The sequence below is a fragment of the Arvicanthis niloticus genome, chromosome 9 (genome assembly GCF_011762505.2).
Source record: "Arvicanthis niloticus isolate mArvNil1 chromosome 9, mArvNil1.pat.X, whole genome shotgun sequence".
NCBI classification, from domain to species: domain Eukaryota; kingdom Metazoa; phylum Chordata; class Mammalia; order Rodentia; family Muridae; genus Arvicanthis; species Arvicanthis niloticus.
This window is the reverse complement of record NC_047666.1, coordinates 61,342,943-61,415,031: the sequence shown is the minus strand read 5'-3', so window position 1 is coordinate 61,415,031 and position 72,089 is coordinate 61,342,943. Positions and strand designations below refer to the sequence as shown.

General features: G+C 37.8%; 1 protein-coding gene across 1 annotated transcript; it reads right to left on the bottom strand.

The window, feature by feature from the left end:
- Positions 1-18,045: 18,045 nt before the first annotated feature.
- On the bottom strand, positions 18,046-54,914 carry LOC117715300 (vomeronasal type-2 receptor 26-like). The gene is made up of 6 exons (XM_034512053.1): positions 54,700-54,914; positions 53,210-53,507; positions 45,552-46,361; positions 30,260-30,484; positions 27,104-27,227; positions 18,046-18,938 (listed from the first exon to the last, which is right to left on the bottom strand). Exons 1-6 carry the CDS (start codon positions 54,912-54,914, stop codon positions 18,046-18,048), a joined length of 2,565 nt encoding a protein of 854 aa, XP_034367944.1.
- Positions 54,915-72,089: the final 17,175 nt, after the last annotated feature.

The window sequence follows — 72,089 nt, the reverse complement described above, 5'->3', positions numbered from 1 at the left end:
CTGAGCTAAAAACAACCCCAGCTGGGACAAGGGAGAGTTCCCCTTTTCTCCTGGCCCTGGGCTCACCACTGTCCCCATGCCTCAGGGACCCTGATTCTATTCTCTGCACTTCTGTGATTCCCAGAGGCACCTGAATTCCAAGAGTCTGAGAACCTTATGACCCTGGCCACTTCCCAAGCCTAGGGACCCCCAAGCCAGCCTAGAATTTCCCATGTCTCAGATTGTGCTTTTCTCCCACTGGAGAAGTGTCTCCTTGTTTCCCTATGACCCAGCACCTGCCCCAGGTGTCTGTGTGGAATATTCACAGTCAAACTCCCTGCATTCTACCTCCACAAGCAGGCATATCTATCCAGTAGCTGAGTGGATGCAGGCCAAAAACCCTACAGGACCATCCTCTCCTGTAGGAGAGGCAAAGGGGAGAGGGGTGGGGGTGAAGGAATCTTAAAGAGGGTGCTGGGAAGGGGGATAAAATACATTTGGAATGTAAATAAACAAAACAATTAACAAAATAATGCTATAGATAAAAGTATGCTAAACAACTAAAAGAAGACACAAATTTACACCTAACCAATAAAACCAAAAAGCCAAAAAGTAGGGAAGTCAATAAAAATGTAAAAATAAAGTTCAATAAAGATATACAAAAACTGAAAAAAAAAAAAATGAAGTGGAAATGAGGTTGCAAATGAAAAACTCTGTAAGCCTAGTAGAAAACATCATTGAAAGAGTAGATTGTGTTGAAGAGAGAATAAATAAAATAAATGAAACAATAAATGAAAACATTTATTAGTGTAGAAAGGGGAGATGCTTTGTAACACCATAAAAACACCCAATCTTCACATTTTCGACACAAAAGAGGAGAATAACACCATGACAAAATCATAGCAATTATTATCTATAAAGTTATAGTAGAAAAGTCCCCAACTCTACAGAAAGTGATGTTCAATTAGGTACAAGAGGCCTACAGAAAACAAAAGATAGGACCAGAAAAGAAACTTCACATGACATACTGTAGTTAAAATACTGGAAATAAAAAAATAAAGGACCTTAAAAGCTGTGACAGACACAGGCAAAGTCACTTAAAAAGTCATGCCCATCAGAAAAACAATGCAGCATACATTAAGTAGAAACACTTAAAGCAGAAAAGTCTGGAAGGATACATTCTAAATTCTAAAAGGCCACAACTGCCAACTTGAGTATTATGCATAGTAAAACTATGCTCTAGGAGAAATAAAAACATTCCATGATAAACATACACAGGAGTTTATGACACCTAAGAATCTCTATAGAGGATTCTAGAAGTAGTGCTTACGTCTGAAGAGAATGATTAGCACACACAACTGGCTCCCAGGGATAAATAAACATTATCAGGAGAGTTAATAAAAAGAGGCCTAAGGAAAAAAAAAAACAAAATCAACTAATGACAGGAACATAAGCACATCATACACAAATATCTCTGAATGTTAATGGCCTCAATTGTCCAATTTAAAAAAACAACAACAACAAAAAATGCAGACTAGCAGATCGGCTTAGAAAATAGAATTAATTCCCTACATAGAACCAAAAACAAAAAACAAACAAACAAACAAAAAACCCAGAAAAACCCAGTCTTACTACCAAAGATAGATACCATCTAGAAGTAAAAAGAAAATTATTTCCTAAGAAAATAAAATTATGAATCAAGCAGGCATAGCCAATCTAATATCTGACAAGATAGACTTCAAACCAAAACTACTCAGAATAGATATGGAAGGTCTCTTCATACTCCTTAAAGGAAGAGTCTGTGACGAGGCTATTACAAGTTTAGAACATCTCCACCAAGCACAAGTGCAGCCAATTTCATAAAACGACAATTATACAACCACTGATTAATCCTAACACAACAAGAATGGATAACTTTATTTTTTTTAAGAATGGATAACTTTAATATTCTACTCTTAACAATAGATCAGTTATCAAGAAAAAAAACTAAACAAGGAAACATAGAAGTTAAATTATATTAGAATAGAATGGATCTCACAGAAATCTCCAGAACATCTCATCAAATGCTAAAGAACATAGGATCTCAGTAGCTCACTGAATGTTGTTCAAAAATGATCACATACCAGAAAACAAAGCAAGCCTGAATAAACACAGGAAAATAGAACTTGCATCCTGTCATTTATCTGACAAAAAATATATAGGCATAATGTTAATGTTCCCTGTGTAAAGATTAGCCTTGTATTATACAAATGTTGATTTCTGTGTTCTCATATCCTTACTCTGAGAATCTTCTATCTCAATGTTATGTAAATATTGCTCCCAAATTATTTCCTAATTGGTCAATAAAGCTAGTTAATTAGCCAGTGATTGAACAGGGAAGAGAATAGGGCTGAAATTCCTCCTAGCCAAGAAGAGGAGAAAGGAGAGAAAGGGAGAGGAGAGGGGACTAGAGATTAACCACAGGTAGAGAATCCAGGAGACACCATGAGAAAACACCTGGAGCCCAGAAGGCCAGATCAGTACTAAAATGCAAGTATCACTGGGAATTTGATTGGGAGATAGCCATAGTAGCTTTGAGGATTAAAACAGACTAATACTGTGCAGTTGTTGTAACTTAAAGTTTGTTAAATAAATATAATAGTCTACTCTCAATTAATTGGACTAGCAGGGTTGAGAAGAAAACTGATACACTTATAAAAGGCCACTAACAACAATGTAATAAAACTAGAGAACAAGAGCCATAGAAGTGACAGGCAATACACAAACACAGGGTCATAAATGGCACAACTTTGAATACTGGATGGGCCACTGAAAAAACTAGGTAATTATAAAATTTTGGAACTGGGGCTGGAAAGATGACTCAAGAGTTAATAGCACCTTTTGCTCCATCAGAGGACCTGGAGTTTGTTCCTGTCACACATAGGTTGGCTCACAATCATCCAGTTCCAGGGTATCTGACAGCCTTTCTAACTCTGTGAATAACAGTCACAAAAGTGGTGAATAGATGTACATGCAGTCAAAACACTCATATGCATAAAGTAAAATAAATAAACATTTAAAAACTCCCAGAACTGATTAAAAAAGAAAATATGTCAGAACTCTTTGAGACACAAAGGGGACAGTTTTAAAGGAAGCTTGTACCACTAAGTATCCATATCAAAATATTTGAGAACTCAATGAATAAATTAATGAAAATAGTTAAGTTTTTGTAAAAGCAACAACAAACAAAAACCCAATTCATTAGGTTGGGGGATAGTTAGTGAAAAATAAGGAAGAGTAATTATCGTGGAAAAAATGGTTCATTGAAGAAAAAATTAGGGTTGATAAATTCTTAGCCAATTTAACATAAAGAAAAAGGAAGAAGACTCACATGAAGAATATTAGAGATGAGAAGGTAGACATTGTGACAGATAACAGTGAAATTCAGAAAAGCAGAAGGACATACCTTCAAACTTTTATGCCATTAAATTGTATAACATAAAAGAAATGGATAAATTTTGAGATGCATATGACATACTCAAATTATTAAACTGAGAAGAAGTAGGTAAACAAGTCTATAATCAGAAGCAAAATTGAAGTAATAATAATAAACATCAACAAGAAAGTTCTCAAGCAAAAGCAAGCTTCAGAACACAGATCATTATAGAATCCTACCAGAACTCCAAGAAATATCTGGTACCAAATAATACTTAAATTCCTTCAAATAATAATCCTTCAAAAGCCTTTTATGAAGGCACATTACCCTGGTAACAAACCTAATTAAAGACACCAGAAAAGGGAAAATGAGAGTCTGATCTACTTGGTGAATACAGATAAAAGAAGTTCCAGTAAAATACTTGCATGCAGAATTTAAGATCACATCAAAAAGATCATCCACAAGTTGGCCTGGATGCAGAAAGTCAGGGATGAATCAACACACATAAATCAGTAAGTGAAATTTGTCAGCTAAATGATCTCAAAGGCAGAAAAATACATGGCCATTTCATTATATGTAGGAAAGCCTTCTGACAAAACCCAACATTTCTTCAAGTTAAAAGCCCCAAAGAGTATAAGAATGGAAGGTGTATCCCTAAGCATGATAAAGGCTATGACAAACCCATATTCAACACTCTAAAGATGAAGCATTCTCACCGAGATCAGAAACAAAGTAAGAATTTTTACTCTTTCCACTCCTTTTCAATATAGCATTTGAAGTCTTATCTAGAGCAATAAATGAATAGATATGCATATGAAAAGAAGTCAAAGTATTTTATCTGTATGTGACATAACTTTACACATAAACACCAAAGACTCTAACAAATACTCATAGAGATGAGCATTTGTACGCATTTGTATAAACACTTTCAACAAAGTGGGAGGCACACGAGAACTCCCAAACACTAAGGACAAATACTCAAAGTTAAGTCAAGAAAATTACCAAACACAGAGAATGTAAATGACACAGAGAGAAAGAAAGGGGAAAATACACACACACACACACACACACACACACACACACACACACACAGAAACACACACTTATCCTGGAAATAAATCTAACTAAGTAAATGACCATAAAACCCTACAGTGAAAACTTTTATAGAGTCTGAAGAAAAAATTAGGAAGAAACACTCTAGAGGATAGCAAGAGCTACCGTGTTTATGGGTTGTAAAGATTAATGTAGCCAAACCGTTCGTGCTACTAAAAGCAATCTGGGGACACAAAAGAACAATGATAGCCAAAGCCAACTTGTACAAAGAAACAGTTGGGCCCTGTTAGCTGAGTCCTCTGGAGCAAGCAGAGCCTTCTAGCCCAGGGGGACCTCCATTCCTCAGCTGCCTCTCCTCCTACTTTCAGCAGATATGCTGAGCTAGAACCGTTCATACCCACAGATCCAGAACCATACAACACAATGATACTCATCAGAGGCCTGCCACACCAAGACCATCAAGGATAAACTCCCTCCCAATACTGACAACAGGAACATCCAGGAACCAAAGACAAACAAATGGCCAAAGATCCCTGAAAGAACACAATCAAAAATGCCAGGGCATTATGGCACTTTCAGAACCCAGCCAGTCTTCTACAGCAAGTCCTGGATATCATAACACAACTGAAGCACAAGTAAAATGGCTTTAAAGCTGATCTTGAAAGATGATAGAGACCTTTGACAAGAAAACAAATAAATCAATAAATAAATCCCTTAAGGAAACACAGAAAAAATATAATCAAACATGTAGAGTATTTTAAAGAGGAAACAAAGTTCTAGGCAGAGCAGTAAGACAATTAAGAAATTAATGGGGTATAAATTATAAAAGATCAAATCAAAGTACTACTATTCTGCAGGAAGGTAGAAGGATATTTAAAATATCATATGTACTGAGGTAACCTAGTTCCACAAGGACATGCATGGTATGTGTCGTGGTTTGTATATAGTTAGCCCAGGAAGTGGCACTGTTGGGAGATGTGGCTTTGTTGGAGTATGTGTGGCCTTGTGGGTATGGACTTTAATGACCTTGTCCTAGCTGTCTGGAAGTCAATATTTTGCTAGCAGCCTTCAGAATAAGATTTAGAACACTCAGCTCTTCCTGTACCATGCCTGCCTGGATGCTGTCATGTTCTTGTCTTGATGATATTAGAGTGAGCCTCTGAACTTGTAAGCCAGGCCCAATTAAATGTTGTCTTTTATAAGACTTGCATTGTTCATGGTGTCTATTCACAGTAGTAAAGCCCTAAGACAGAAGTCATTACCAGGGATTGGGGTATTGCTGTGATAAGCCTGACCATGCTGTTGTTTAAAAGAATGTGGATTTGGGGACTTTGGATTTGGAAAGCATTCGAATGCTTTAAGTGGAGCTTAATGAGTTATCCTAGTAAGAATAGAAAAGACTTTGTTGCTGAGATTGATTTGAACTTTGTACACCTGGCCCAAGAAGGTTCAGTGGAGAAGAATTTCAGTATGTGGCCTAGATATTGTTTTTGTGGTATTTTGGTGAAGAATGTGGCTGGGTTTTGCCCTTGTCTGAAGAGTCTACCTGAGTCTAAGGTAAAGACATTTATATTAATTGCATTGACAAAAGAAATCTCCAAAAAACCCAGCAGAGACTTGTTCTCTGGTTAACTCTCATGAAGAGAGTTTTGATCAAGTGAAGCAAGCTTAGAAAGGAAAAATACAAAATATGTGGTTCAAGTATTACAGGGGCACCAGGCAGTGTAATCGAGCTGAATCTTATGTTTCAGGAGAAAACAGATTAAAGAATCTGAGCACAAGATCCCATCTAGCTAAATTTAGATCCAGGCATGGTGGTACACACCTTTAATCCCAGAGAAGCCAAGGACAGCCTAGACAGAGCATGTTCTAGGTAAAGAAAAACTTAAATCCTTTGTTCATGCCTTTAATCCCAGCATTATAGGTGACAGAGCCAGAAAGATCTCTGAGTTCAAGGTCAATCTGCAGAGCAAGTTCCAGGAAAGCCAAACTTAGGTAGTGAGGGAATTGAAAAGCTGAAAGCTGGTAATAGAATAAGTGTGTGTGTGTGTGTGTGTGTGTGTGTGTGTGTGTGTGTGTGTGTTCAAGTCCCAGCAAGCAGTAGACACTGCAGTTTCAGCCATGTGTCTCTGGCTTTAGATTGAAAAATAGAAGGGACTACTGGGACAATTGATGCTGCTTAGCTGGCGTTAAGAAATTAGTGGTGATTAAGAAGATACCAGCATCACTGAGGTGAAATCTTCTGGAAAGTGTTTTCTGAGAGAACAAAAAAGTTGTGTTCCAAAGACAGCCAAGGTTGTACTTCATGCTGCAGCTGAACTTGGTAATGTGTAAGAGTTTCCCAGATGGTACTGGTTTTAAGGCATGAAGGGATCATGAAGAGTAGCTGAGGTTTGGCACTGTGAGATGCCATGGAAGTCCATTGGTGAAGGAGCAGCTTCATTTGTAGTTGACAGTGCAGGAATGAATGGATCATGCAAAAAATCTGAGGCTTGGACCATGTAGAGAACCTATGACAGGCTATGCATGAAGCCTAGTTGTAGAAGATCTCAGGATATCGGAGATGCCAGTACCATGGGATGATCACCAAGAACAGTGGTGGCAGTGGTGTGGATCATCCTGAACTTAGAGTTCTACAGAAGGCAGAGCTAGTAAAGTGACACCAGACCTATGGAGCAGCCCAGAATATTGTGTGTGGATCCCAGACATTGAAACAAGAAGTTATAACATTGAAATTTGCCTTGGAGATCCCAAGATTTTTGAGATGCTAGAGTCATAGGTTATCTCCTAAGGAACGCTGTTAACAAGGAATGGAACCAGCCCAGGCAGAGAAGTTTGTTGCAGTCAACAGAGATGAAAAAGGAGTTATGAAAGGGTGGGACCCCATGGTCCCACTGTGAGGCTAGGCACATTCTTTCAAACTGAGGCCAGATGAGGCAGCCCAGCTAGAATATATTCAAGTAATAGGCATCAGCTTTTGTGATAGCTCCCACTTCATTTGTTCAAGATCCACAAGGGAAGCTTTATCCCTTCAAGACTCTCAGGTTTCAAGGGCTCTACTCCTGTAAGAAGACTGCACAGGCCTTATAGTTGCCCCACTTTATGATCACTCAGTTGTGCTTTATTTCCTAAATTGCACATTTCCCCCTCCAGATTTTCCACAGCTTTTTCTGACTTAGCAAAACTTAGATTTCCATTTCTTTATTTCTGAATAGCTTTGTGTCTAATGAAACTAAATACATTTGTGTATGTCTTTCTCTTATATCTATCCCTTAGATACATAAATTCAGATTGTCCTCAGATTATGTATAAATTCCCACATGGAATTAATTAAATAAAAATTGGTATAACAATGTGAGAAACACCAAACCATGAATTCAATCATTTTTTAAATATATTGGTAGGAAAGCCATGTAGACCTGTTACGGGGAAGTAGCGAAAAACAAGAACAGTTTTCAAGGGTTATCTGATAACACTCTTAGCTTCATGGGACAGCAGTCTGTCCTCAAGAAATCATCTAAGGCCTTTACATCTAGTGGTAAGAAATATAGATATAGCTGGGTGGTGGTGGCGCACACCTTTAATCCCAGCGCTTAGGGGGCAGAAGCAGGCAGATTTCTGAGTTCAAGGCCAGCCTGGTCTACAGAGTGAGTTCCAGGACAGCCAGGGCTATACAGAGAAAACCTGTCTCGAAAAACAAACAAACAAAAAAAAAAACAAAAAAAAAAACAAAAAAAAAAAAAAAGAAAAAGAAAAAGATATATAGATATAGTTTTTGTCACCTAAAACTTTAAGCATTAGATATAAATGATGGGAAAACAAAGACTCAAAGGGAGTTTGCCTAGCTCTAGGTGTGTGAATGCATGCCTTGAACAGCAGCCTATGTCTTGAAATTCTACTTAGTTTCTGCTGTAGCAGTTTTCAAGTGTCAGGTCTTAAGTTGTGGTCTTTGATCCATTTTGAACTGATTTTTGCAGAGTGAAAGATATGGATCTACTTTAATTCTTCTACACATGGATATCCAGTTTTGTTAGTACCATTTGTTAAACAGCTGCATTTTCTCCAGGAAGTATTATTAGTGTATCTGCCAAAAATCAGTTAGCTATAGCTCTGTGAACCCATATTTGGATCTTCTATTATGTTCCATTGATTTCCATATCTATTAATATGCCAATGCCATGCCATGCTGTTGTTGTGACTATGGCTCTATAATATATCTTGAAATTAGAATAGAAACTTTCGAGGTAAACTATCTTTCATCTCAAAGGGAATTAGAAATAATATATTTTGATCAAAATATGGGTGACTGTACCCTAGGACCGATAATTCAAGTTGCCCTCAAGTAATGTATTTCTACACAAAAGTGATGATTTGAGCTTTATCAGTTACATAACTGCAACAACAGCAAAAATAACAACAACCAAATATAGATTAATGTTATTTTCAAATATATTGGTAGGAAAACAATGTAGACCTGTTTTAGAGAAGGGTGTAAATATCAGGGACACATTTCAGAGGTTACTTGATGACATTCTTAGGGGATGTTAGAAGCCAGTGGTCTGTTTATAAGATTGTATCTGATTGTTGAAATGAATATATATGAAATCAAACTCAGCAATAAGCCATTCATGCTATTAAAACTAAAGATATCCCTTGAATATTTAGTTCTAGATCTGCAAGATGTCCATGTACCACAATTAAGAAGTTCAAATTATTCAACCACCGTTGTGTCTTTTAACATAGATATGTCTTGTTCATGTGACCTTCATCCTAAAATATATTTAAATATAAAACTGTATGAAGTATTTATGAAATATATAGTTTTATATAGTACAATATTTAGAAATATATAGGAACCTAATAAAGATAGAAACATGGCTTCAAGCTAAGAATACATACAGCACTTGTAGAGGACATTAATTCAATTTTGAGCACCCATACTGAGAAGCTCACAATTGCCTATATTCCAGATCCTTGGAATCCAACACCTCTGGCCTCCTTGGAAAACTACACTTCAGTGCACATACTCATACACAAAGACATGCATCATATTTAAAAATAAAAATAAGCCAAGCTATGGAGGCAAAGGTAACCCATGGACTTAATATAGTCAATCCACTAAACACACCACAGCATCCCTGTACTCCCAGATGAAGCACCAAGAGGCACAGCTTGCACACAAACCCAGAACCAAGCCTATCTAAAGCATTTTCACACCTCATACCCATCTCTAGTATACAACCCCTACACCAGTCCAGCCTGAGGCAGTCTAGAATACAACACCAGACAAACAACAAGGGACAGAAATAGATGCTTAGGTGGTGTCACAAAACACACACACACACACACACACACACACACACACACACACACACACACACGTAGAACCATGATAGGGTTTTGGTAGAAGCGCTGACTGTAAATAGCCTGGATACCCAACAGGTGTCCATTGCCTGGGAGGGACGGGCATCTATTCCTCAGCACTCCCAGAATCCAGGCTCCTGACATGAGGTCTAAGACCTCCATTTGATCTATGCCATTCGGTCACGTAGTACAATGCAGCCCCTCCCAAAGAGCACAGGTAGAGGGTATGACTACATGTCTCAGACTCAAGAGATTTCCATGTTAATGAGTTACCTAAAGGCCAGAGGGCGTAGCCAATTATGCATTCCTCCCCTCTCCCTCCCTATTTAAAAATTGGTATTGTTTTTGAGAGATTACTGGATGATGGATAGTCTCCATTAACCATACTGTGACCACTTACAACACACTTGAATGTCTGAACACTTAGTTAGCAACAAATATTTGAAGAACAGCTACTTTATCATTCAGATAAATTCCACCCAGGGTGTGAGATTCCTGCCATCCTGGAACTGCCCCTGTGTAGCGAGCTGCGATGTGCTGCGCCGTAAAGATGGTGCTGGCTCCCCCCGCCCCCACCTGCCCAATGGCAAGTGCTCTCTAAGAAAAACAAGTCCTAATATGGACAAGGCTGGTGATCTGTGCTGCTTCCTCTTACTTGTGCCTATCTGCTGCTGCTACATAGCTTGCCGGGGTAGGTTGCTCCAGGAGTATTTAACCTGTGGGCAGGCTTTCCCCGGGGTCAGAAGAAGATACAAAGTTCCTGAATAAACTGCTTGAGGAAGAGCTCCGGCGTTGTGTCTTCCTTGCTGGACAAGGTGGGTGCAACAAATGGTGGCCCATATGGGGAACCGAAGCTCAGAACTTCAAGCAGTCAGGTCGGTCGACTGGTAAGTTCCCAAGTTAAGGTGGGACAATAGAGAAGGTCCTCAGGGAAGAGGCGAGAAGGTCCTCAGGGAAGAGGCAAGAAGGTCTCTGGAGAAAGAGCAATAAAATCTCCGGAGCATGGAGCAGTAAAATTTCGCCTTCCGGACAAAAATGAAAGTAAGTTAAAGTTTTGGCTTAGTGCCAGACGAAAGTGAAAGTAAAAGGGAAACTCTCCGTCTCACCCACCTTTTGTAGCGCTTCAGGAGCTGTTGACAGCTAAGGGGCTGAAAATGAAGAAGCAAACACTTGCCACCTTCCTTTCAGAGGTCGATACTGTGGCCCCATGGCTTGCGGTTTCTGGACATCTGACGTTGGCCAGTTGGGACAGGCTACGAAAGGACTTAGACTTGGCATGGGATCAGGGTTGCTTAAGAGGAGGAGTAAGAGGGATGTGGAGATTAGTTAGGAGTTATCTGACCGATGAGCACTGCTGTCGGGCTCTGGAGAAGGGGTCAGAGGCGTTGGAACAACTTAAAGAAGAGAGATCCATAACGTCAGGAAGGGGAGAGTCTAACAGTAGTAGCTTGAGCTCCAAGGATGACCTGGAGAGTCTTGAGGAAGACCTAGAAGAGCTCATAGCCAGGATTGAGGCCATAAATTGTAAGAAGGAGAAGAGGAACAAGAAAAGGGAAAGGCACAACGAGCACAAAGAAGAAAGAAAAAATGAGGAAGTGCCTACATTGACAGTCCCTCCTTCGGCTCCCCTGCTTTATGCGGAAGCTGAAGGAAAAGGAGAGTCAGATACCTTTTGCCCTGAGGTGTGGAGGGAAGCTAGAATGGCCTTCCCAGTATTCAAGATGCAAATGGCTAGAGATATCATGAGCCTCTAGATTTTAAGGTTTTAAAAAACCTTGCAGAATCAGTAAGGACATATGGCATAGCTATCTCTTTTACTGTTGCCCAGCTGGAGATCTTGGCCCAACATTGCATGACACCATCCGACTGGATGAGCATAGTTAAGGCTTGTCTAACTACTGGACAATAGAGGTGAAGTGGGTGGAAATCTGACTAAGATTGTACAGGGGGCCACTGAGCCATTCTCAGACTTCGTGGCCCACATGGTGGAGGCAGCAGGATGCATTTTTGGGGATCCCGATACTGCGATGCCACTTATCCAACAATTGATTTTTGAGCAGTGTACCAAGGAGTGTCACAACGCTATTACCCTATGCAAGTCTAAAGGACTTGATGCCTGGATGAAAATGTGCAGAGATATGGGGGGGGGGCTTTCTAATACAGGATTGGCTGCTGCTGTTATGCAACTATCCAGAGGAAAAGGTAGTACCCCATGCGGTGCCTGCTTCTGCTGTGGCAAGACAGGACACCTTAAAAGGCAATGTCCTGAAAAGGGAAGGAAGGAGGGGCCACGCCCTAGCGGGCCAGGTCTCTGCCCATGGTGCAAAAAGGGAAATCATTGGGCCAATGAATGTCGTTCTGTTAAGGACATCAATGGCCAGCCTTTAGCCCCAGACTTTGGATTTGCTCGGTCAAAAAACGGGCAGAGGGGCCCCAGACTTCAGGGCCCTCAAATATATGGGGCAGAAATATATGGGGCAGTAGAGAACAGTCAGAGAGTCTGGCTGAGCCTTCAACTTCCCAGCCATGGAGAGTGACACCAGGATCTGCAGGGCTGGACCTCCGCTGCACCACCAAAGTCATATTGACCCCTCAGATGGGGGTGCAGCTGCTGGAGACAGATCTTCAGGGTCCTTTACCACCTAACACTGTAGGACTCCTGATTGGCCGATTCTCTTCAGCTTTGAAGGGTTTAATAGTCCACCCTGGTGTCATAGATTCAGATTTTGAAGGAGTAGTCAAGATCATAGCTTCATCCCCTCGAGGGATTGTTGCTATCTCTCCTGGGGACCGCATTTCGCAACTACTGTTATTACCCAGCTTGCATGCCCATTTTCCAGCACAAAAGCAGAAATGGGGAGGGAAGGGCTTTGGCTCTTCTGGGAACCCTACTGTTTTCTTATCCTTGGATCTGGATCAGCGCCCCTTGATTGAGTTGAATGTTAATGGAAAACAGATTATGGGACTTCTAGACACTGGGGCTGACAGGAGTATTGTAGCCATTAAAGATTGGCCCTCTGACTGGCCTATACAACAATCAGCTCAGACCCTTCAAGGGCTGGGCTATGCCAAAACACCAGATATAAGTGCTCGGGAGTTACCCTGGGAGGATCAGGAAGGGCATCAGGGATGTTTTCAACCTTATGTTCTGGAGCTCCCAGTTAGTTTGTGGGGCAGAGATCTTTTGAGAGATATGAGGCTCAGGTTGACCAATGAGGGACAGTATTCTAAGACTTCACAAGAGATGATGAGGGGTATGGGCTGGCATCCCTCTCATGGTGTTGGGAAGTACTTCCAGGGCCATAATGCCCCTATTACACCTGCCCCAAGGAAAACAGGACAGGGTTTGGGTTTTTCTTAGGGGCCGCTGAGGATGGAATTCCTATTACCTGGAGTGTAGAGGATCCGGTTTGGGTTCCTCAATGGCCTTTATCCTCCGAAAAGCTTCAATCTGCACAAGAACTTGTAAAGGAGCAGTTGGCCATGAAATGTATTCGACCTTCAGTATCCCCTTGGAATACTCCTATTTTTTCAGCCTAGAGCTGGCGACCATTGTCATCCCTTACAATAGTGACCAAGTGAGAGTCTTGTGCGCAACTGTTGATGATTGGGCTATCCTAAGGTGTGGATATAAAGGAGAAATTGATAATCATTATTCAAGGCATCCACTAATGAGTTTTTATCGTGCCCATCCCATTGTTTTTCCAAAGATTACCCAAGCAGCTCCTATTGTTGGGGCAGTAACCATCTTTACTGATGGATCCAAAACAGGGTGCAGTTCTTATAAGATAGGAGGTATGGATCCTGTGGTTATACAATTTTCCCCTGGATCTCCTCAGATTATTGAGTTCAAAATTGTATTGGAAGTTTTTAAAGTTTATAAGGATGCTTTCAACTTGCTTTCAGATTCATTATATGTTGTTAATTTAGTTAAGGTTATAGAAGTGGTGGGAAAGATTATAAGTAACAGTCCCATTTATCCCTTGTTATCACAATTGCAGACCTTGATTTGGCAAAGAAAAGACCCGTTTTATTTACAACATGTTCGTGCACATACTGGCCTCCCTGGACCCCTGAGTAACAATAATGATGAGGTAGATCAAGCCACCAGAAGAGAATTTATCTTTCTTCAGGAGGAGAGTCCAATTTGCAAAGCAAAAGATTTTCATGCTCAGTTTCATGTTAATGCTCGAATGTTGCAGTTTAAATTTAAAATAACTAGAGAAGCTGCTCATTCCATTGTGTTGCAATGTCCTACTTGTATTGTTTTTCAACATCCTCCCTCTATAGGGGTCAATCCTAAAGGACTTTTGCCATGACGACTTTGGCAAATGGACGATACACATTTCCCTGAGTTCTGTAAGTTAAAGTATGTTCATGTGTCTGTGGATACATGTTCAGGTCTCATTGTCACAACTCCTCTGAGTGAAGAAAAGGCAAGAAATGTTATATCCCATTGCCTGGAAGCCTGGGGGGCTTGGGGCAAGCCTCTACAATTAAAAACTGATAATGGCCCTGGTTATACAGCCCACTCTTTTGTTTCCTTTTGTACTCAAATGCAAGTTATACTTAAACATGGCCTTCCCTATAACCCGAAAGGTCAAGGGATGCTGGAGCTCGTGCATTGCACCCTAAAGGAATGTTTACAAAAACAAAAAGGGGGAATGAGCCAAGGCCGCACCCCTAGAGACAGAATAGCCCTTGCCTTATTTACCTTAAATTTTTTGCAAATGAATGAGGATGGCTGTTTGGCTGCTGAAAGACATAGTGTTCGACATGGCTCCCTAAAAGGTTATGTCAAATGGAAAGATGTGTTGACAGGAGAATGGAATGGACGGGATCCAGTGTTGGCATGGGCCCGGGGTTCTGTTTGTGTTTTCCCGCAGAACCCAGATGGACCGCTCTGGGTACCAGAAAGTCTGGTGCGCAAATGTCATTCCTCGAATACTCATGCTCCTGCTGGGAGCATGATTGTGAGGAGTCAAGAGGAGCAAAGTTGGGGGATCCTGTCGGTCCTCCCGAGACCCATACCAATATGCCATGATGCTTAAGTTTATCCCCACCCTTTTATTAGTAATAGAAATTTGGATTTGCCCTTTTTGCCTAAGGATAGTGAGATAGCCAGCATTAATGGAGATAGGAGCTTTGTTTTATTAGGTAGCTTGTGCTTTGTTAAAGTTAGAAATATAAGCAATAAGAGTGATTGTATTATGCTTTATAATCAGACTGCTGCTTGGTTTATGCCCAATTGAAAGGAGGGCTTATGTTGGTTAACCAAAGAGTTGACCTTGTTAAAGAACAAGTAGATACCTTGTGGCAGCTTGCCCAAGCTGGCTGTGAGTGAAAATTTCATGGGCTATGTGGTACCTCCATTCAATATCATAATTATACCCAGGCTGCTAACTTTTCTTGTCAGTTGTCTGCTTATTTGACAGGAAGCTGAGCTGTGGATTTTGAAAGCCTGATGAAACAGCTGTGGATGGCCATCGTGGCAGTGAACTCCATGTGCCTGGACCCCAGTTTCACAACAGGGTTCGTGGCTTGGATTGCCAGAGCTGTGGACCACATAAAAGAGTGGGCAGATCTTGGGGCCTTGAGCCCTATGGTGGGTTTAGTTAGTGTTTTAGGCCTGTGGTGTGTGTGCAAGATGAGAGCCACACAGAGATGGAATGCGGCCATGATCATTTAAGCCTTTACAGTTGGAGGAGTTGGATCTTCCCCCTAAGCATGGCTGGCTGCCATGAAAGAATAGATCATCACTTTCCGGTTTCAAGGCTAAGCACTGCACTTGAGGCATGCCGATTGTCACTGGCAGCCTTGAGGGGAGCATGTCTGATTTATGCGGGTTTGCGCCACCCTTACTCCAGCACTTTTCAGTGTTCTTCCCGCCTCTGAGAATATTGGCATGGGACGGGTCAGGCTTGAATTGGGCTGATGAAGCCTATAGAAGAGCCTGTACAATGTCCTTCTATGTTTGCTTCAGAGATCAGACCCCTACTCTCACCTGTTTAGTCTTTAAAACAAAATAGGGGGAATTGTAGAGAGCTGCAATGTGCCGCGCCCCGCCTGCCCTATGGCTAGTGCTCTCTAAGAAAAACAAGTCCTAATATGGACAAGGCTGGTGATCTGTGCTGCTTCCTCTTACTTGTGCCTATCTGCTGCTGCCACATAGCTTGCCGGGGTAGGTTGCTCCAGGAGTATTTAACCTGTGGGCAGGCTTTCCCCGGGGTCAGAAGAAGATACAAAGTTCCTGAATAAACTGCTTGAGGAAGAGCTCCGGCTTTTTGTCTTCCTTGCTGGACAAGGTGGATACAACACCCCTGAATCATTTTGTCTCTCTCAGTTCTGTGCTTGTTTTGCAACATGATGGTACATGGTTTCAAAAGAGAAACTGGCTCTAGAAAACAGGTATTTATTTATACTCATGGTGTCAATTTGCCTAGTAGCTTTTCAGAGTGCAGTGTCTTCCTCTTTAAAATGGTAAGACTCCATGAGCACATAATTTTAAACAAACACATTGAATACAAGTGTTTCTATGCCCATAAAGTAATACATTTGGAACAAATTTTATTTTACCCGTATCAAAGTGGATTCCAATAGAAACTTCTGTGCTGTTTTATTGGCAAATAGAAGCAACTCAGTCCAATATAAGTTTACATAAGTGAAAGATAAACAATAATTGAGATGCAAAGTAGAATCAGAATATTTTAAGTATTACTTGATCTTAAAGTATTTAATATTACAGTGTATAAACACACTCTAGATTTAAAAAAATATGGAAGATATAAGTAAGTCTTATTCTAAAACATAAATGAAACCACTGTACTAGCTGGTTTTGTGTGTCAATTTGACACAGGCTGGAGTTATCACAGAGAAAGGAGCTTCAGTTGAGGAAATGCCTCCATGAGATCCAGCTATAAGGTGTTTGTTCAATTAGTGATCAAGTGGGGAGGGCCCATTGTGGATGATGACATCACTGGGCTTTTAGTCTTTAGTTCTATAAAAAAGCCAGCTAAGCAAGCCAGGGGAAGCAAGCCAGAAAGTAACATCCCTCCATGTTCTCTGGATCAGCTCCTTTTTCCTGACCTGCTTGATTTCCAGTTCTGAATTCCTTTGGTGATGAATAGCAACACGAAAGTGTAAGCTGAATAAACCCTTTCTTCCCCAACTTACTTTTGGTCATGCTGTTTTGGGCAGGAATAGAAACCCCAACTAAGACAAACACTTTGGTCATGTAGCCATTTCTGAGCATGTTTCTAACTATGGTTGAGAAGTGATTCCTTCCAATGTTGCAAGCTCCAACTTGAGTTTGCCCTTGGCATTATCTGGCAATCATGTTGGAAGCCAGTTCTTGGCTAGATAAAAGCAAATACCTGAAATGTCACATGGTCTAGGATGCACAATTCCATGATTCTCCACGTCGTGTGGAGTCCCCGGCTTTATACCTCTTTTTTTTCCCCTCACATCTACCATCAGAAACATTCCCTCCTTGAGAGTAGATTCCGATGGGTGTAAATGATATCAGTCTTACTATGGGAAGACCATTTGAAACTCCTAACTCTAATAGATAAAACCACTTCCCATGAAGGCTGTTTGCTCTCTTGGGAGACTCTCTATCCAGTGATGTGTTGAATATCTGCAGTGTAAAGATGTTTGTGTTTCCCCTGGGACTCTGCCTAAGCTCTCAAATATGTTGTTCCAGCTGAGCATGAAGAAGAGCACAAAACCCACCTAAGACTCTGAAACTTACATACTGTGTTGTCTTGTTGGTGAGGCCCTTCAGAAGGGAGAAGCAGAGACCATGAAATTTCTGTTACAGAACTCGTGATTACATTGAAATTAATTTGTATTGAATATAATGTGTTGCCCTGCTAACAGAGAGGAAGCACATGTTTAAACATCTGTTACTTTTGTTTTCACAAATGATATACTCTCATTCTTAAACTTACTCTTTCCCAGTCCTGTTACATTCTGTTTAAAAAAAAAATGAGAAAACTGTGATTTAAAGAAACATCTAATAGACACACCAAAAGTCACATATAGATAATTATCTAACTTATGGTGGCTCAGTTCACTGAGCCTGGTTTGCTCCAAGGATAGCAGGGACACAGAATAAAATTTTGGTTACTGTTGTTTGGTGAAATACATTGACTTCACACCACTGTTGAATAATACTACACGGTTCATTTCACACATATCACAAAAAAATTTCTTTGTCTTACTTAATGAGGAAGTCATTTAAACAAATTCTTTCTAGAATGGCCACCTGACCTCAGTAAGATCACATAACATTTGGGAAGAAATATACAGCCCAGTAAGCCAGCACTGGAGGCCAGAATTGAAAGAATTTCCACAGCCACCATGGTTTTGCCTTTGGAGCTCAGGTAAGCAGGTACAAAAGAAATCCACACACTGCAGAAAACCAGCATGCTGAACGTGATTGGTTTTGCCTCATTGAAGCTGTCAGGTAGCCTTCTTGCCAGAAAAGCAATAAGCAAGCTCAGACTGGCCAGAAAGCCCAAGTATCCCAGAACACAGTAGAAAGCAAGGGTAGACCCCTCATTACACCAGAGGATGATTTGCCCAATCTCTGACTGCATGTCAACGTCAGGGAAAGGGGGATATGTTCCCAGCCAGACTGCACAGATGCACACTTGAATGATGGAACCACAGCACACTATAGCATTTGAGAGTCGGGTCACCATCCACATTTGTAAGGTGCTTCCTGGTTTGATGGCTTTGAAGGCCACAACCACAATGAAGGTCTTTGCCAAGATAGCAGAAACAGCAACAGAAAATACAACCCCAAACATCACTTGTCTCAAGACACAAGTGACTGTGCTAGGTTGGCCAATGAATAGCAATGAGCAAAAGAAACAGAGCATTAGAGAAACTAGGAGGAGATAACTGAGATTTCTGTTATTTGCTCTGACAATGGGTGTGTCCCGATAGTGGATAAATAATCCTAAAATCATGGCTGAAAAGGCAGCTAAACTAATGGCCACAGAAGTCAAAACAGCTCCCAGAGTATCTTCATGGGACAAAAATGTTGTAATTTTAGGGAGACACTGATTCCTCTGCTTATTTGGATACTGATCTTCAGGACACTTGATGCATTGATCCTTATCTGAAAGTGTGAGAGATTGGTTTATTACATTCCACACATCACTCTACAGATGTACTTATGGGACATATATCTTGTGCAGAACAATTGTTGAATTCTAAAGGAAATATCCCTGGTTATATGCACTGAGTCATAATACTGGAAAACAATAGATGAATAGGTGAACTTTTTCTCATGAGAAAAAAATACAGATACAGTATATCCTTAATATATTCAGAAATTGAGTAGACTTTGATGTGCTTATAAAAAACAAAGAGATATAGAATGTTCTGTTGGTGTGTGTTGTGAGGTATGGGGGTAGGGTGTTATCTCAGCAGGCCCATGTGGAGGCATTCCTTTCTCCTGAGGGACCAGCCACAAGACTCATATAGTATAGAATAGCATTTATTCAGGGCATGGGGAGGGAGGTTAAGAGGGTAGTAGAGGCAGAGAATGGCAGAGAGAGGGAGAAAGTAGAGAATAAGAGGCAGGCCACAAGCATGTGGAAAGAGGGGGAAGAAAAGGGGAAGGGCAGGGGACAGAAGGATCAAGAGATTAAGAGAGAGCAAGAGAGCAAGAATGTAAGAGCGGGCGAAAGAGAGAGAGAGAGAGAGAGAGAGAGAGAGAGAGAGAGAGAGAGAGAGAGAACAAGCAGCCCCCTTTAGAGTTGGCCAGGCTTGCCTGACTGTTGCCAGATAACTGGGGAGAAGCATACTTGACTGTTGCCATGTGACTGTGGAGGTGGAGTTTAGACCGAATGTTAAGAGACTTGAACAGTATGAGAGAATCAGAAGTGTAGAAATGATGTTGAGAAGAAATCAGTCAACATGAAAATTACATTTGATTCTTATAAAAGAAAAAGTTCATTTTGAAGCTTTTACTATTTTTTGTCATCATTTATTAAAATAGTTTATTACTTGAGATATCATACAAACATATCATGTGTTTTGATAAAATCCACAATCAATTTCCAAACATATCATGTGTTTTGATAAAATCTACAATCAATTTCTTCCCCCTGCAACTCCTCTCTAACAATTTTTTCTCCCATCTTTACTCACTTCTTTTTTTTTTTTTTTTTTTTTTTGTTAGCCCACTGAGTTCACTGAGTTCACTGAGTTCACTTAACACTGGCTGTATACATATCAATACAGGGCCATCTACCATAACATGGGAAACATATAAGGAACACATATCTGAAAAAAAAAAAAAAACAAGCGAACAACAACAATAAACCTGACTCTTTTTCTCCAACACCCATCAACTGATAATAGCTTCTAGCTAGGTGTAAAAGTTTGTGATCCTGTACCCCATCCATGCTGGGATTTTGTGTGTCTTGATCTGGCTTGATCTGGTGCATGCTTCTGTGAGTTTATGTGCTCAAGGACCCTGTCATGTCTGACAAATTCTGCTTCCCTACAGATACTCCTCTCTGTCTCTTACTACCTCTCTGCCTTTTCTATCACAATGACCCTTGGAGCTCTTATATCTGCAAGTTCTTGGTTGTTATGATAGAAGTTACCAGGAAACATCTAGGAGAAGCTAAAAACTAGCAGGTAACCTTTTAAGATGTTTTCACCATGGACTGTAAAATCACCATGGAATTGCCCTTCTAGGCAAGACTGGAGGAATTATATATGAGGAAAGAGTCCTGTTATTAATATGCTTTTCCTGTTATACATACATAAACACACATACACACAGAAACACACACACACACACACACACACACACACACATATATATATATATATATATATATAATCACTAGCTATTAACCCATTAACCCTTTTGGGTGGATTTATGTAGATTAACAAAGATGCACTCTATTGTAGTGATTCTATAAAGACAAATAGATGATTTTTTTAATTTTTAATGATGATTTTGTAAGAATCCCTAAAACTATACTAGTAATTATTAAGCCCCATATAATAGGACTGTTATTAAGACCACTCTAAAATTAAAACTGCATTGAAAACTTTGCCAGTCTTCAAGTGTCACCAGTTAATTGCTTCTGAGATAGAAAGCAGGCATCTACAAGTTAGAACACATTCCAAGAGGTTGTAAAAACAATTAACTAAAGGTCATGAAAAGGGAACTAATGATTTAGTGTAAGTGATAGGACAGAAGATAATATATTGACTTGGTTTATTTATACAAAACTTCAATAATAACTTAGTCACAAAAATTATAGATTTTAAATTTCAATGAACCTCTAGTGCAAGTCACAGATACTGAATGCTGAATTTTAGTGAACATATATGTAAACAATCTCTGTTTCAATAAGCTTCTTATTGAATTTGTAATTTGAATTTATGTTTGCACTTTTAGTGAACTTTTGTAAAAGAGGACATGGTTGGAAAAAACATGTGATCTATCCCCCTAGAAACAGTGCAAAAAACTAGGAATGAATACCTTATAGGCCATGATTACATCAAAGCAGGAGGAGAGAGCAAGAGAGGAAGAAGGACAACAGAGTAGAATAACTTAGAAATTAAAAGGGAACTTAGAAATTAAGAAGAAATTTTTAGAGAGAGAATTTTTGGAGGAGAGAATTTTTTGGAGAAGAACTTAGAAATAAATATTAAAATCACCTTTCCGAGTATCCCTTTTTCTTTCTTTCTTTTTTTTTTTTCCTGTTTTAATTAACCACAGTTCGAAGCCTTATAAACTGTTTTCTCAATGAGCCAATACAGAAAGTGGTATCAGGAGTGTAGTACATTTAAGGCACATTGTGAAACCTTTCAATATCTATACACATCTGTTTAATATGGTTCACATGTGGGTAAAGCAAGTGCACTTTCATTCTATTTTAATTGCTAGAATTTACCATTTTGAGGAGAAAGTCACTTTGATTAAACCATTTTTTTAGATACTGAAATAGATTATAATGAAGCATAAAACTTTTATGAATCTACCTTTTAATTGTCAACATTGCACATTACAATTCTCTAAACCCTAAACATAATTAAATGTCAGAAAATGTCATGTAGGTTTTTTCTGGTAATGATTTGTTAATTATTCTACAAAGGCATTTTAAAAAAATCTTCAGAAATTATATTCTTTGTGTTAGGAACTTCACATTTTCAGACTGTAATAGTTAAGTAAGACTTTGCCCTCTCTGTACACTCTTCATTTTCAGGTCATTTGAACATAGTTGAATAGTTCCAATATAATGATAATGAAACAGTCTCAAATGCATATATTTGCTGGATAATGCCTAGAAGAGAAAATGAGTTCACTTATGTAAAACATACAAGTTTATTTGATTGATATTGGTCGATGAAGTGGGGAACATCTATATTTTAGTTTTCAGTTTTCATAGGTAATCTTGAGTAAGTCTTAAATCAGCAGTAAGTGCTCCTAGAATCACTAATCACTTATTTTTTCCTGAGACTTTTATTAGTAGACTGAGAGTCTCAGCCTCCAAGTTCCTGTAGAGATAAAAACAAAGGCTACTTTATTTAATCCCCAGCTGTTTTACTATGAGGTGGTAAACACCAGAGGCTGCAGTTTCTGGCCTCAAGAGGAACTGAGAGAGGCAGGCCAGCTAGCACTGCAAAGTAACTAAGCCTTAACACAGGTATATGTCTTATTGAAACACAACCCTAAATATCTCACAATATCAAGTCTTGACCTCCCCCAACACTCTTTCTCCCCTCACCTACCTTCAAGAGAGAACCAGACTGTCAAAGCAGGCCTAAAAAATAAAACTTCGTAACATTTACTGACGTCTATGTTTAGGAACTGTGGCATTTCCTTTTGTTCCTTTGATTTCAATTTTACCATAGGTTGTATCATTGTTTTAGAAATAATGCCAAAGGCAATACAATTTAGGTGGATAGTTTACTTCAAATAAAAAATGTTTGATTTGGTGACTTCCTTAATATCCTTTCTTGATTGGACATTGATTAGAAGTTTATTAATGGAAAAATAATTTTGCACTTAATATCAATAAATATTCATTATATATATTTAAGTTACCTGAATTTCCTGAAGTTTTACAGAAAGATTTAATTATTTTCTTCACATATTGTGTTTTAAAAAGGACACAGGTAAAAAATACGTCTTTGAATAATTAAGACAAATGCAGTGGAATGGTAAGTCTTTTTTACTAAGCTTAGACTTTATTCACTCTGAAAGACACTTTTAGAAAAATCATTACACCGAGGCACCATACTGCACACCTGTAATTCTAGCACTCAGGAGGGTTAACAGCCAGCCTGGTCTACATCCCATATTCTTAGCCAGGCCAGATAGATTTTACAGAGAGACATTTTCTCAAAAGAAGAAAAAGAAGGAGGAGGAGAGGAGGAGGAAGAGGAGGAGGAGGAAGAGGAAGAAGAAGAAGAAGAAGGAGAAGGAGAAGGAGAAGGAGAAGGAGAAGGAGAAGGAGAAGGAGAAGGAGAAGGAGAAGGAGAAGGAGAAGGAGAAGGAGAAGGAGAAGAAGAAGAAGAAGAAGAAGAAGAAGAAGAAGAAGAAGAAGAAGAAGAAGAAGAAGAAGAAGAAGAAGAAGAGGAAGAGAAAATAAACCAAACAAAAAGAAGGAAGGAAGGAGAAAAAACAATAGCATATTCAATTGTAAGTTTATATGTCACAAAAATTTTCTAAAAATACCAGCAAAGTATTGACCATTCTGTATTGTTAATTTCTCTTCCAAGAGTGGTTCAAATCAGGCTTATCCAGTGGTATACAGAGGTTGTTTTCAGGGATAATGGGTTCTTTGTAGTCATGAACCAAACTCAGTGTTCTTGGCTATCAGTTCTTCTCATTCTCCCCTTTGACTCTGAAGAATATATCATTTGACATTGGTGGTTTGAAGAAAAATGATACATAGGAAATAAAACTGGTTGGACTCCTACAGGAGAATAGATGCAATGTTCTTAGAAGCATATAGTAAAGTATTAGCAGCCCTGAAAAGCCAGTGGGGCATAGAAGACAGATTTGAATCTATTAAGAGGGAGAAGGAAAGGGAGGCAGGATCAGGTATGGGATGAGATGAGGATGATTGACAGTGTCAGGGAATGGAATGGAAGTGTATAGCAATGGGGGAAGAGAAACTGAGGGTAGCCCTCAGAAAGTCCCAGATGCCAGAAAAGAGGCTCCTAGGACCTATTTGCTGTAATACCCAACAAAGGGGAAGAAGAACTTATAGAGACCATATCCAGAGGTTAGGCAAGGCCATGGTTGAGGGATGGGGTCACCCACTCATCTCCAAACTTCTAACCAAGAATTGCTCCTGTCTAAAGAAAATAATGGGACAGAGTGTGGAGCAGGGACTGAAGGAAAGGTTATCCAGAGACTGTCACACCTGGGGATCCATCCCATATAAAGACACCAAACCCAGACACTATTGCTGATGCCAAGGAGTGCTTGGTGACAGGAATCTGATAGACCTGTCTTCTGAGAGGCTCTGCCAGAGCCTAACAAATACAGATGCGGATCCTTGCCGCCAACCGTTGTACTGCACTGGAACCCCAATGGAGGAGTTAGGAAAAAGACTGTAAGAGGTAAAGGGGTTTGCAAACCCTTAGGAAGAACAGCAATATCAACCAACCAGACTAACCAGAGCTGCCAGGGACTAAACCACCAACCAAAGAGTACACATGGAAGGACCGATGGCTCCAACTGCATATGTAGCAGAGGAAGGTCTTATCTGGCATCAATGGGAGGAGAGGCCCTTGGTCCTCTGAAGGCTAGATGCCCCAGTGTAAGGGAATTCCAGGTTGGTGAGATGGGAGTGGGTGGGTGGGAGAGGGAGTACCCTTATAGAAGCAGGGGAAGGGGCGATGGGATAGGAGGTTTCTGGAGGGGAAAGTGGGAAAAGGGATAACAATTGAAAAATAAATAAATAAATAAATAAATAAATAAATAAATAAATAAAATACCCAATAAAAAGAGAGGTGGTGGTGACCAAGGAGAAACTCCTTCCTACCTCACTTGTCCCTTGTCATCTAGGGCAGGAAGAAGAGCTGTCTCTGGGATTGTGAGAGTGGGAGAACTAGACATGTCCCTCACCAGCTTCAGCACATAGGACAGCAGTCTCTGAACCTGACCTGGGCAGCAGGGTAGAGCTGGCCCTCCTAGTAGGAGTTGCTGGTGACCTGGCATCAAGGGCATAAAAGCCAGAAAGCTGGTGGGCTACTATCTCAGATAATTTTCAGGTACAGATTCAGTGCTTTGAATTTGCTCACTCCCATCTCTACCACACTATGAACAGCTGGAGTGCATGAAGAGGCTCCTCCTACATATCCAAAAGTATAGGAACTCATGACACTGGACAACAACAGGATATCTGAGAGGATTCCCAGTGAGGTTCCAGTTTGATAGAGTACCAGCAGCCAGAGGCTCAGAGCAGACCAACAAGTCATTGCAGTGAATATTGGTAAGCAAAGAGGTGTAGACATAAGAATATACCCTGGGACTCACTGTGACACATTTCAGCTTCCACAACAAGTTTTTTTTGTTGTTGTTGTTTGGGGAAGGAGGATGTTGCAAGGGCAGTGTATGGACACAAGGGGATGGGAAGCTGAGACGGATTGGGGTGTAGGATATGAAATTCGCAAAGACCCAACACAAAGTTAATAAATAAAAAGTATAAAGAACAAGGACTTGGTAGTGCATGTCTGTAAGCTCAGCATTCAGGAAGTAGTTAGTCTGGCCTACCACTTTGCTACGAAAAAAGCAAAGAGCATCATTTTAAACAGACTTTGGTAAGTACAGATTTCATTCAGGAGAATAAGATGGACATGACAAAATACCTGCTTTGAAATAGATGTTATATGTGAAGTAAGGATACAAAAAAAAAAAAAAAAAAAAAAAAAAACTGGAAGGAAGCATTGCTGCTGTACTCTGGGGAGGCTTTGCAATTAGAATCATTTTGAGGAAGAAGTGACAGGTTGACAGCCAGAGAACAGTGGGAGGAGCATCCCTGCACATCACCGACAGCCCCAAACATCAGTCACAGCCCTAAGCATCACTCATCCTTTGAGATCTCTCAGTGCTTGATTATACAGTGGCCTCATGCTAGCTTGCAGTACGAGGAAACACACAACGAGAGCTCCCACAAGAATCAAAGTAATTACAAAGGAAAAGTATTAAATCATATGGCAAATACTTATTTAGTCATAAACAAATATTTATGGAGTTTCTACTAACCATAGGAAGTGGTCCCAGGGTCCCAGGGTCCCAGGGTCCCAGGGTCCCAGGGTCCCAGGGTCCCAGGGTCCCAGGGTCCCAGGGTCCCAGGGTCCCAGGGTCCCAGGGTCCCAGGGTCCCAGGGTCCCAGGGTCCCAGGGTCCTAGGAAAGGAGTGCTGTATCTGTAATCAATATCACTGTGATACAATGTTTTTAGCAATTTCTCTTATTTAACAACTCTGTATTTTATCTCAGCTGTCTCTAGGTTGTATGATCATAGTGATTTATATATTTTCTCTGAAATTTAATTTCTTTGTGAGTAAAATGTTGATTATTATTAGTATTTATTTTAAGTATGAAATAAGGTCATTCTTTATAATGCATCTCATAGTTTAATGTATACAGGGAGCACTAACTGTTTACAGTATACAGAGAATGCCAACTTTACTTATTAGTACTGCTAAAGCTGTAATAAGCCAATAGCGAAAAGCAGGGGTACAAAGAAAAGAAACTATACTCATTGCAGACATGCAGAAGACAAAGCTTTGCCAGATGCAGGAGAATACTCCCGTGGTCTTAGTCACCCAGGAGACTGAGCCTGGACGATTGCTGAAGCCTAGGGGTTTGAGACAAATCTGGTCCAACCAATTCACCAACCAATAAGGAAACAACCAACAGCAACAAAAATGACTGGGACAAACTCAAAATTTTTGTTTGTTTGTTTGATTTTTGGTTTGTTTGTTTGGTTTTCAAGACAGGGTTTCTCTGTGCAGCCCTGGCTGTCCTGAAACTCACTCTGTGAAGCAGGATGGCCTTGAACTCAGACATCCACATACTGAGAGTTGGGATTAAAACCTTTGCCACCTCCACCCAGTAAGAACTTGTTTTAAACTATTGAGAGTTAGCCACAAAAATATAACTGTGTCTTCAGGTGTTGTGTTACTCACCCCTATCCCATGGTGCATCACTTCCACTCAGAATCATTTCAAGAAATGTCCACATTAAGAACCATTTCCAAAAATTTCCACATTCATATTCATTTTATAAATACCTGTTTCATTTGCAATCTCTCCATCTGGACACAGGACACAATCAAAACAACAGAATGGTTTCCCCTCAACAGGTGTTTTCCTAAATCCAAGTGGACAACTTTGACTGCAGACAGATACAGGAGTCTGTGTAGGGGACATGAGAGGAGGGAAAGCAGTCAATACACGACATTCAGTATTGGCATCCAGATGGTAGATTTCAGCAGGACAGCTGTATACTGTAACAACAAAGAACTACCATCCTTTTACCATCCTTTTAGAGAGTGTGAAGCCAAAGTGTGTTTCTCTCTTTCTTTCTCAATCTCCCCCCACCCTCTCTTGAACTCTTGTTTTATTTTATTTCATTGACCTGGTATTTTTATTTTTATATAATATATTTCATTATATTTAATATATTTTTTAAGTTTGACTAGATTTAAATCATGTTTTTCAACTCCCCCAAGTCTGTCCAGATCCTCTCCTTCTATTAACCTACATAAATTTAAGTTCTTTCACAAAAATTAAACTGAAATCCCAAAAAACAACAAATCACTCAAAACCTAGAATATAAAATACAAAAGCACCAAAAATTCCAAAGCAAAACAAAAAAACAAAAGCCATTAAACCTTAACCAAATATATATGTATATGTATTTATATATATTGTGGATTCCCTTCTTGTGCCACCCAAGACTTGCCTTGGTGTGGTTGATATACTCAATATCTTTCACTGGAGAAAACTTCTCAGGTCTCTTGAAGATTATAATGTTCCCTATTACTATGTATCACTTCTATTTATCACATTACAGAGATGTTAAGGGTGAACAGTTTCAATAATAATGTGCATATAGTTTTAAATTTTATATACAGAAATACCTGTCACAGGATATTTAATCATACTGTGAACCCTGAGAGTCTGTTATTTACTGAAAAAACATCCTGCTTCTAGTTGTAGCATGGTGCAGCCCAAATAAAGAAGGTAAAGTTAGCTTGTAGAAGCAAGCACACAGATTTGAAAGCAACTTCTAATTGAGGGGCAAACAAAGTAACAAATCAGAAACAGATTTTACAGAATGAATAAGAGATAGGATACATTCAGCTCTCATAAGAATAGACATGAAAAAGAGGCAACTTGCTGGTGGCCTACTTCTTGGGTCCTGATGTGGAACACAGAGAAAACCTCTGTCTATTAACTCTCTCTTACTGTTATGGGGCCCAGAAACTAGTGATTTCTGGTAATTTAATTCTCTCTTACTTTTCTGGGGGTAGAAGCTGATGGCTTTTGTCAATTAACTTGGTTTTGCTCCTCCTAGGCCAAAAGCTGATAACTGCTTGCAACTGGCTCCTGCTAATAGCAGGAGAGGATTAAGAAAAGAAATTTAGTTACTTAAACTCTTCATTCTTTGACTCCTGAGACTCTTGTTAACCAAGAAAGAGGCTCTTGTTTCTTCCTGAACAAGAGAGAGGAGAGAGAGAGAGAGAGAGAGAGAGAGAGAGAGAGAGAGAGAGAGAGAGAGAGAGAAAGAAAGGAAAAATGAAAGAATGGAAGAAAGAATGGAAGAAAGAAAGAAAGAAGGAAGGAAGGAAAGAAAGAAAGAAAGAGAAAGAGAGAAAAGGAGAGAAATGGAGAAAAGGAATTAGGGACACAGAGAAACATTCATTGGGAGAAGCAGAAAGGGGCTGCACCAAGCTGGTAATTTGCTTTCAGTTTTTTTTTATATCTTTTTAGTTACAAAATCTTCTGTGCAAGAAAAAATTACCTCATACATAAAATGTTAAACAAAAGGGAATTACAACAGAAAGGAGATTGTAAGTTCAAAGCTGCGTTTCATTGTTTAAGCTCATTATAACTTCAAAGCAACAGTTTCATATGGCCTTGCTTTTTTACAGTGAAAACCTGTGACCTATTTCTTGGATCTATCATTGATAAATGCTTTTTCATTGATCAGTATTTTGTTCCAGTCCTGTTATTTTTTCACTAGTGCAATCAGTCCATGATACACAAAGGAATAGAGAGCTCTATTTACAACCTTTATTCTATAGGGCACTTGAGAATACTTCTATCAGTTCAGCTCCCTAAAATCATTATCGGCATTTAGGAAATCATCAATTCATCTAAACAGCATTACTACATGGAAGTATACTTTCATATTGATTCCTCAGGAAATCTTCCCAATAGGATGTGTAAATACCCAGGAAATCATTAAGCTGTGTAAACGGGGAGAAAAGAAAACCAGTGTCTGAGTCAAAGTCCCTGTGGTCTTTGCCTTTCAGAGTGTACCAATTGTAGCCACACAATACTGTGGGATATCTCCAGAAAACTTACTTGCTTGCCCTAGCCTTTCCTAGATGGCTTCTGTCAACAACTTAAGGGGGCAGTGCATGAGGGTTGGGGGCAATTTTAATGGAACAGTTGTACAGAGACAGGTTATAAGAAAACAAGCTACATGAAGGTAAAGACAGAGCCAGTCAGGATTTGAAAAGGAGCCAAAAGGTTGGAACATATTGCCAAAGTTAGTATGAAGCCAAGAAGAGCAAATTTAGCCAGACTGAAAGAAATCAGATTGAACCAGTCAGTCAGCTTGGAGAAGAGTTTAAGCCAGAATAAGTGAGTTGAACCAGCCAGCCAGAGTTCAGAAAGAGGTAGAGAGGGTGAGCTTATTCAGCAGTAAGTCTCAAAGGTAGTAAACTTTCTAGGCCTAGAATAGATTGTAAGGAGTCTAGAAGCATCCAGAAATAGGCATATGCTAGCAGATGGAGACAGTATACCTCAGAGATGACAATTAATTTCATGAAAATAAAGGTTGTATTTATAAATTCTTATTTGCAGAGAACATTTTTCATCTGCACATCTTTATTTTATTTATCTACTAAAGGCAGTTACTTCCACTGAAAACTTGACTATCTAGAAAACTGCTAAAGATTTTTTCTTTTTTTTCTTACTAGGTAGGCCATGGGTGTATATGATAATTACAAAGGTTAAACTATCTGAAGAATTAATCCAAAATAAATCAGTTATTCTTACAATGATTCTGCAGGCAGAAAATTCTGGTATTTGGCATTGGAAAGGACAAAGTAAGGAATTCTTGGCCTGATGACACTCAGCAGTCCCCTTAACACTGTTCTCTGAGGAATTCTACTCTGAAAACAGCACACAGTGCTGACTTCAGAGATACTCACCTGATTGAGGTGTTCACCCCAAGTTATGAGTTTGTCATTTAAGGAAAGATGCTGAACACTCTGAGATTCAAAGACAAACTCGCCAACTTTCACTTGAGCTTTGGTACCGCTCTGCAGAGACTGGTAATTAAGGATGTCAAGCTTGGTTGCTGAAACCTCCTTGCTCACAATGGTCTCCTCATTAGAGCTTCTACCAAGTTGGCCCTTTTGTAAGAATGGATGAAGCTAAAAGAGAAAATAAATGTTAGAACTTGCACTGTAAGTCACTGAGATGCAAATAAACCTGGTTACTTTAACTGCCCTCTTTTTCACTAACTGTGTTCCTATAGTTTTGATTTTTGGTTCTGTTTATCAAACATTTATCATGAAGCTAATACATGCCAGCAGTAGGGCTATAGGTAGGCATTAGCACTGTCATATTCTATTTTCTACCACTACCTTTGCCTTACAGAAGCTTTTGAATTTAATGAGATCCCATTTGTCTATAGTTGATCTTAAAGCCCAAGCCATTGGTGTTATGTTCAGGAAATGTTCCCCAGTGCCCATGTGTTTGAGGCTCTTTCTCACACTACCACCACGATTCAGATTTGAAAACTGAACTTTTTGCAGTCACTGCCTAATGAAATGAGGACTCTTTCCAGATTTTAATTTTTGTGAAAAATAAGAATAATTTGAATGAGATGTTTAAACTTTTTGCATTATAGCTTTTAAAGAAAAATACCTTTTTCCTTTCACAAATTATAAATTACTTACAAAAGGTTCAATGAAAAAAAATTTCAGCTTTTAAAATATAAAAGTTGCAATTAAAGTGGGAGGGGAAAGCAGAACACATGTGATGTAGAAGTGTAGAGAATCATGTGATATAGTCCTGCAAAGATGGATGTGAGTCTGAGAGAATAGAGTGGTGTAACTTAACCAAACCTGAAGATACATGAAGAAGAAGTCACAAGTAAAACTAGAACTTTAAGCTAGTTAGAAAGAAAAAAAATGTAATTTAAAAAGAAGTTGAACAGAGGAATTATAGTTTATTATAAAAAAAGTCCCTGCAGCAGATGGGGATACTTCCCTGATAGGAAGCCTCCAAAAGACCCCACTACTATACTACTATGTAGGTTATGATCATTGCCCTTGGTTACACTTATAAAGCAGATAGTGAGACCATATTGCTGAAGACAGCACAGACCCTGGCAGCAGGATACTGTAGCTAGACTGGAACTAAGCTGAAAACTTTCTCCCTGTAGTCTGTTCTGCTTGTCTGTCTGTCTGGCACATTTCACACTGGCAGAAGCTGATGGGGATGAAAAGTCAGCATAGGGCTTTCCCAACTCTGGACCTTGCATTCTATAATACCAACTTCCCAGACATGATGTGCATACTGGAAAAACACTGGCACAACTGTTATGGGTATAAATAACTGCCTGCTGATTATATTTGAGAACTTCTGTACAAAAGGGACTCATGCCTGTTACTGCAAACCTACTCAAGATCCATGTGGTGAGATCAGAAGTCCTATGCATGAGTCTACTTCTGTTTTGCTAAGAAGACACATTACTGAACTGCCTCCTGCATATTTACACACAAACAATAATTTTATTATAATAATAATAGAATAATGCTATTGTCAGATTGTATCAGAAAATCTACTCTTTGCCAAGAATATCAGTGCTTGGGAAAATAAATGACCACTTAGTGGTCATATTGAAATGTGACAGCCATGTGACTGTTCTCAAAGCACAGGAGACATTGTGAAAGAGGGGATGGAGAGAATGCAAGAGCAAGATGCTGGGGAAGAGGTCCAGGAAATGCTGTCTTTTAGCTGTGACATGGTCATGGGACTTGCAAGCTTATGGTAGCTAAGTTTGTCTGTATAGCACCAGCAAAATATTAGGCCCATAAAAGATTTAATCACAGATAAATTAGGGGGCTCAGAGGGTCCAGTCCCACACATGAGCTCTGTTACCAACCAAAGGATTTTGGAGGAGAGGAAGTCACTGTCATCAGAAATACTACCACTTTTGAGTTTCTTCTACCCTATTGGATAGCTGCATACTCATGCCCACATGAAAGGCCCTGTGAGTCATAAATCCAGTGAGTCATGAAAGAAAAAAACAAAACAAAAGTCATGAATGTAGGATAGGGGCTTGGTGGAAGAGGAGGGTCTCTGAAGATGGAGAGAGATGAGGGAGGGAGAGAGGGAAATGGGTATGAACAAAAGGTATTATGTACTTTTATGCTTGGATGTAACTGACAATGAATAAATTATTTTAATAGACAATATATGATGGATGTAAAACCAACTACATGCAAACATAATCTAAACTACAAAGAAGCAAACAAACAATTATCTGACGAAATAAGTGAAAAATAATCCTTCCCTAGAGAGGAAGATGATTTATTTTAAGATTGAATCAGCAAAATCATCCTCTTAAATGAAGGGCAAATGAATGTGAACTGAGATAAAAATATGCAGGAGTAAAATTTCATTCATGTTTCAGTCTTGTAACAATGCTAAAGGAAACTTTCAGAGAAAAGGAAAATTGTATAAGCTAGAACATTAAATTGGTATAGTGACAAGAATAGCAATGAAGCAGAATACCATAGTAAAATTGAGCATTGTATTTTCTTTATTTTTCTAGTAGGATATAATCTGCTCAAAACCACAAAGTGAATACAATAGCACATGGCTACATCTTTAAATAAATGAAAGACTTAACAGCAGTGTTAAAATAAATAGGAAAGAGGAAGCAGAAGGGTTGCTGAATGTGCCAGCATTGCTGACAAGCAGTATTTTTAGTAATGTCTTGAACACATTAGAAAAACACCAGAATTTTTTAAGCATACCTGATATTCTAAGAGAAAAGTAGAATAGAAAATATTCAATTAAATATAAGTAAGTCAGATAAAAAGATGACAAAAAGGGGTCAACTGCCCCCACATAGATAATTCTCACATGATAGTCATCAATTTAAGGTGAGTTTATTAAATATATGAATTTACAACAGAAACAAATTGGAGTAAAATATAATACCCAAACAAAAAGAAAGCTGCCAAGATTTTATTGTGTGTTAGTTAACATGAAATCCGCAGGGAGAGTCAGTGTCCCTTAGCAAGGCAGGAAGTGCAAGCTTACCCCTGCTAGAGTGCACGGTCCTAAACCCATACATATACACGTAGACCTAGGTAGACTAACTGAACTTAAGTAAATAGAGCAAATGTAGCTGAGATGAGAAGTGGTATGGATATGGGATGAGATGTAGAAGAGGGAACATGGGGTGCATTAGATCTAAACACATTGTGAACAAGTATGAAATTCTCAAACAATAAAAATGAGTGAGAAAGTCAACAATAGATTACCAAGGCATGCAGGAACATACTGTGCCAACACTAATCAAAAAAACTTTGGAATTAGTATATTAAAGAGAGACCAAGTAGCCTTCCTAACTTTCCAGAAGTTAAAGGGGACATGAGAACAATAATTAAGATAAATAGTAAAACAAAACAAACAAACAAACAAACAAACAAACAAACAAAGAATGCTCACTAGAGACTCTAAAAGCCAGAAGATTCTGGGCAGATGTCAAATAGAACCTAAGAGAATACAAATGGCAGCCCAGGGTACTATAACCAGCAAAACTCTCAATTAACATAGATGAAGAAACAAGGTATTCCATGACAAAAACAAACTTATACATTATCTTTCCACAAATGTAGCCCTACAGAGGATGGAAAACTTCAACACAAGGAGGGGAACTACACTGTAGAAAAAGCAAGAAAATAATCTTTCAACAAACCCAAAACAAGATAGCCACACAAACATAATTACAGCTCTAACAACAAAAATAACAGGAAGCAACAATTACTCATCCTTAATATCTCATAACATCAACAGACTCAATTTCCCAGTAAAAAGACATAGACTAATGGACTGGATACCTAAAGAGGACACAGCATTTTGCTCCATGCAAGAAATGTACCTCAGAGACAAAGACAGAGAAAAAGGCCAGAAAAAAAAATTTCAAGCAAATTGTCCAAGAAACAAGCTGGAGTAGCCATTCTAATATTGAATAAAATCATCTTTCAACCAAAAGTTATCAAAAAAGATAAGCAAGGACACTTCATATACATCAAAGGAAAAATCTACCAAGAAGAACTCTCAATTCTGAATATCTATGCTCCAAATGCAAGGGCTCCCACCTTCATAAATGAGACTTTACTAAAGTTTAAAGCACACATTGCACCTCACACAATAATTTCAATATGCCATTCTCAACAATGGACAGACAGATCATGGAAACAGAAACTAAATGGAGACCCAGTGAAACTAACAGAAGTTATGAACCAAATGGATTTAACAGATATTTATGGAATATTTCATCCTAAAACAAAACAATATACCTTTTTCTCAGCACCTCATGGTACCTTTTCAAAATTGACCATGTAATCAATCACAAAACAAGTGTCAACAGATACAAGAGATTGAAATAATTCCATGCAGCTTATCAGATCACTACGGACTAAGGCTGGTCTTCAACAGCATCAAAACCAACAGAAAGCCCACATATACATGGAAGCTGTATAACACCCTACTAATAATAACTTGGTCAAGTAAGAAATAAAGAAAGAAATTAAAGACTTGCTGAAATCAACCAAGTAGAAACAAAAAGAACCATACAAAGGATCAACAAAACCAGGGGCTGGTTCTTTGAGAGAATCATCAAGATAAACCCTTAGCCAAACTAACCAGAGTGCACAGAGATAGTATGAAAATTAACAAAATCAGAATTGAAAAGGGAAACATAGCAACAGAAACAGAGAAAATTTTAAAAATCATCAGATCCTATTCCAATAAAACTGGAAAATCTGGATGAAATGGACAATTTTCTAGACAGATACCAGGTACCAAAATTAAATCAGGATCAGATAAACCATTTAAACAGTCCCATAAACCCTAAAGAAATAAAAGCAGTCATTAAAAGTCTCCCAAACTCCAAGGATGCTCAATTTCTTCTTAGAATCCACGACAGGAAGCTGTCAGGAGCAGACAGGTCTCTAATCAAAATGAACATTAATATAGAAATATTTGTAACGTCAATTCTATGGACTTCTGACATTTTGAAAATCAACTATCCATGTAAGTTAACCTGGACTGTTGTCAGTTAACTCCTCTCAGCTATTTCTAAATAAAATATGGAAAACACCCTAACAATAAACTCAAAGCCATGAATTTTTTTATAATCCCTTAACTCATAGGCTAACCGTCCCAAATCAGTTAAAAAAGTTAAAGAAGGACTGGGTCTAAGCCTTGTATTCCTAAATGTGTTATACAGGCACAGTGCCCATGAAAGTATCAATATTCATCTCACTTTTATATCAATAAGAAGCTCATACCAATGAAAACCTTAAATTTGAAATCAAAGTAAATTTTGTACCATTTGAGAAATTATAACTCCAGTTGTGCAGTGACAGCCACTAGGCAAGAATTGCCTCTTTCCATCTACAGACAAATTACTGTCCAGAAAAGGACACACTTGCAGAATAGTCGACTGATTATATCTGCCTAGACAGAGTAATCAGCCCTTAATAGTTCTGCATCACTAAGGTCTGTCAGATGATTCTGGGCCAGAAGGCTGAAGATTTGATGCTCCAACGTTCAGTAGTATAGGGGCTTTCCAGGTGTTCAGCGGTCTCTATAAATTGGCTAAGTTTTAGAAGCCATGCTTAGTGCTTCCCATAGTTTCAGTTAACTCAGTCATTCTGGATTTCTGATGGGGTTGAAAACCTATAGTCTCATAGCCAATCCTGGCTATTTACTTTGAGAGAAAAGATCTGAGTGGATGGTTTTCAGCTGCCATTCATTCTAAAGCCGAGAAAAAAGCCAGGTTTAAAACTAAGTGTTTTAGTTAAGAGAGATGACAGAGGTTCTGGTTAGTCAACAAAATGATGAACTGGGTATTAGGACTATCTTGTACCTCACTGGTACAATTAGGAATAATTATGTTCTAATTGCATTTTGAGAGAAAAGTTTTATTTTAACAGGAAGGGTGAAGCTAGGTGATGCAAGGGGGTGGGGCATGGAGGCAGATGTTCAAGTGTCTCCACCAGTCAAAGATAGTTGATATATCTAGGTTGGGTATTGGGTTACACTTCTGATTGAGCATTACCAAACTTATAAAGCCTTTGATACATTTAAATATATATATATTTAATATATATATTAAATATATAATATAATTAAATATATTAAATATATATTTAAAAATATATAAATATATTAAAAATATATATTTAAAAATGCATAAAAGCAAAAAGGAAAAGGGGGCATGGGATAGGGGTTTTCTAGGGAGGGGAAATGGGGAAAGGGGATGGCATCTGAAATGTAAATAAAATATAAAATAAATAAATAAATAAATAAATAAAAGTGAAAAAAAAGTCCCCCAAACAAGAAAAGCCCAGAACCAGATGGGGTTAGTGCAGAATTCTATCCGTCTTTCAAAGAAGACCTAATACCAATACTTTTCAAACTATTCCACAAAATAGAAACAAAAGGAACACTATTTAATTCTCTCTATGAAGCCACAATTATGCTTATACCTAAACCACATAATGACCCAACAAAGAAAGAGAACTTAAAACCAATTTCCCTTATGAATATCAATGCAAAAATACTCAGTAAAAGTTTTTCAAACCAAATCCAAGAACACATCCAAACATTCATCTATCATGATCAAGTAGGCTTCAACCCAAGGATAGAGGGATGGTTCAATATATGGAAATCAAAGAAGTCCAAGTAGATCAAGGATCTCCATATAAAACCAGATACACTGAATCTAATAGAAGAGAAAGTGGTGAAGAGCCTTGAACACATGGGCACAGGGGAACATTTCCTGAACAGAATACCAATGGCTTATGCTCTAAGATCGACAATAGAAAAATGGGACCTCATAAAATTGCAAATCTTCTGTAAGGCAAAGGACACTTCAGTAGGACAAAACAGCAACTAACAGATTGGGAAAAGATATTTACCAATCCAATATCTGATATATCCAATATCAGATCTGATATATACCAAAAACTCAAGAAGTTAGATTCCAGAGAACCAAATAACCCTTTTTAAAATGGGGTACAGAGCTAAACAAAGAATGCTCAACTGAGGAATACTGAATGACTGAGAAGCACCTAAAGAAATGTTCAACATCCTTAGTCATCAGGGAATTGGAAATCAAAACAACCCTGAGATTCCACCTCACACCAGTCAGAATGGCTAAGATCAAAAACTCAGGTGACAGCAGATGCTGGCAAGAATGTAGAGAAAGAGGAACACTCCTTCATTGTTGATGGGATTGAAAGCTGGTACAACCATTGTGGAAATCAGTCTGGTGGTTCTTCAGAAAACTGGACACAGTAGTACCTGAGGACCCAGCTATAACAATTCTGGGCATATACCCAAAAGGTGCCCCAACATATAACAAAGACACATGCTCCACTGTGTTTATAGCAGCCTTATTTTTAATAGCCAAGCTGGAAAGAATCCAGATGTCTTTCAACAGAGGAATAGATACAGAAAATGTGGTACATTTATACAGTGGAGTACTACTCAGCTATTAAATACAGAGCCTTCATAAAATTCTTAGGCAAATGGATGGAACTAGAAAATATCCATTCAGCTATAGACACCTTATTTTTTTATATATATATATAAAAGCCAGAAATACACCATGGATAAAAGAAAGCATCTTCAAAAATGGTTCTTTCTAACTGGATGTTTTCATGTGGAAGAATGCTAGAAAGATTCATATTTATTGCCCTGTAAAAAAAAACTCAAGGCCAATTGATAAACACAACATTAAAACAGACACACTGAACTTGATTGAAGAAAAAGTAGTGAATAGCATTGAACATATATATAAAACTGCCTGTATTATGAGTGCTAATTACATTCCCCGTAATAGTGTTTATGTGATTGAATCTACTGCAGTTAGCTTCTGGGAATCTGCCCCCAGTTGTATCTGATTGGTAAATAAAGATCCTGACAACCAGTGGCTGGGGATGGCTGAGAGAGGTGAGACTTTTAGGATTCCTTGGTTAAGGACAGGGAAGACAGGGAAGCATAAAAATCATACCATGCCTGGACAGGTAAAGAGAAGAGATGCCATGCCTGAGAAGGTATGGACAGGACAGGAGGACACAGCTGCCACGTAGGAGTAGAAAGAGTGTGGCCCAAGAGGGCTGCCCAACTGGGTCCAGAGCAGCCAAGGTAAAATATAAAATGTAATAAATGATAATTTGGGATTTTGGAGGGAGGTGGATTAACCACATGGAGGTTAGGGAATGGTCCAGCCATTGAGCTATTTAAGGAATATTAAAATATAAAGGCTGAGTGTGTGTCTTTCTTTTGAGAACCCAGAACTTTGGTGAAGGTAATGTGAAACATGCTGCCAAAATTTACTTAATTATTTTAATTCTGTACATATTAGTACAGGAGATAACTTTCTAAACAGAACACTGATAAAGCAATGAATAAATGGGACCTCATGAAACCAAAAAGTTTCTGCAAGGCAAAGAACAACTTCAATAAGACAAAATGGCAGTCAGAAGAATGGGAAAGGAGTCTTACCAACTCTAAATCTCAGGGAGAGCTAATATCCAAAATATATAAAGGACTAAAGACACTAGTCATCAACAAACCACCAATCTAACTTTTAAAATTATGTACAGAGATAAACAGAGAATTCTCAATAGATGAATCTCAATGGTCTGAGAAGCATTTTAAAAAATATTCAATATCTGTCAGGAGCCATAATGGGACAAGCTAATAACTAGCAGGTGATCATCCTGAAAAGGCCTGCCTTGGATTATTATATAATCTGAGACAGGTGTGACTTTGTTCAGCAAGGCTGTAAGAGACTCATTTTTAGAAAAGATTCCTGCAATTAATATCCTTTTCCTATTACTATTAAACAGATATAACAATCGCTAAGTAATAGCACACCATTTGGGGCAAATCTCTGCAGTTCCACGAAGATGTACTGTCTTGTATTGACCTGTATAGACAAATAGATGACTTCTTAAGTCTTAATGATGATCCTATAAGAATTCCTAAAATTATACCAATGATTATTAAACTCTTTTATAATGGGACTGCTACTAGGTCTTTTCCTGATAGTCAAAACAGCGATGAGAACTCTGCCAGTCTCCCAAGTGTCACCAGTTAATTGCTCTTAGATAGTAACCAGACTTTCTCCTACTCAGAGCACATTCCAAGAGGTTGTAAAACAATTAACCAAAGATCATAAAGAGGGAAGTAAGGATTTATTATAGGTGCTAGAAGAGAAGATAAAATATTGACTGGGTATATCTATACAAAACTTCACTAACAACTTTGCTATAGTTTTAAACCTTCAGTGAACCTGTGGAGCTAGACAGATGATGGATGTTTAGCCAGATAATTATTACTAATGGATATGCATGTAAACATTCTGTGTTGTAAAAACTTCTATTTCAATTTATGATTTGATTTTTGGAGTGAACTTGTGATGTGTCTTGTAACATGTGATCATGTGTTCTGAAAGATGTATAAGTATTGAGGACAAAGAGATGAGAGGCAGATAAAATAGAGAAATAGAATAGAATTTTTTCCCTTTCTCCAGATAGAGTAAAATTTTTCCCTTTCCCTGCTTAGGATCGTTCTGCTTTTCCCCTTAGATAGCTTTCATAGGAAACTTTTAACAACTTAGTAATAAACGCTATAACCACATCTCTAAGTGTCTTTTCTTTCTGCGACTTCAGACTAGCAGGTGTAAGTTAGAGTCCAGCAGTTCTGCTGAGATAGAACAAGATAGAAAGTCCATATTGCCTAATCCTCTGCTGTTAGGCTACAGGTGTTATTACCTAAGCCTGCAGTCTTATACCCTCAGAAGGAGCAAGAACTTTTTAGGACTTTTTAGAAGTTATCATCAGCATTTCAGTACTGGTCAGAGAGCCAGAAGCCCTGAGACCCTCAGACTTTAAAGCCATCACCAGAGTCCTACTCTGTACCTTTGCCACTACCCTCTCCAGGCTGGGAGGCTCCCAACAAATATCTTTATCCATTAGGAAAATGCAAATCAAAACTACTTTGAGATTCCATCTTACACAAGTCAGAACAGCTAGATCAAAGATACAAGTGACAGCTCATGATGTGGATATGGAGCAAGAGGAACACTCCTGCAATGATGGAGGGAGGGCAGATTTCTACAGCCACTATAGAAATAAATATGATATGTGGGTCCTCAGAAAGTTGGGAATTGATCTACTTCAATACCCACCTATACCACTCTTGGGCATATACCCAAAGGAGAATCCATCTTACCACAAGGACACTTGCTCAATTAGTTCATAGTGGCTTTATTTTAAATAGCTGAAAACTGGAAGCAACATAGATGATTCTCAACTGAAGAATGGAAAAATGTTGTACAATTACACAATAGAATACTACTACTCAGCTATTAGAAAAATGACGTTGTAAAATTTGCAGGCAAATGGATAGAACTAAAATATGTCGAGAGTGGAGAACCCTAGTAAGACAAACATGGCATGTGTTTACTTATATGTGGTTGTTAGCTGCAAAGTAAAGGATAATCATATTACAATCAACAGACCCAGAGAGGCTAAGTAACAAGGAGGACTCTAGGGGGGTCCCATGGATCTACCTGAGAAGGAAAAATAGAATCGATTTTCTGGGTGGAGAAGGGAGTGGGTTGAGATGGGAACAGGAAGAAAATAGTTTGGGGAAGGAGGTACAGAGGGAGAGTAGAGAACATAGTAATACCTGTTTCTCTATGCATAAAAACCCTTGCTTGAGAGCTACAAAATACACAAAGATTCAAAGTGCCTCTGTGTTTGTTTCTGTTTGTCACCACCAAATCCTTACCCACTTAGTCTTCACGCCAGGGACCCTACACCCGTCTGGGGTGGTCCGTGGCACACATCAGCCACTCCAGGGCAGATCTCATATCCAGGAGTAGTTAGTTGGCCAACAAATAATGAAATCCCCGGGTCTTTTGGTGTGTGCTTTAATTTTGGTTATAGTTAGTTTGGCATTGTGTTTTGTCTTAATCTTTTTGGGTATGATTTTATTTTGTTTTTCTGGTTTTGAGGGGCTTGTTCCCATATTGAGTTTTGGTTAGTTTCTTGAGAAATAACTTATGGTAGGTAGGAGGCAGGGATCTGGATGAACTTGAGGCAGAAGAAGAAAATCAACCTAGTACAGTTAAAATTTTAAAATTGTTTAAATAATAGAATATAACCAAAATGTGATAATGGTCAGGGGATGACTATAAGAAACAGGATCTTCTGACCTCTGTAGGGAGCCGTGCATATGAGCTCATAGCAGTTTTAATAGCTTTCACAAGACATAACAAGCCCAAGCCAGGCCAAAAAAGTTGAGCATTAAGTCCCACCCATAGCTGAATGACACTGGCAATTGTTAGCTACTGGAGAGAAGGGTCAGTGGTGTTTAATAATGTAGCCTCTAGAAAGTTGGCCATGCTCCAGCAGAACACTAAATATCCAAAATTATTGAGGCAGCATTAATTGGTCTTGATGGTTTTTAAGAGGTTAGAGTGAAAATCGTGGTGGAGATATATATATATATATATATATATATATATATATATGATTTGAACAATCAATGTTTCCAGTTGTTTCAGGAATTTGAATACTTGGTTCATGTTAGGAGTATTGTTTTGGCACATTATGGAATCTTTAGACTGTGGAGCATTGCTTAAGGAAGTATGCCAATGGACTGGGTTTTGAGACTGTGTAGCCTCATTCCACTCACACTCTCTGGTTTCTACATGTAGTTGAAGATATGATCTATCTGCTTCTTTTTCTAGTACCCACTGCTATGCCTCCCCATCATTAAGGACTCTCCATCTGGAACCTAAGCCAAAGGAAATTCCTTCTATAAGTCACCTTTGGTCACACTGTTTTATCACAGTAACAGAAAACACATATAAAAACAAATATTGACCATAATATGGAGAAAAGAGAATGCTTACATACTACTTTACTGGTGGAAATGTAAATTAGTCTAGCTACTATGAAAACCAGAAAAAAAGTGTTCCTCAATAAAACAAAATGGATCTACCCTATGATCCAGCTCCATCACTTCTTGGTGTTTACTTGAAGGACTTATAAGTCAGTGTGTCAGAGGCACTTGACATTAGGGTTTACTGCAACAATGATGAGTTCATGACTTAGCTTAGGATTGTGTAGTGATTTGAATAAGAACTGTCCCCCTTCAGGTAATGAACACTTGTCACCTGTGTGGTTGGCACTGTTTTGAGAGGTTTTAGAGGTACAGGTTTGCTGGAGGAAACATGTCACTAGGGGTGGGTTTTGAGAATATAGATACTTTTTAGTTTACCCTCTTTCCTTTGTCTTATGGTTGAAATATGATCTCCTGCCCCTGGCACCATGCCTGATGCTTGCTGCCATGCCTGCTTGATCCGATAAACCCTTTTACCCCGGAACTGTAAGCCAAACCCTTTCTACTACGAGTTTACTTGGACATGGTGTTTTGTCACAGCAACAAGAAAGTAACTAATATAGTGTTGATCAATTAATGAATGCATAAATATTTGGTATATACGAAATGAAAATTTTCCATCTAAAAATACTAGTGAGGTTATGCCATTTATGGGTAAATTGGTATGAGGAAATTATATTAAGGAAAATCAGACTTATAAAGTCTCATATTACAGTTTTTCCTCGTATTTGTGGAGTTTAGTTATTTATAAATGCCTAAAATCACATACACACAAGCACACACATGCACACACATTCACACACACATACATACACACATATACATGGACATTAGTAAGCACCTCCATGTGCACGTGCATGAACTCAGGCATAGACATACACACACTTGCACATTATTGTACACATACTTGCAAACACACACACACACAAATGTACACACACACAGGGAGATTGTATCATCCAAATTTCCCTAGACAAATGCCATGGGAACCTATTGTTCAAATCCTGAGCCTGTGGGGGACATTTCTCATTCGAACCACCACATCTCTTCAGGGAGTAGAAGTGGAGTAAAGGAATTAAGGAGAAACATAGTCAAACTAGTATTGTATACACTTGAATGGAATTATCCTTATGAAACCCAATACCATGTGTAATGAATATATGGCAATTAAAAACAATTAAACAATATTCCTAATTATTTTACTAATTAGGAAAAAATTAACCAAGTAGGTAAAATATTCCAATGGTAAAACCTGTAAGACACTGATCAAAGAGACTGAAGAGACACAGAAGGGAAACAGTATCAAGGATTAGAAGAGTTTCTATTGTTTAAAGCAGTTCATTATGCAAAAGCTTTCACAGATTAGGGCAGTCTCTATGAATTTAAATGATGTTTTTCTTAGAGTTTAAAGAGGCCTAAAATCCCACAGGACAGGAGAGTCACAAAGAAGTCACATGCCTTTTGCAAAGTTGATCAAGAAGAACAGAATTAAAGAATTGCATTTCACATTCCAAATAGTTTTATAAAATCACAGGGGTATCAGCATGGCATATAACATGCACACATCACAGAGGAGCTGAACAGAAGTCCAGAAACCAACCAAATACACAAGATACCAAATCCAAAAAAAAAAAAAAAAAAAAAAAAGCCAAAACCAAAAAAACGGTGAAATACAGTCTCTTCCACAAAAGCTGTTGTGTAAACAGGGTGAGAAACTGCAGTTGGATTATGTCTGTTTCATACACCAAATAAAGTAAAAGCAGATCAAAACCTCAGAATAAAAAAAAATTCCTAGAGTAAAACAGAGAGGTAAGTCCTTTGATATCATTGGTCTTGATATTTTTAAATACAACATCAAAAGCTGTCAATGAAAGCTAAGATCAACTATCCTAACAAAGAAAGCTTTTGCACAGCAAAGAAAATAACCAACAGGGTATGAGGACAATTCGTGGAATGGAAGAAGATATTTGCAAACAAGATACCTAATGAAGGTTGTTATCCCAAGTTATAGGTAATTAATAAAATTGTTTGGCCAAAAAGTTAAATCAGAGGAAGTGATTGTTTGATTTTTTTTTTCAAGAAAGGGATACATGTGGTAATAAAGTGTGTGGGAAGATGTTTAACATCACTGATCTCAGTGAAAGGTTAATCTACCTCACCATAAGCTGCATTCACATAACACTTTCTATGTGTTAGGATGCCTGATGTCAAAACTCAAGACACACAAAAGATCTATGTGACCTAAAGGGATAATTAGTCCTTAGTCTAGTAATAACCTTTCACTCTTGAGTGAAAAACTACATTTAGAGGATCCCACCTACAAAAGGGGCCATGCGAGTGAGAGGGTTGGTTGGGAGAAAGGCTCTAACAGGAAAGGAAGGAATAGAGAATGCAATGGAGCAGGGGGTAAAAAATGCCCAACATTCATTATTTTAGTGTTTGAAGGTACCAAACAATAAACAAATTTAAAACAAACTCAAAAAATAAAGTGTTGACAACAATGTAGAGAAAGGGACTCTGGTAAGTAGTGGAAATGCAATAGCTGTGGAAAAGAAAAGAAGATACAGAAGGGCAAACATGTGGAAAGTTGATGTGTCATGATTAGTGCCAGCCCATTCAATCCATATTAATTTATAGAACCTGTTTTTGTTTCAGTTTGGTTTGGGATTTGATTTTTAAGACAAGGTTTATACAGCCCAGGCTGACTTCAAACTCATGATCCTTCTGCCTCAGCCTCCCACATACTGGAGAAGTGTCATGGATGAGAAGCTATGTGTTCTTTCTAGGATATGTTTATCAAAATAAAAAAAAAAGCTAATGGTGTCAAATGTGCTTAAAATCCCTTAAAATACATCATATTTATACTTATACAAGTCTCTTGACTTGCATATTATAATTTCTTCAAATTTGATTAAAATCAACAATAAGAAGTCATTTGACAATTAAAGGGCTTAAGTATTATTGTTTGTGTTTAAGATAGAAAAACTTTTTTAGAATCATGCACATAATTGTGTTCTGTTAGCAACTTTAGCTCAACATTAAACACTACAATGTGGTTTTTTTTTAAATTTTTTTCTCTAACAATATTACTTTATGCTACTGAAATAACAGAAATACTTCGAGGAAGGAGACAGTAGCCTAAACAAGTATACTAACAGAAGAAATATTTTTCTAACAATAATTAAGAAAGATCATAAATCAAAATAAAGAACATACAAGCCAAGGCCTAACACTGTAGGTAAATACAAGACCAGCTATTTTTACCTTCCATGGGAGAGGAGCCCAGGATACACCTTTATCAAGAGAGCCTCCTTCCACTCTGAGTGACAGCTCCTCATGCAGTGCCTGGGCAATGGCATACACAGCAGCATGGACTTTGTAGCTCGGGGGTGAGGTGTTCATATCCCAAACATGCAGAGGTCGTGTGCTCAGGCTGCCATTTTGCTCACATTGGCGTAGTTCCCTGATCCAGTGCTGATCAAAATATGGACATTCAAATATGATCGACCACACATCCTGGATAAAGGTATCATGAGGGTATTTTCTAGGTTGGACACTTCCGAGAAAATCCTTGAATCCCAGAATTTGATCTGTGTGAACAGAAAATGATAATCCTCCACCAAAGAATGTATAACCTAGATCTTGTTCAAAGGGTATTATGGTGATATCCCAATCAGAAGTTGTGATCCAGACATTACCAAAAGGAGTATTGCAGAAGGTGTTATAGACAAATCTCAGAAGAGAGTATGTGTCACCAAATGCAACGATAACACGTGTCAGTGTGAATCTTTCCATAAAAAGTCCCCTGTTTACTGTGTCTTTAGCAGGAAATTCTGGAACCTTTTCTGCAAATGCAACACAAAGTCCATGTTTGGTCATCTGCTCTGTGATGTCCCTAAGGAAGAGTTCTCCCCTCATATCATCTGGAACCACCAGACCAACCCAGACCCAAGAGAAGTATAGCAGCAGTTGAATAATTCCCTGATACAGAGCTGTGGTGTGCACAGGAAACTGGTAAGGAGACTGGAGCTGGACTCTGGTCCCAAGACTCTGGTCAAAAGGAGCATAGCTGATCTGAAGAGAAAGAAAGTTACAACTCAATTCAAGACAATTAGGTTTATTGTCATGTGACTTGCTTTACCTTTTCTGTTTATTCACTCTAGGGCAAATTAAACAATTAGATAACTTTGCTAAGAAATACTATCTTGTTACCTATGATCCACCACTTTCTTCTAACTGCACACAGATAATGCATTTTTTCTTACACTTTTATAAAACACATCTAACAGGGCCACATTGTGTCTATCTCCTTCTCTCAGTTCAGGTAATACCAGTCAAACCAGAGCATTTGCAAATCTGTCACTTACCATACCAAAACTTTCATTTTTCTGATAATGGAAGTAAAGAAATGTTAAAAATAAAGGCCTTCATTTTCCTTGAAGTTACAAATCCATAGTTAATTATTCAATAAAGAGAAATCTATGAACCATTTTATAATCCACTAGTGAAGTATATTATTTCCCTACAAGTTCCCATGTCTTTGTCTTTCTGTAATGCTTAATCTGTAGTCAACTAGCCTAAAACAATCTTACTTCGGATAGAAGGCTCACTCTCTACATCAATGAATGTTATAAAGTCTCTCTTTAAGAAGACCCTCTGGTCATCCCCATTATATTGCTATCCTCACTTGAAAACTTCAGTTGAGGACTACCCTGTCATTCCTAAGCATTTTAGAGCATCTTCTCTAGGGTAGGGGTGAGTAGATCATTAATTACCTAATTTGCTATGTCAAATGACCAATTATCAAATTCACTTCACAATTCAACTTATTCTAATATTGGCATGAAACAATCCTGTTTCTCAAAATGTGTTTTTTAATGAGTTTCAGAATACTTTCTTTAGTCAAGGTTTGTATTTCCAAGTTTTGCCAACACTATCTTGATCCCCCTTTCCATGCAAATTCCCTAATTAATCTCCTAAAATCAGATATCCACTGGGTCATGCCCTAATTCACGACTCATGCCCTGGCTCCATTCACTGACTTCTCACCATGAATCTGAGTTTGGATATTTAGTGAATATTCTACTTATTGGATCCAAAATCATGATAATTGGATATAGACATTCAATACATGATGATTGATTGGGAGAGAGGGGTGGATAGGAAGAAGGAGGAGAAATAGGAAAGAAGAGATCAGAAAATGAGGTGAATATGAATATGTTGATGAAGAAAACCCTAGCATAAAGAAATACTCAATATTTAGTAAATGCACAAAATTAAGCAATTTAAATAGATGATACGAGATGATATAATTTTTATATTAATAAATTTTAATAATGGGATCATGGGTCCCATGAAATTAAATTAATAAAACATGGCTTATGTTATACTAATTAATATAACTTTCTTAACATATTTCTAAAAATCTGAAGGAACAACTTTTAAATCATAAATTTAAAAAAATGTGTTCGAAATGTGACAAATTGTGTCCAACTATAAGGCAAGAGTCTGTGGCAAAGAGACCTGTTGTCCTGCTGACAGGGCAAGCCCTGGGTTCTTTTAGGTCTCCAATCAAGGTGTTGCTCTCAGAAAGAAAGATGTTTCTCCAGGGAGATGGGCTGACAAAGTAGAAGAGCTATAGTTTCTCACTTCCTATGACTCAGAGATCTGTGGCAGGCTACCATCTCAGGAGAGAACTGATTGTCTAACACTGACCTACTGTGGGGGCTGAGAATGGGGAGTAACAGCACCTCACAGAATCTGCAGGCACCTGAACAGGCCTGTGTGAGGCTGCTACAGGAGACAGGTGTGGAAATGGAAGATCACAAAGATAACAAACTGGAGAGTTAGGAGGAGGCTTGGCTCAGGCAGTTTATGGAGGGAGGATTTAGTTCACTGTCTTGCTGACTAGGAGCTGACCTCAGAATCAGACTGTAACTGTGGATTCTGATAGGCCCAAGCCTGAGGGGACTGAAGAGTAAACTATAGAGCTATACATGCATGAAAGTGTCATGACAAATCCATTATTTTGTAAGATATATGCATTATATATAAACAATCATGAGGCTGAGGAGGTAGCTCAAGGCCTGCATTAGAATCCTCAGCATCCCCATAACAAGTCAGACACAGCTGTGTGTGCTTGTACCCTAACATAGCAGGGCAGAGACAGGTAAATCCTTAGAGCCTCCTGACTAGTCAGCTCAAAATCTCAAGCTTCCAGTTCTGTAAAAGACTCTGATTCAAGGCAGCAGTGCAGAAAGTGATGAAGGAAGAATGTCTGGCCTCCAGGTGTACTGATATGCCGATCTGGATCTGAATAGTCCTGACAAACACTAGAGTTTCCACATACCCCCCTACACACACACACACACACACACACACACACACACACACACAGAGAGAGAGAGAGAGAGAGAGAGAGAGAGAGAGAGAGAGAGAGAGAGAGAGAGAACCACAATGGCACTGCATGAGGTCGTAATCCTTCAGTATTAGAAATGAAAGAGAATAAGGAAAATGCTATGAGATTGGATGGCAGAGTCGGTCTTGTGAAGAGTGGCCAATACTCACAAATAATCACAGAGCTCACATAACCTGATAGGTTCAGTAATGGAATAAATTCTGAATCTATATAGAACTTAGCAAACAGGCATTTGGTGGGAAAAAATTAAAATGTAGAGGAAAAAAATCTGAAAATAAGGTAACCAAATAAAGTTTCTGAAAGTTAAAGTGAAAGTCCAATGAAAACATCCACTGAGCAACCTTTGTAAACTTTCTTCAACTCAAGGTTGTAGTCTGGAAAATGTGAAAGTGAGTCAAGAGAGAAAGATGTGGAACTTATCATACAGAGGACCTAACACAAGAAAATGTTCAAGAACAAACATACAACATTCATGCTGGCAAAAAGAAGAAATGGAAAGAAAGACTTATCTGTCTTATGTAAAGTTGGAATGATTTCCATATATCAGGGATTCACTTACACGCACTAGAGATGTTTTACTTATTGTACACAGAAAACCTCAAACAAAAATATCAACACAATAGAGGAAATAAAAGATCTATAGATCATGGTCAACAGTACTGCCAGCTCCATAGTTCACTCTTATGATGTGTGCAAGTGAATTACAAAAGAAATGACAAAAAAGTCTCTGGATGTTATGAGTACACTGAAGTCATTGGGTTAGGCTGTGTGCATAACTATCAGTGGCCACAGGCAGCCAGCTGGTCACAGGTTGAAAAGCAAAATTTGAATTTCCAAAAAAAAAAAAAAAAAAAAAAAAAAAAAAAAAAAAAAAAAAAAAAAAAAACCCAGGAATCATTAAATCAGTAAACCAGTTAATGCACTAAACAGATAGTTCTCAGCAAGAAAGAAAGACAAATGTTTAATAAATATTTTGACAGTGTTGAACATCCTTAACCACAAAGGGAATCCAAATTACAAAGACTTTGTTATTTCAGTCACAGGTGTTTTCATCATGAGAATGGGTAGCAGATGCAGGAGAGGAGGCTCAGCAGTTTAGAACATGAACTGTTCATGCACAGGACCTGGGTTTCATTCCTGGCACCCCTATGGCAGTTCAAAACCACCAATAATTTCATATCTAGATGACCTAACACCTTATTGCAGTTTTCTCTACGGACACTAGGTACACATGTGTTGCACACAACATGCACGCAGAAGAAACATTTGCATACGTAAAAAATAAATCTTACATACCAACCAAACCAAATGGTGGGTGTGAAGAAACAGGAAGCCTTATTTTTGCTATTAGGAATTCGAACTGACATCATTCAGTTCGGAAACAACATAAGTTTCACAAACACTAAGAATAGTTCAACCACACAACTCAGCTCTGCTACTCCTTTGTATAGACTTCCATGCTCCAAGACAAAGCAAGAGAAACTTCACAACCATAATTTATTGTTAATTTTGCTATTTATACTATTTAGTAACCAAAACAAACTAGATATTCATAAATAGAAATGGATAAAAGCAGAAAGATGGTATATATGCACAACATAATCATATGTAGCCATAAAGACTAAAGACATTTGGAGTAAGATGAAGGCTACTGCAAATATTATATTAAGCAAAATAAATCAAACACATTTAGGTTTTCTCTATATTGTGGGACATAGTGGTGTGTGTGTATGTGTGTATGTGTGTGTGTGTGTGCATGTATATGTGTGTATGAGAGACAGAGTGAGACAGAGACAAAGACAGAGATAAAGACAGAGAACTAGAAAGGAACCACCAGAATGATAAAAATATATATATATAAGGCAGGAGACAGTAAAACACTGAACTAAAAGCTGACAGAGTTTTGTTCAGAAAGCAGAACAGCAAGATGGGAGAATGTGGGTGGCATCAGGATGCAGACAGTAAGAACAAAGTGCATGTGAACGTGAATGGACATAATGAAACCCATGCATCCTATGCTGACAAAAAAATAATTCTAAGGATTGAAGCTCGGTTCCCAGCAACCATGTCAGGTGGTTCATAATCACTCACTCTGTCTTTCTGCCCACCCTCTCTCTCTACACAATATTAAAAATAATAAAAATGCATCTACATAAAAGGAGTACATGTAAAACCAAAAGAAATATTCAATCTATCAGACTCCCAACTCAAACACAGACACAAAAGAAACATGAACTCCCAAAGCAATGCGATACCCCTAAAATCATAACTCTTTAAATACTGTATATAGGTATACTGACATGGATAAAATGCCAGATGAAAAATAAAATGCTTACTAGTAAATCTATGAACAAAGGGCCAGAGAATATTTGCTTTTGTCATTTGTATTTAGCTTGAAATCCTAGTAAAACCAATATAGTAAGAGAACACCTACAAAAAGGATAAAAAGAAGGTAAATTAGGCCTGTTCACAAATGGTATCTTTATGTCTGAATGTTTTCTCCTGTGCTCTTCAGGGAACATCAGATATGAGAACTCTCAGACCTAATATACACTTTCATCAAAGTAACAGAACACAAAATAAATATCCAAATTAGTAGCTTCCTATACATAAATAATGAATTTGTAGAGGAGATAATCATGGGAGTAATCCCAGATGCAATAAAAAATAAAGCATCTAAGAAAAAGCCTAAGGAAAGAGTTGGAAGACTTTACAGCCATTAAAAAAGACTCTAGAAGACAGAAGTAACTTGGACACACACAGATTGGCTGAATTAACACTGCAAAATATTCCAAAATGATATATTATTAAGCATAATTCTCATAAATCTTCCTATGACTCTCTTCATAAAACTAGAAAAGGCAATTCTAACATTCATATGGAAACACAAATATCCCCACTGGACAAAGCCATCCTAAATAGAAAGGGTACTGGTACATGTCAATTCATATACCAGATCTTAAATTATACTACTGAACCATGGCAACACAGCAGCCTGGTGTTGGCATAAGATAAACCTTTACACAAACCAAACAGAAGAGCAATAAATAAACTCACATAGCTATAGTCAAAAATATATATCGGAGAAAAGACAGTCGCTTCCACAAATTTCTAGGGAAACTGAGTACGAAGCTACATGTAGAAAACTTAAGGTGGAGTTATCTGTTTCTCTACCCTGTGCAAAAAAAAAAAATCCATTCTAATCAGCTCAGAGTAAATTAGGGTTAAAAATTAAATCTTTGAAATAGCAAAGGAAAGCTAGGGGAAACACTTCAAAATACCACCTTGGACAAGGATCTACTGAAAGGACTCTGGTAGCTCAGCAGATCATTGCATGGCTGATCAGGGGGCTACATGGCGTTAACAAGCTGCAGAGCAAAGTGAAAGATCCTATGTCAGGAGAACGGAATGAGAAGCTGTTAGGTGGGAGGCCAGGGCCCAGCAAGAGGCAGTAGGAGGATCCATGACAAAAGTGAGACAAGTAGAGTTATATAGGCATTTCTTATGAAAAATTGTATTCATTATTAATGTCATAATAAGCATATGTCCAAAGTCAAAAATTTAAAAGAAAAACACTCACCCATAAAAACTCATAAAAAGCATGGGCAGGCAAAATACTGTAGGCTTTACTCCCAGCCCTGGAGAAGCAAAGGCAGGAGGATCTCTGTAAGGCAATCCTGGGCTACATAGGAAGTTCAAGACAAGCTAATCCTGCATGGTGAGAATAAGTCTCAAATATAAACAAATAAGGAAAAATAAAAAATAAAAATAAAGCAGCATGGCAGCCAACGCATTTGAGGAAAATTTTAAGTTTCTTCACAGATAATATCAGGGAAACAGTTAATGATGAATCACTGTTATTTGCAGACAAATATTCTACATAGCTCGTTTTAAGCTTATTACTCATTAGGATGCATTTGACATTTACATGCTAGCACTCTAGCACTGTTTATGAAAAGTTATTGCTGATCAACAAAAAAGTTTTTAAACAAAGACAGAAATTACAAATTTTGTTCCAACAGAGGAAAATTGAAACAGTCCAAATGTCCAGCCAGAGTAAGTCTGAGCAATGGTTCTTTGTAAAAATAAATGTTATGTAGAAATCTGAGCTGATTCCACAGTAAAATAATCAGGAATATGTCCAAAGTAGTTACAGTGAAGATACATGAGTAGAATTATTATAGTCCTCATGCTTTGTGATGCTCTAAAACTGGATACAAAAGAAAGATGGTATTAACAATGACACAAGGCTAAGGAAATTTGAGTGGTCAGAATACAGGTTGTCATTACTTTATATTTTTTCAATATTAAAGGTTTTGAAATTAAATTTACTAGACAAACATTATTTCATCTTATGAATAAATTATATTTTAGATGTAAAATGATAACCACATAGTAAATTATTAAGCAGTCCCATACCTCATCAATAAACAAAAACTAAATTAATTGGTATTTAGTAGTATGTTATTATGTTTAACCTAAAGAACTAGGATTCTTTGCATACCTGTGGGATATTGTAGAGACTTAGAACTCGGGAGATCTGAGTTGATATTCCTGTTGAAATGCCTCCTATCACAGCAACCAGCTTATCAGTCTTCTCAGGCCTGCAGCTGTAGTTAGGAATTGGTGGGCTCTCTCCTGAGAGCAGAGCCATAGAACTCTCCACGGCCTTCATCTCAATAAAGTCAACATTGAAGAGGTAAAATCCCAGGGACATGTTGAATAGAATATTTGGCTCCTTGTTGATTTTTTCTATAGCAAAAACCATTGCCAACATGTGCTGATAATGTTTAGTGAGATCCCTAGGAGGAAAAATTGAAAAGACCATTTCTGTATGTTTTATATTAATTTTTAATTAAAACATATTTATATCATTTACCTTCCTCACTCTTCTCCCTGTGGCTCCTCCCATGCTCTCTCTCAAATTCTAAATTTTTATTTTTAACCATCTCACTCATGTAAATATTATACACAATAATCCAAGAAACAAGAAGATATTCTCTACTAAAAATATAGAGGAATTAGTCTTTAAAAAGAAAATTCATAGTACAACTTATTATCAAATTTACAGTTATTGTTTTTTATTTTGTTTTTTTGAGACAGACTTTCACTTATTCATCCCAGGATGTATTTAAACTCACTATGTAGACCTGGTTAGCCTAAGGTCACAGAGATCCTCCTGCCTCTGCTTCTCAAACCCTGGGATTAAAGGTTTGCACCACTACATACTATCAAATGTACAATTCTAACTTTGTACTGTGAAACTTGTGTCTGAGAAAGTAAAATTGAAGAGTAAAGCATATGGGAAATAGCAAACATTAAAATTTAGTATTTCATGTGGTTTTCAAAAATAGGATAAACCTTGAGAAAATACACAGTGCTTGATCAACTATGGTAATTAAAAAAATAGTTTCAAGTCAATTAAAGCAGGAAAAATACAATGTTCTCAGTATAATATACTTAATGAAAACAAAGAAAAATAACTTCAACTGAAAAGTGTTTTTAAAGCCTTTTTAATAGTTTAAGAGAATTGATCCTGAATAGGGGAGACACACACAGAGACCCAGTCATGGCTAAGGAGCTATTGGCATTTGGTGGCTACTGGGAAAGGGAGGGTCAGTTTTCTTAGGAGGTTTGCATAGTATCTTACCTATATTCTAGATGATGTTCTATTTTCCTGTAGTATTGGCATGCCTTAATGAACTCAGTATATTAAAAAGTGTGTGTGTGTGTATGTGTGTGTGTGTGTGTGTGTGTGTGTGTGTGAGAGAGAGAGAGAGAGAGGGGGGGGTGGAGAGACAGAGACAGACAGAGACAGAAAAAAAGAGAGACAGGGACACAGAGAGACAGAGAGACAGAGAGAGAGACTCCATGAAGTTGAAGACAGAAGATATTAGAGGGGAAGCAGTAGAAGTGGGGTTTGAGCAACATATATTTTATACATGTATGAAATCTCAAAATAATATTTTTTAAGGACAGAAGCCAAACACTTACACATAAACATGTTCTGGAATATGGTTTATATCTGTAAAGCCAAATCTACTTCTAGTGTCTCCAGCAGTCACTCTAAGGGAAAAGAGTCCTCCAATAACAAAATCTCCATCTTGATAGTAGCCAGGAGACGCAGATATATTTAAGGAGAAACAAGAAATTAGTTCCTGGAATATAATCAGAACAATCAGCAGAAAGAAAGCAATGAGCAATTTCATACTAACACTGATAAATAATTAATAAATCCCAGAAATCTCTTTAGTGGAGAGTCTTGGGCTAATTGATCCTGATAGCACATCAACTAACTGATAAAACCTGGGTCTGTCTGGTCTATGCCGATGAACTTTATAAAGCATCCTTTTGTCTAGTACAGACCCACCAGTACCAAACACTCCCTCAGTTCCTGGGAGGATAATCTGCTTTGCACCTACTTAGCCCTAGATTGTGTCCCCATCTCAGAGTCACTGTGAGTCCCCAAGGGCTCAGGGACCTCTCACTTGGCACCTGGGAATCCTGATTCTCAGCAGGAAAACACACAATTAGAAAAAGTGTGAAGTCCTCTAAAATGCCTGCAGGGTGTGTACACTCACAGAGCTGAGACTTCTCAAGGTCCAAGGTAAAGAGAGACTAACCAGTGGAGACATAATTAAGTCATGAAGGGTCATTTGAAGGAAGCATCAAAGGACTCAGTGTTTGTGGGGGGAAGGGCTGGACCCTAAATCATTTAACATCAAAGTCATTTTAGAGTATTTCTGTGAGGCAAAGCCAAAGCCTTACATTAGAAAACATTATTTCTTATTAATTTATAGTGTCAATTATCAACTTGTGTATTTTTAGTATCTTATATTGTATATACTTATGAGTACTGTATTTTGAAATACCTCTACAATATAAAAATTAAATAAAAATATTTAACTCAATCATAGTTTTTTTAACCATTGATATAATTTCAAATTTACTTACTTCAAAGAAAGTAAATGAAGAGATACTATTAGTTTTTTAAAATGCCTATTGTGCATGAGGGCCAATGTGTTAAACTTTTTTCTTTTTCCTTTCTTTTTCATTCTTTCAGTCATTCATTTTTTCATTTTTTGGGTAGGTACTGTAGGAAACTGAATTTCAAACATGGTATATGCTACACAAGTACTCTACCACAGAGTCACAAACATGTGAAGAAAATTCATCCAGTTGTTCAAGACCTGAAAATAAAAATAAAACCTATAAAGAAACACAAACTGGAGGAAACCTAGAAATGGATTTTCATTGAGATATATGGACAGGAACTACAGATGAAAGTGTATCACCAAGAAGATACAAGTGATGGAAGTGAGAATCTCAGGTATTGAAGGTATGATAGAAGAAGGTGACACATTGGTTCAAAGAAAATGTTAAATCTAAAATGTTCCTAACACTAACCTTCCAGGAAATCTAGGAAAATATGAAAAGACAAAACCTAAGAATAATAGGAATAGAACAAGGAGAAGATTCACAGATCAAAGGCTCAGAAAATGTTTTCAACAAAATTATGGAAGAAAATTCATATAACTTAAGGAAAGAGATGCATAGAAAGTTAGAAGAAGCTTACAGAATGCCAAATAGATTGGACCAGAAAATCAAGTCCTCTTGCAACATAATAATCAAAGCACCAAATGTACAGGACTTAGAAAGAACATTAAAAGATAGAAAGAAAAATGGCCAAATAACATATAAAGGCAGATCTATTTGAATTATACCTAACTTCAAAACAGAGACTCTCAAAGACAGAAGAAGTTGGACTGATGTCTTGCTGACTCTAGAACAGCACGAATGTAAGCCCAGACTAGTATACTCAACAAGATGCTCAATCACCACAGATGGAGAAAACAAAATATTCTGTGACAAAACTAAATTTAAACAATATCTATCAGCTCTATAGAAGTTGCTAGAAGGAAAACTCATGGAAAAGGTATAGACCCAGGGAAAAGACCAAAGCCCAACCAGAGCAAAGACTCAAGTGAGGGTGTTCCACAACTGAAAGAGAGTTCAGAGCTGACACAGGATGGATCACCCAGTTGAAGGAACCTCCACTGCTGGGGACAGCATACAACGACAGAGACTGCCTGCAGTAGGCCGAGATGGAGACATCTCAGAAGCCCATGGCAGCTCTTGTAAAGTATATGGTGTCTGGGACCCTGAGAAGCAGAAGACACATCCCTCCAGGGGACCCACCATCTGGAATAAGGAACTGCCTGCAGTAGACCAACACATTGGAAAAGCAAGATTCTGATTTAAAATAAGATCTTGTGATGATGATAGAGGACTTTAAGGACATTAATAACTCCCTTAAAGAAATAAAGGAGAACACAGGTAAACAGGTAGAAGCCCTTAAAGAGGAAGCACATTAATCCCTTAAAGAGATACAGGAAAGCAGAACCAAGAAAGAGAAGAAATTAAAAAAAAAATCTAGGATGTAAAAATAAAAATAGAAACAATAAAGAAATCACAAAGGGAGACAACCATTGAGATAGAAAACCTAAGAAAGAGAACAGGAGTCATACATACAAACATCACCAACAGAATACAAGAGATAGAAGAGAGAACCTCAGGTGCAGAAGATACCATAGAACATATTGACACAACAGTGAAAGAAAATGCAAAATGCAAAATTTAGGTGCAAAAAGCACCTAAATCAAAACATCAAGGAAATCCAGGACACAATGAAAAGATTAAAAATGGGTATAGAAGTGAGAGCAAAGATTCCCAACTCAAAGGGCCAGTAAACATCTTCAATAAAATTATAGAAGAAAACTTGTAACCTAAAGGCAGAAACGCTGACAAACATACAAGACACCTACTGTACACTAAATAGATTGGAACAGAAAAACAAATTTCTCCGATCACAAAATATTCAAAACACCAAATGCACAGAACAAAGAAAGAATATTGAAAGAGGTAAAGAAAAAAAAGTCAAGTAACATATAAAGGCAGACCTATAAGAATTATACCAGACATCTCACCAGAGACTATAAAAGCCAGAAGATCCTGTGCAGATGTCATACAGACCCTAAGAGAACACAAATGCCAGCCCAGGCTACTATACCCAGCAAAACTTTCAAATACCATACATGGAGAAATCAAGATCTTCCATGACAAAACCAAATTTAAACAATATCTTTCAAAAAAAATCAAGGCCTTCAAAGGATAACAGATGGAAAACTCAAAGACAAGGATGGATACTACACCCTAGGAAAAGCAAGAAAGTAATCTTTATTCAACAACCCCAAAAGTTGATAGTCACACAAACATAAGTCCACATCTAATAACAAAAATAACAGGAAGCAACAATCACAGGCACTTAGTATCTCTTAGCATCAATGGACTCAGTTCCCCAATAAAAAGACATAAACTAAAAGACTGGATACATGAACAAGACTCAGCATTTTGCAGCATACAGAAAACATACCTCAGTGACAAAGGCAGATACTACCTCAGAGTAAAAGGCAGGAAAAAAGTTTTACAAGCAAATGGTCTCAAGAAACAAGCTGGAGTAGCCATTGTAATATCAAATAAAATTGACCTTCAAACAAAAGTTATCACATAAGGAAGGACACTTCAGAGGAAAAATCTACCAAAATGAGCTTTCAATTATGAGCATCTATGCTCCAAATGCAAGGGCACCCACATTCATAAAAGAAACTACTAAACCTCAAAACACACATTGCACCTCACACAATAATAGTGGGAGAGTTCAACACCCCACTCTCATTAATGGACAGATCGTGGAAACAGAAACTAAACAGAGATTCAGTGAAACTAACAGAAGTTATGAACCAAATGGATTTAACAGATATCTATAGAATATTTCATCCCAAAACAAAAGAATATACCTTTTTTTCTCAGCACCTCATGGTACATTCTCCAAAACTGACCATATAATTGGTCACAAAAGAGGCCTCAACAGATACAAAAAGAATGAAATAATATGATGTATCCTATCACCACAGACTAAGGCTGGACTTCAATAACAACAAAGACAACAAAAAGCCCACATACACTACACATGGATGCTGCACAACTCTCTACTCAATGATGACTTGGTCAGGGAAGAAATAAAGAAAGGAATTAAAAACATTTGAGAATTTAATGAAAATGAAGGCCCAAGATACCCAAACTTATGGGACACAATGAAAGCAGTGCTAAAAGGAAAATGCATAGCTCTGAATACCTCCCCCACCACTAACCTCCCCCCCAAAAAACCTGGAGAGAGCATACACTAGCAGCTTAACTGCACATGTGAAAGTTCTAGAACAAAAAGAAACAAATACACCCAAGAGGTGTACACAGCAGAAAATAATCAAACTCAGGGCTGAAATCAACCAAGTAGAAACAAAGGGAATGACAGAAAGAATCAACAAAACCAGGAGCTGGCTCTTTGAGAAAATAAACAAGATACATAAAGTCCTAGACAGACAACCCGGGGGCACATAGACAGTATCCAAATTAACACAATCAGAAATGAAAAGGGAGATATAACAATAGAAACTGAGGAAATTAAAAAAAATCACCAGATCTTACTACAAAAGCCTATACTAGGCAAGACTGGAAAATCTGGAAGAAATAGACAATTTTCTGGACAGATACCAAATACCAAAGTTAAATCAGGATCAGATAAACCATCTAAACAGTCTCACAAACCCTAAAGAAATAGAAGCAATCATTAAAAGTTTTGCAATCAAAAAGCCCAGAACCACATGGTTTTGGTGCAGAATTCTATCAGACCTTCAAGAAGACTTAATATTAATACTCTTCAAACTATTCCACAAATTTGAAACAGAAGAAAACCTACCCAAGTTGATCTATAAAGCCACAGTTATGCTTATACCAAAACCATACAAAGACCCAACAAAGAAAGAGAACTTCAGACCAATTTCCCTTATGAATATCAATGCAAAAATACTCAGTAAAATTCTTGCAAACCGAATCCAAGAAAACATCAAAACAATCATCCATCATGATCAAATAGGCTTCATCCCAGGGATGGTTCAATATACAGAAATCTATCAATGTAGTCTAGTACATAAACAAACTCAAAGAAAAAAAACACATAATCATATCACTAGATGCTGAGAAAGCTTTGACAAAATTCAACATCCCTTCATGATAAATGTCTTGGAAAGACCAGGAATTCAATGCCTATACCTAAATATAGAAGAGGCAATATACAGCAAACCAGTAGCCAACATCAAACTAAATGAGGAGAAACTTGAAGCAACCCCACTAAAATTAGGGACTAGACAGGGCTCCAAACTTTCTCCCTAACTATTCAGTATAGCACTCGAAGTCCTAGCCAGAGCAGTTAGCCAACAAAAGAGGTCAAAGTCATACAAATTGGAAATGAAGAAGTCAAAATATCACTATTTGCTGATGATATGATAGAATACTTAAGTGACCCCAAAACTTTGACTAGAGAATTCCTACAGCTGATAAACCACTTCAGCAAAGTAGCTGGATATAAAAGTAACTCAAACAAATCAGTATCCTTCCTTTACTCAAAGTATAATCAGGCTTAGAGAGAAATTTGGAAAATGATACCCTTCACAATAGTCACAAATAATATATAAAATACCTTGGTGTGACTCTAACCACACAAATGAAAGTTTTGTATGACAAGAACTTCAAGTCTATGAAGAAAGAAATCAAAGAAAATCTCAGAAGATGGAAAGATCTCCCATGCTCCTGGATTGGCAGGATTAATATAGTAAAAATGTCCATCTTGCTGAAAGCAATCTACAGATTCAGTGCAATCCCCAACAAAATTCAAACTCATTTCTTCATAGAGTTAGAAAGTGCAATTAGCAAATTCATTTGGAATAACCAAAAGCAAGGACAGCAAAAATTATTCTCAACAATAAAAGAACTTCTGGGAGCATCACCCTCCTCAAGCTGTACTATAGAGCAATGGTGGTAAAAACTGCTTGGTATTGGTACAGAGACAGGCAGGAAGATCAATGGAATAGAATCGAAGACCTAGAAATGAACCCACAGACCTATAGTCATTTGATCTTTGACAAAAATGTAAAACCTTCCAGTAGAAAAAAGACAGCATTTTCAACAATTGGTGCTGTTTCAACTGGCAGCCAGCATGTAGAAGAATGCAATCCATCCATTCTTATCTTTTTGTTCAAAGCTCAAACCAAGTGGATCAAGGACCTCCACATAAAACAAGATACACTGAATCTAATAGAAGAGAAAGTGGGGAAAAACGTAAAACACATGGGCAAAGGGGAAAATTTCCTGACAGAACACCAATGGCTTATGCTGTAAGATCAACAATGGACAAATGGGACCTCATAAAACTGAAAAGTTTCTCTAAGGCAAAGGACACTATCAATAGGACAAAACATCAAACAACAGCTTGGAAAAAGATCTTTACCAATCCTACATCTGATAGAGTGCTAATATCCAATATATACAAAGAAATCAAGAAGTTAGATGCCAGAGAACAAAATAACCCTATTAAAAATGGGGTACAGAGCTAAACAAAGAATTATCACCTGAGGAATCTTGAGTGGCCAAGAAATACCTAAAGAAATGCTCAACATCCTTACTCAGCAGGGAAATGGAAATCAAAGTGACCCTGAGATTCCACCACACCATTCAGAATGGCTAAGATAAAAAAACTCATGTGACAGCAGATGCTGGCAAGGATTTGGAGAAAGAGGGGAGCACTTTCCCATTGCTGGTGGGATTGCAAGCTGGTACAACCACTCCGTGAATCAGTTTGGCTGTTCCTCAGAAAATTGGACATAGTACTACCTGAGGGTGCAGCTATACCATTCCTGGGCATACACCCAAAAGATGCTCCAACACATAACAAGGACACATGCTCTACTATGTTTGTAGGGGCCTTATTTATAATAACCAGAAGCTAAAAAGAACCTAGATGTTTCTCAATAGAGGAATGGAAACATAAAATGTGGTACATTTACATAATGGAGTACTATTCATCTATTAAAAATAATGACCTCATGAAATTCACAGTCAAATAGATGGAACTAGAGAATATCATCCAGAGTGAGGTAATAAAATCACAAAAACACACATGGTTTGGACTCACTGATAAGTCAACATTAGGCAAAAAGCTGAGAATACCCACGATACAACTTACAGACCATATTAAGCTCAAGAAAAAGGAAGACCAAAGTGTGGATGCTTCAGTCCTCTTTAGAAGGAGGACCAAAATACTCACAGGAGGTAGAGGATGGGAGGGTCTTTGGAGGAAGAGTGAACGGGGAGGGGGAAAAGAGAAAAAATAAAATAAAAAATGTACTGTCTTGTAGTGATGCCACATATATAAATATATGACTTCTTAAGTCTTAATGATGATCCTATAAGAATTCTTAAAATTATTTCCATGATTATTAAGCTCTATTATAGTGGGATTGCTATTAGATCCTTTTCTAATAGTCAAAACTGAAAGGAGAACTCTGTCAATCTCCCATGTGTCACCAGTTAATTGCTTCTAGAAAGTAACCAAACTTTCTACTACTCAGAGCACATTCTAAGAGGTTGTAAAACAATTAACCTGTGGTCATAAAAAGGGAACTAATGATTTATTATAGATATATTATCTTCTACTTATAGAAGATAAAATATTTACTTGGTTGATCTATACAAAACTTCACTTATAATTTAGTTGTGATATTTAACTTCCAGTGAACCTGTGGAGCTGTGACAGGTGACAGATGTTTAGCCAGATAATCACTCCTAGTGGATATACATGTAAGCATTCTCTGTTGTAAGCTTCTATTTCAATTTATGATTTGATTTTATGTGTGAACTTGTGATGAACTTCTTAACATGTGATCATGTACTCTTGAAAGACGTTTTAAGTGCTGTGGGCAAAGAGAAGAGTCAGAGTAGAGCATAGAGGAATTGAGCTGAGGAGAACTTTTTTTTTTAGACAGAACACTTCTTAGACAAAGAGGGAAAGCTAGGAAGAATTTTTTTCCTTTCCCTGCTTAGAAGAATTTTTCCCTTTCCCTGCTAAGGATCTTTCAGCTTTTCCCCTTAGATAGTTTCCATACTAAGTTTACAACTTAGTAATAATGCTATAACCACTTCTCAAATTGTCCCTTTGTCTTCCAGTGACCTCTACTAGCAGGCTGAAAGTTAGAGCTATGCAGTTCCTGCTGAGATAGAACAAAGGTTACATTCCTTTATCCTTGGCTGTTAGAAGACAGAAGGCAATCACCTAAGTCAGCAGCTTTTACCCCCAGAAAGAGCAAGAAGGTTTTTAAGACTTTTTAGAAGCTATCATCACTCCAAGGAGTAGGCATGGCTCCAGATACATATGTAGCAGAGGATGGCCTGTGTGACATCAATGGGAGGGTAGGCCTTTGGCCTTGTGGAGGTTTGATACCCTACCATAGGGGAATGCTGGAGCAATAGGACTGGAGAGGGTGGGTGGGTGGGAGAGCACCCTCACAGAGGCAAAGGGGAGGGAGAAGAGGGCAGATGTGGAATGGGGAGTCTGTGGAGGAGTAACCGGAAAGCGGGATATCTCTTGAGATGTAAACAAATGGAACGATTAATAAAATAGAAAATATAATAAAATACTTTTCTAGAACAGAAAAAAAGAAGTTATCACCAGCATTTCAGTACAGTTAGAGAGCTAGAAAGACAGGAGACCCTTAGACTTTAAAGCCACACCAGGGTCCTATTCTGTGCCCCCACCATTACTCTCTATAGGCCTGGAGTCTCCCGGCAGTTAAATAAATATAGTAGTCTAGTCTCAATTGGGATTAACAGGGTTAAGAAGAAAATTGATACACACTTATAAAAGGTCACCAACAACAATGTACCAACGCTAGAAAACAAGACTTTTGGAAACTGCAGACAAACTCAAGGATAATAAAAGGTACACATTTGAATAATGGATGGGCCTGAACAAATTAAAAGGAAATTATGAAGTTTTTGGAATTGGGGCTGGAGAGATAACTCAGCAGTTAATAGTACTTTTTGCTCCTTCAGGGGACCTGGATTTGGTTCCTGGCACCTACAGTTTAGCTCAAAATCATCCATTTCCAGGGTATGTGACACTCATTCTGACTTCTAGGACCAACAGGCACACAAGTAGTGAATAGAGATAAATGCAGTAAAAACCCTCATACACATAAAATAGAATAAATAAGTGTTTAAAATTTCCAGAACTGAATAAAAATAAAATGTTAAAACTCCTTTAGGCACAATGAGGACAGTATTAAGAAAGCAAACACCACTAAGTGTTCATATCAAAATATTTGAGAGAACTCAAGGAATACATTAATGAAAATCTTTAAGTCATTGGACAACTAAGAATAAACAAGCACCCAGAAAATTAAGTTGGAGGATAATTAGTGAAAAATAAGCAACAATAATTATTGTAGACAAAATGGTTCATTGAAAAGAAAATTAAGGTTGACAAATTCCTAGCCAAATTAACAAAAAGAGAAAAGAGACTGAAATGAACAACATTAAAGATGAGGAGGTAGACATTGTGACAGACACCAATGGAATTCAGAAAACCATTAGGACATACCTCCAAACCTTTAAGTCACTAAATTGGATACCATAAAAGAAATGGATAAGTTTTGAGATATATAAACATACTCAAATTAAACTGAGAAGTAAATAAACAAATTTATAATCAGAATCAAAATTGAAGTGATAAGAGTAATTATCATCATCATCATTATTATTATTGTTTTAACAAACTTCTCAAACAAAAACAAGCCTCAGAACACATAGATCATTGTAGAATTCTACCAGAACTTTAAGGAATAACTGATGCCAAATACTACTCAGATTACTTCAAATGAGAAAGACTCATTCTAAAGCCTTTTATGAAGACCACATTATCCTAGTAACAAGCCTAGATAAAGACAACAGAAAAGGGAAAATGAGAGTCTGATCTACTTGGTGAATACAGATAAAAGAATCTCCAGTAAAATACTTGCAAAGAAAACTTAAGATCATATCCAAAAGATCATTCACAGTGAACAAGTTGGCCTCGATGCAGAGATACAAGGATAAATCAACACTTATAAATCAATAAATGAAATTTGTCAGCAAAATGAACTCAAAGACAGAAATTACATGATCATTTCATTATATGCAGGAAAGGCTTCTAAAAAAACCCACTATTTCTTCATGTTAAAGCCCCCAAAGTGTAGAAGAATGGAAGGTGTATCCCTAAGCATGATAAAGGCTACAACAAATCCATACTCAGTAATCTAAAGATGAAGCATTCTCACTGAGATCAGAAGCAAAGTAAGAATTTTTACTCTTTCCACTCCTATTTAATATGGCATTCGAAGTCTTATCTAGAGTTAATGATAAAAGAATAATAATGAGAAAAGTCAAAGTACATTTAGTTGTATATGATATAACTTTACACATATACCCTAAAAGCTCTACCAAAGATTCAGAGAGATGATAAACACTTTCAACAAAGTGGTAGGCATGTAAGAATGCCTAATTGCTAATGACAAATACTGAAAATTAAGTCATGGAAATAACCACACATGGAGAATGTGAGAGAAATAAAGAGAAGGAAAAAAACAACACACACACACACACACACACACACACTATACCTGGAAATAAACTTAACCAAAGAAACAACCATGTAACCCTACAGTGAAAACTTTTAGACTCACATAGAAAAAAACCTAGAGGATAGCAAAACTTACCTTGTTTGTGGGCTGTAAAGATTAATGTAGCCAAGTGTTCATGCTACTAAAAGCAGTCTGAGACAACAAAAGATCAATGACGGCCAAAGCAAACTTGTACAATGAAACAGTTGGAACCTGTTAGGTGAATCCTCAGAAGCAAAGCAGAGTTCCCTTGAGGAGCCTTCTAGCCCAGGAGGACCTCCATTACTCAGCCACCTCTTCTGCCTTCATCAGGCAAGCTGAGCTTAAACCATTCATACCTGCAGATCCAGGGCAATATGGCACTTGCAAAGCCCAGCCAGTCTTCTGCAGCAAGCCCTAAATATCCTATCACAATTGAAGCACAAGAAAATGACCTTAAATCCAATCTCAAATGATGATAGATGCCTTTAAAGAGGAAATAAATAAATCCCTTAAGGAAATACAGAAAAAAATACAATCAAACATGTAAAGTTCTTTAGAGAAAAAACAAATAAATTTCTTAAAGATATATAGAAAAATACAATTAAACCAGTGAAGCAAATGAATGAAACTGTGCAAGACCTGAAAGTAAAAATAGAAACAATAAAGAAAACACAAAGTGAGAGAACCCTGGCGATGAAAAACTGAGGGAAGAGAACAGAAACAACAGATACAAGCATCAACAACATAATACAGGAGATGAAAGAGAGATTCTCAGGCACAGAAGATACGGTAGAAGACACTGATACATTAGTCAAAGAAATGTTAAATCTAAAATATTTCTGACACAAAACATGTAGAACATCTAGGATATTATGAAAGACCTAAGCTAAGGATAATAGGAATAGAAGTGCAAGAGTCTCAGCCACAAGGGCCAGAAAAGTTTTCAACAAAATAATAGAAGAAAAGTTTCTCAACAAAAAGAGATGCCTGTAAACATACAAGAAGCATATAGAACACCAATTAGAATGGAATAGAACAGAAAATCTTTCCACCACATAATAATGAAAACATGAATATACAAATCAAAGAATATTAAAAGCAGCAAGGGAGAAAGGGTAGGTATGATACAAAGGCAGACCTATCAGAATTAAACCAGATTGGAGCCTCTAAAAACTAGAAAGACCTGGACAGATATCTTGCAATCTCTAAAAAACCCACAGGTGCCCACATAGACTACTATACCCAGCAAAACTCTCAATCACCATAGATATAGAAAACAAGATATTTCAAGACAAATCTAAATTCAAAGAATATCAATCCTAAAATCAGCCCTACAGAAAATAATAAAAAAAAACTTCAACTGAAGGAGAATAATTCCATCTAGGAAGACACAGTAAATAAGTAATTTTTATAAACAAAAGCAAGAGAAGCATAAAGATACACACACACACACACACACACACACTAACAACACCAACATCAAAATAACAGGAAATAACAATCACTGGTCATTAATATCTCTCAAAATCAATGGACTTAATTCCCCAGTAAAGACAAAGGCTATACAGAGTGGATATGAAAACAATATTCATCATTCTGTTGCATACAAGAAACACAACTCAGCAATAAATATAGACATTGTCTCAGAGTAAACAGCTAAAACAACGTTTTCTAAGAAAATGGTCCCAAGATGCAAGCTGGAGTAGCTATTCTAATATCAAGCAAAATAGAATTTAAACCAATATTAATCAGATGAGACAGGGAAGGCACACTTCATACCAGAAATAATATACCAAGATAATATCTCAATTTTAATATCGAAGCGTCAAACACAAGGGCACCCACATTTTTAAAGAAACATTACTGAAGCTTGAGTCACACATCGAACTCCACACATTGATAGTGGGACTCTAAGACCCCACTCTCACCAATTGACAGGTCATCCAGACAAAAACTAAACAGTGAAATAATGAAACTAACAGACATTATGAGTCAAATGGACCTAACAGACATCTATAGAAAATTTCACCCAAACACCAAAGAATATACCTTCTTCTCAGCACCTCCTGGATTGTTCTCCAAAACTAACCTTATCAAAAATTCAAAAAGAAAGCCTTAACCTATAGACAAAAATGAAAATAATACCTTGGGTCTTATCAGCCCATCAGAGATTAAGCTGGACTTCAACAACAGCAGAAACAACAGAAAGCCTTCACAATCATAAAATTTAAATCATTCTCTACTCAATATCTCTGGGTCTGGAGAAAAATAAATTAAAGACTTTATAGAATTCAATGAAAATGAAAGCCCAAGACACCTACATTAATGGGACAAAATAAAAGCAGTGCTAAGAGGAAAGTTCACAGCACCTACAAAGTGCCCCCTAAAAGAAATTAGAAAGTTCTCATACCATCAGTTTAAAATTGCACCTGAAGTCTCTAGAAAAAAGAAGCTAGCACACCAAATAGTAGTAGAAGCCAGGAAATTGTTGGGAGCCAACTCCTAGCAGAAAGCACCTATCATCTTTGCAGCCATCTCAGGCCATAAACCCTGACAAGAGACTTGTTTTACAACAGCTAGGCACATTCTGATAAACATTTTGTTTTTCCCACATAACCTGTTTCGTTGTATAGTGCCCACAGCTGCCCTCTATCAGATATAGGACTGGTAAAGATCTTTTCCCAATCTGTTGGTTGCCATTTGGTCCTATTGACAGTGTCCTTTGCCTTACAGAAGCTTTGCAATTTGATGAGGTCCCATTTGTCAATTCTTGATCTTAGAGCATAAGCCATTGGTGTTCTGTTCAGGAAATTTTCCCCTGTACCTAGGTATTCAAGGGTCTCCCCCACCTTTTCATCTATTAGTTTCAGTGTATCTAGTTTTATGTGAAGGTCCTTTATCAACTTGGACTTGAGCTTTGTACAAAGAGACAAGAATGGATAGATTTGCATTCTTCTACATGCTGACCTCCAGTTGAACCAGCACCATTTGTTGAAAATGCTATCCTCTTTCCACTGGACAGTTTTAGCTCCTTTGTCAAAGATCAAGTGACCATAGGTGTGTGGGTTCATTCCTGGATCTTCAATTCTATTCCATTGATCTACCTGCCTGTCTCTGTATGAATACCATGCTATTTTTATCACTAATGCTCTGTAGTACAGTTTGAGGTCAGGGATGGTGAGTCCCCCAGAAGTTCTTTTATTGTTGAGAATAGTTCTCCCTATCCTAGGTTTTTTGTTATTCCAAATGAATTTACAAATTGCTCTATCTATCTCTATGAAGAATTGATTTGGAATTTTGATGGGGATTGCATTGAATCTGTAGATTGCTTTTAGCAAGATGGTAATTTTTACTATATTAATCCTGCCAATCCAGGATCATGGGAGATCTTTCCATCTTCTGAGATCTTCAGTTTCTTTCTTCTGAGACTTGAGTTCTTATCATACAGATCTTTCACTTGCTTGGTTAGATTCACACCAAGGTATTTTATATTATTTGTGACTATTGTGAAGGGTGTCATGTCCCTAATTTCTTTCTCATCCTGTTTGTCCTTCGAGTCAAGGAAGACTACTGATTTGTTTGAATTGATTTCATTTTATTTTTATTGGATATTTTATTTACATTTCAGATGCCATCCCCTTTCCCCATTTTCCTTCCCTAGAAAACCCCTATCTCATCCCCCCTCCTCCTTTTTGCTTTTATACATTTTTTTTAAATGTTGATCAAAGGCTTTATAAGTTTGGTAACGCTCAATAACAAGATGCCCATACAATCAGAAGTGTAACCCAATACCCAACCTAGATATACCAACTATCTTTGACTGGTAGAGACACACAAACATCCGGCTCCATGTCCACCTCCCCCGACCTTCCTCTCTCTCTCTCTCTCTCTCTCTCTCTCTCTCTCTCTCTCTCTCTCTCTCTCTCTCTCTCTCATCTCCTTCTCTCTTTTTCCTCTTCTTCTTACTCCTCCTCTTCCTCTCCTTACTCCTCTCACCTTAGCTCCTCCTACATATCACCCTTCCTATTAAAATAAAACTTTCCTCTCAAAATACATTTAGAGTATACCAATTTGTGTCAGTAAGGTACGAGATAGACCTAATACCCAGTCCATCATTTTGTTGACTAACCAGAACCTCTCTCATCCCTCCTAACTAAAAGACTTAGTTCTGAACCTGGCTTTTTTCTTGGCTTTAGAATGAATGTCAGCTGAAAACCATCCTCTCAAATCTTTTTTCTCAAAGTAAATAGCCGGGATTGGAAATGAGACTATTGGTCTTCAACCCAGTCAGAAATCCAGAATGATTGAGTCAACTGAAATTATGGGAACAAAGCATAGCTTCTAAAACTTAGCCAATTTATAGAGACTGTATCCAGCCACTTTGCTGAAGTTGTTTATCAGTTTTAGAAGTTCTCTGGTAGAATTTTGGGGTCACTTAAGTATACTATCATATCATCTTCAAATAGTGATATTTTGACTTCCTTCTTTCCAATTTGTATCCTTTTGACCTTTCGTTGTCTAATTGATCTAGCTAGAACTTTGAGTACTATATTTAATAGGTAGGGAGAGAGTGGGCAGCATTATTTATTCCTTTATTTTAGTGGTATTGTTTCAAGTTTTTCTCCATTTAGTTTGATGTTGGCTACTGGTTTGGTAAATGTTGTTTTTACTATATTTAGGTATGGTTCTTAATTTCCTGATCTTTCCAAATCTTTTAACATGAAGAGATGTTGAATTTTGTCAAATGTTTTTTCAGCATCTAATGAAATGATAGTGTGGTTTTTATCTCTTTGTTTACATAATGGATTACTTTGGTGGATTTCTGTGTATTGAACCATCCCTGCATCCCTGAAATGAAGCCTACTTGATCATGGTGAATGATCATTTTGATGTGTTCTTGGATTCAGTTTGTGAGAATTTTACTGAGTATTTTTGCATTGATATTCATAGGAATATTACTCTAAAGTTCTCTTCTCTGTTGGGTCTTTGTATGGTTTTGATATTAGTGTAACTGTGGCTTCATAGAATGAATTGAGTAGTTTTTTTTCTATTTCTGTTTTGTGGAAAAGTTTGAAGAGTACTGGTATTAGCTCTTCCTTGAAGGTCTTATAGAATTCTGCACCAAATACATCTGGTCATAGGCTTTTTTGATTTGGAGACCTTTAGTGACTACTTTTATTTCTTTAGGGGTTATGGGACTGTTTAGATGGTGTTTATGATCCTGATTTAACTCTTCTACCTGAAACTCTTGTCTTGAAAATTGTCCATTTCATTCAGATTTTCAGTTTTCTTGAATATAGGCTTTTGTAGTAGAATCTGATAATATTTTGAATTTACCTCAGTTTCTGTTGTTATAGCTCCCTTTTCAGTTCTGATTTTGTTAAATTGGATACCATCCTTGTTTCTTCTGATCAGTCTGGTAAAGAGTTTATCTGTCTTATTGATCTTTTCAAAGAACCAGCTCCTGGTCTTGTTGATTCTTTTTATACTTTTTCCTAGGTTCTTCCACACTGATGCAGACAGGAAGCTTAACTCATAAAATAGAGACAAAGAAGGAAGTCTTATTTTCATGCTTATGATTGGGTGATTACTTGTGGAAGATTTGACCTTTACACAGGTTGCTCTTGTTATCTCAGGAAGGAAGTCTGGCTTAATATATCAGTAGAATAACGTTTTCTTTTAGTATTTAAATACTAAAAATAAGCAACAATTTTCAAAGCTAGAAAAGGTCGTGAAAATTACATCTAAACATGTAGGGATTAAAAGAATATAAATTGGCAACTTCATGTGGCACCTGAAGACCCCCATACTCGGGAGACCCTTCCTCAAGTCTCGGGGATCACGATCACCCAAAGATCACAAGAAACCTTACCTGGATGCAATCAGCAGAGGCTTTATTAGGGAAATAAGCCGGCAGTCAAAACGACAAGGTCTTTAGCTCCAAGAGCAGGGTTTTGGCCCCGAGTGGTGGGTTAAAGGGTCTTTTATAGCATGGGGTGGGGGGAGGAAGGCATTTTCGAGTGCTTACACATGAATGGTTGTATTTTCGCGCGCTTACACATGAATGGTTGCATTTTTGCACGCTTACACATGATTGGTTGTTTTACAAATTTTGAACATAGCACTGGGAAGACCAAGGGAGGGGTAACCAAGAACAGTGGAACATTTCAGAGAATCTAGCCCAAATGATCTAGAGTCATGTGAAATCACTCTGCACACTCATTCTTCTCAAAAATGTGGTTTTTACCATGCTATTGTGTCCTATCCTGCCATTTACCAACTATTTCAGAATAACTATCTTCCAGCTATAGCCCCACCTAGGTGGCAGCATCTTTATCTGTAGTCAGGAATGCCTTCCTGCCTTGGGCGAGGCTTGGGGAATGTAATCCAGCAAGTGTCCTTCACCTGGAATATGAAGGCCTGAAATCTTATTTTCAGTTCCGCGTTCTGTAAGACGAAAAATCTACACATATTTCATAAAATGGCCTTTATAATTTTTCACTCTACATCAGTTTAGCTGATTAATTTGTATTTTGGAAGACTGTTTTTAGAAATGAGGTATTACTGAAGTGTTTATAAAAAGATAAAGAGATAAAAGAATGTGTTCTGTGGGTGTGTAGAGAGGTATGGGGTAAGGGGATGTCTCAGCAGGCCAATACAGAGGCATCTCTCCCCCTGAGGGACCACTCACACACGGGTATAGTATAGAATAGAGTTTATTCAGGGCATGGGGAGGGGGGCCAGGAGGGTAGTAGCGGCAGAGAGAGAGAGAGAGAGAGAGAGAGAGAGAGAGAG

What these genes read in the sequence shown, in the direction of transcription:
- LOC117715300 (XM_034512053.1), bottom strand. Translation starts at nt 54,914, where the DNA reads ATGAAATTGCTCATTGCTTTCTTTCTGCTGATTGTTCTGATTATATTC. An exon ending in GGGCTCCTCTCCCATGGAAG is followed by an intron (nt 30,485 to 45,551) that starts GTAAAAATAGCT and finishes TTTCTCTTTTAG; the next exon opens with CTTCATCCATTCTTACAAAA. An exon ending in GGGGTGAACACCTCAATCAG is followed by an intron (nt 27,228 to 30,259) that starts GTGAGTATCTCT and finishes TCCCCTACACAG; the next exon opens with ACTCCTGTATCTGTCTGCAG.